General features: G+C 36.6%; 5 protein-coding genes across 5 annotated transcripts; 1 reads left to right on the forward strand and 4 right to left on the reverse strand.

Annotated features, from left to right (window-relative positions):
- Positions 1–27,485: 27,485 nt before the first annotated feature.
- On the reverse strand, positions 27,486–29,516 carry LOC142224791 (uncharacterized). Its single transcript, XM_075294578.1, has one exon. It carries the CDS (start codon positions 29,514–29,516, stop codon positions 27,486–27,488), a length of 2,031 nt encoding a protein of 676 aa, XP_075150693.1.
- Positions 29,517–31,931: 2,415 nt separating this feature from the next.
- Positions 31,932–32,390, reverse strand: LOC142224792 (uncharacterized). Its single transcript, XM_075294579.1, has one exon. It carries the CDS (start codon positions 32,388–32,390, stop codon positions 31,932–31,934), a length of 459 nt encoding a protein of 152 aa, XP_075150694.1.
- A 462-nt stretch (positions 32,391–32,852) lies between these two features.
- On the reverse strand, positions 32,853–36,308 carry LOC142224793 (uncharacterized). Its single transcript, XM_075294580.1, has 7 exons — positions 35,600–36,308; positions 35,386–35,558; positions 34,919–35,314; positions 34,460–34,759; positions 34,040–34,329; positions 33,535–33,993; positions 32,853–33,378 (listed from the first exon to the last, which is right to left on the reverse strand). Exons 1-7 carry the CDS (start codon positions 36,306–36,308, stop codon positions 32,853–32,855), a joined length of 2,853 nt encoding a protein of 950 aa, XP_075150695.1.
- An 8,733-nt stretch (positions 36,309–45,041) lies between these two features.
- LOC142224794 (uncharacterized) lies at positions 45,042–46,344 on the reverse strand. The gene is made up of 4 exons (XM_075294581.1): positions 46,222–46,344; positions 45,850–46,009; positions 45,632–45,769; positions 45,042–45,472 (listed from the first exon to the last, which is right to left on the reverse strand). Exons 1-4 carry the CDS (start codon positions 46,342–46,344, stop codon positions 45,042–45,044), a joined length of 852 nt encoding a protein of 283 aa, XP_075150696.1.
- Positions 46,345–67,743: 21,399 nt separating this feature from the next.
- Positions 67,744–69,592, forward strand: LOC142224796 (uncharacterized). Its single transcript, XM_075294582.1, has 4 exons — positions 67,744–67,884; positions 67,941–68,135; positions 68,209–68,355; positions 69,572–69,592. Exons 1-4 carry the CDS (start codon positions 67,744–67,746, stop codon positions 69,590–69,592), a joined length of 504 nt encoding a protein of 167 aa, XP_075150697.1.
- The last annotated feature ends 2,497 nt before the right edge of the window (positions 69,593–72,089 follow it).

Here is a 72,089-nt window from a genome sequence, read left to right on the forward strand (position 1 = left end):
GACAATTTGGTAAGAGTTGTCGATATCATTACACAAAGGGGTGTCATATCACTCGTCCTATAGTTAAAATCGTCCAACTTCCTCAATGTTAATCATAAATCCTTTTTTTATAAAAAATTAATTATTTTCATTTTTTTCCTAGTATGGCACCAATCTACAATCGTATCTACAAGGATTTAAAATCAAAAAAAAATCATTTTCTTTCAAACTGCGCAAGGAATCCCACGGACTGCGTCAATGTAAAATGTTTTTATCCAAAAAGGTAACTGAAATATTGAGATTGGTGATTCTTCATGGATACTGCCCGAAATGTCTGGCTCATCAACACTCGTCCGGTTCCTGTTTTTCTAGAAAGGGCTGCTTTTCTAGCGGGGGAAACCACCATTTCCTGCTTCATATTTCAAATTCTAAGAAAAGTGGAAATTCTGATCAGCCCGTATCTGAACCTCGAGGCACAGTACCTTCGTCGAATCCAACCCAGCACCGAACAACATCGATTCCCAAGACAGTTTCAATCGCAACCATTACAACATCTCCAAATTCCATCTATCACAATGGTTAAAATTGGGCAGAAACGTCATCACGCTGGAGCAATCTTGGATACTTGCTCGTCCACAAGCAACATCTCCAAACATCTTGTGGCTGAGCTAAAATTGCCAACGACGCTGCTAGGTAAAATACCATATGTTCCGTAACGCTCTGCTCTCGCCAACCACCCTATCCATCGTTGGAAATTACCATGCAAGTAAACCCCCAAGAAATCTGTTGATGGTTCGATAGTTACGAAACATCCAAACACTTCCAGGACTTCCAGGAGCAATGAATACAATCTTCGGCTGGGTTTTATCCGGATCCTGCCCAACCTAAATTAGTAAAATCAAACCCTACAAGTCTTAACGTCATTGTCTTGATTTTAGATACATTGAATTTAAATTTTTGTGAATTTTTTCATAAAAATTTACTATATTTTACTTTAATACTCGCTTTAAGTTGTAACATTTAATTTGAATTTCATACTTAATAACGAGTATTATTAAAACCAATATCACCTAACAATTAATTACCATTTATTTATATTGCAATGCTGCAACATAGTCCGGTAATGTCCGTGCCAATGTAGGGTTAAATTACATATTTACTTCCTGAATTGTAAAAAAAACCTTTTTTGCCTCCTTCATTCCGAATGTGTTTTCTGAACAATAAAGTTGTGTTTTTTAATCCTTGAATTTAATCGTTTTTATTTCATCCAGAGATAAAGTCATTTCTGGTTAACAGCACTTAAAACCTTACAAGGTATTGTAGAGAAACTTTATTTAAATCATCGCTTCTCTTGAGTAAATTAAAATCATTAAAACCTGTGAGAAATTATTCAAGCCAATAATTATACAGCCCATTAAAATCTAACAACATCAAGTTCTAAGGATATGACACTTTCGTTATAAAAAAATAGGCAAGCATAAATTAAACTCCATATATGATTACATTCTGTGGTTTTCCAAGTTGGATTATAATTCTCCCCCCTCTATAACACACCTGGAATAAGGGGAATCTACTCCCTTTTTCTTGGTAACATTTGATTTTGATAAGAAATATCGATATACAGTGCACTCGTGGTAACGTGAACACCGCATAACGTGAACACGCTTTTTCTGACTCTAACTACTCCGTAACGCTGAAAAACATGAAATTTGACGTTAAACTCAGATTCACATTGCCAAATATAATTTCGAATGATCTACTCGTAGTTTGGCTTTTTTCGTGAATTTTAATTATAAATTAATTAAAAGCTTTATAATTCCATACCCACTGATATTTCCGCCCATAGTGCAATGTATACGGTGTAAAACGTTTAATATTTTTTAATTATTTGATTAAAAAAAGTAATCGTGAAATTAAGTTGGGTATCAGCTTGAAAACTGAACATAGTACTAACCTTAAAGGCGAGTACTAAGTTCGAGTTTAGCCGCTAAAACCAAAAATAAATCAGTAAAATAAGTATAAAGTTATGCGCCATTGCCATTTTTCACGATTACTGTGTGATTAAAATGAAAACACGGAGAGATTGATTTTGCTTCTTTTCACTTTAATGCTCAAACAGGTTCTGAGTTACAAACAAAAGATAATAGCGAAACTAAGATGATATGTAAAGTAAAAAAAGAGGTACCGTTACCGGTAAATTATTGATGCAGAATTCAAATTACATTTCATATTATGGTTATCGAATATATTTGGATTTTATAGTACACTGATAAAAATTTTAAATTCAGTAAAGTTTATTGAAGCAGTTCTGACCAGACATCCTGCCCCCATTGAAAGCCATCTTTAAATTGTCTTCGGTTGTGGGTATAGGTGCTATCCTGTGGATTGATCTTCGAAAAATACCCTTTGTAGTTTTGAGGTCCACAACTCTGACTTTTCCATCACGGCCAGGAATTGATTTAACTATGCGAGCGAGAAGCCAATGTTGTGGGGGAATGTTGTCCTCATGAACGATAACAAGTCTTCCTTCTTCGATGCAGTCATAAGTCTTGTACCATTTAGACTTTTGTTGTAGAGTCAAAACATCTCTTCATACGTAAGTCCAGCTTGTGACATGTTTTTGACCAATAGCGTTTTTGTGGACCTTACAGCGGATTTCCATAATCCGCCAAAGTGTGGCGATCGAGGAGGTATAAAGGAAAATTGGAATCCGGTGTGAGCGCTGATGTTCTCGATTGCTTTTATGTTGTCGTCATCAAGATAGCGCTGCTTGAACTCTTTCAATTTAGCATTTGTCACAGTATAAGCGAAGTGGTATGCCTCGTCTACATATAAACCTTTTAAGACAAAGATTGGAAAGAATGTTTTCAAGTATCACCAATTTTATCTAACTGTCAACATTGCTTTATCAACTGTGCTTGATCAACTGTGACTAACCTAATGAAGTTTACTTCATTTATAAATTATGGATTCAAAGAAAACAAACAAACTGATGTTGTTTATACTGACCTTCGTAAAGCATTTGATAAGGTGAATCATAAGCTTTTACTACGGAAATTTGAGTTTATGGGTTTTTTTGACTGGTAGAACACAGAAAGTTAAATTTCGTGATACGCTTTCTAGAGGCATTGCTGTATATTCAGGAGTACCGCAGGGAAGCCACAGTGGTCCGATTCTTTTCAACCTGTTTATAAATGATTTACCGGAATCAATATTTCGGTGCAACGTTTTAATGTACGCAGATGATGTTAAAATTGTTCATTCTTTTAACGATCATACTGGTCAAACTATTTTACAAGAAGATCTAGATAGATTATTTCAGTGGTGCAAGGTAAATCTGATGGAGCTGAACATATCGAAATGTAAACATATGTCATTTTTTAGAATAAAACTGTTGCACTCTTGCTATGTATTGAACGATCGTGAACTTGAATCTGTCATTTCTATACTAGACCTTGGAGTGACATTGGACCCTCGATTGGATTTTCGACGACATATCTCATTAAGCATTAACAAAGCATATGGAACTCTTGGTTTCATCAAAAGGTGTAGCAAGGAGTTCTCTGATCCGGTTGTAACAAAACTGTTATATATTTCGTTTGTGCGCTGTATACTTGAATATGCATCTGTAATTTGGGATCCTGATTATGCGATACATTCCAATTCAATAGAATCGGTTCAGAAACAATTTCTTTTGTTCTGTCTTCGCTGATATGGGTGGAATTCTAGTAACCTTCCTAGTTATGAATACAGGCTGAATATAATCAAACTCCCAACTTTAAAGAGTCGCCGTACAATGCTAAATATTAGTTTCTTGTCTAATGTTATTCACGGACGAACGGATTGTGTCTATATTTTGTATCTGATCCTTGTGAATGTTCCTCTGAGGCCGTCACGGAACTACCAGCTGCTCAAAATCCCTTGTTCTAGGTCAAATTATGAGAATAATAACCCAATACTTCGTCTGTTCTCCCAATTTTATAAGTATTTCTTCTTACTGGACCTATATGAAAATCATACCACACTTAAGCGTAAAATAATACTATTTTTAAATGCTGTTGAGAAAACTTGCGTAGATTGAAATGTATAGCAAAATAAGAAAACCAAATTTCCACTATTAAAAAATATTAACACAATTTATTTATTTGCTGTAAGAAAAAAGGGTTATAAAATTATTACAATGTTGAGGATACTTATGTTCTTTATGCTTTGATGGTTAGACAAGAAGAGAGTGAGTTTAAATTCATTTTCATACCAAGAAACCTTAAACAAAATTATTCTTATTATCTCGAAAAATATATAACAAATCTGCATCAATATGTATGTACATTTTTACTTCAACAAAACATATGCTTTGAATAGGCTTTAAGTTAAAGTCATTGACCACATAGGTACTACAATTGCAATTTTGAAAACCTTTTTAAATATACGCACAATGCAATTCTAGCGTTCATATGTATGTTTGATTATGCGTATGAATCCACCTATTCATCCACCGCTCCCGGATATGATGTTGTTGTTCTGCAAAGCAATAATGTGTGCGCAGGTAAGTGACTGCAAGTGTTGACAACAGGAGTGGGTGGCGACGCACAAGCTGCTGGTTATTCGCATTGCAGAGAAGAGGGCAGGGGGTGCATTCACTACAAATGAATCTGCATACGCAGACTAGACAAGTGGACAGCCAAGTAAAGTAAACAAAACTCGATTATTAAGTTTTGTATGCTTAAGACGATGATGAAGTTTTTGATGTTTGATGATTTTGTGGGTGATTATTGTAGATATATATGAAAGATGACATTTATGAATTTTCCATGAAGTTTTCGTTGGGAAAAATTAATATTTTCGTCAACAAATGCATAATGTTATTTGTAAATATGTACTAATAGAATTAGTCTGTAAGGATTATTTAATCTATAGACTTTACAAAAATAAGGTATTAGTCGATAAGTCAGAGACAAGTTCATTGTGAACTGCTTTTGAAGAAAAGCATACAAAAATGGCAACATATGTTTTATAAGGGGGGTTTCCTCTTATACGATAAGTCGTGTAGAAAAGGCCACAAAAATCCACACCAGAGATAAAAAGGGGGCGATGAGCCATAAAACGATCGGAGGGAACTTGCTGCAACAGTCGGGGTTTGAACTTGCAGCAATGTACGCAACGACGAACTACTTTTCGAACCAAATCTCTACCATTAACGACCCATAGATGTTGACGAAGAATCCCTAAGAGTGCCTTAGGGCCAGCATGTAGATGTTTTTTATGAAGATATTCAGCGTAGAGATTTGTAAAATGATTCTTTGGAAGAAGTGCAGGAAATTTGGTGTCATATGGTAATGCCGCATTTGCTAACCGACCGCCAACTCTGATAACTGGTATAGTTGTTTTCCAATTTTGCATTTCCTGTATAAAAGGTGAAAGCTTTTGCAAATGCGGTTGAACATCCCTTCCGGCTTTAATCGCATTAATTTCATCTGGGTATGATGTTCTCTGATTGTCATGTACAATCCTCCAAAAGGCTTGCTGTAATTCATTAGCTGATATGGTTAACTGTCTATATGATGGATCAAAAGTACGAAAAATATAGACGACGATGCGAAGAATTCTGATATACGAAGATTGTTGGCATATAAGATTTTGAATTTCAGATTCGATGACGATTGTAGTTTTTAACGAAAATCATCTCATTTCTTCATGAGGAAGTTAGACTAAAATATCTTTTATTGAGGGCCATTCACTCTCTTGTTTTTGTAAAAAATCAGGGCCAGTAAACCACATTGTTGAACTTAATTCATTAGTGAAACATCCACGAGATATAATATCTGCGGCATTTTGTTTTGAGGGAACATGGTTCCAAGGGATTTTACACGCAAAAAATAATTCTTTCCTCCCAAACGAAATTGTAGACAAACAGAGTTCGTTTCTCATTTGCTTTTCGCTGTAAGGAAGTGTATTTGGAAGAAAAGTATATACTTTTTGTGATAAACGTTTATTCTTTTCCAGGATTTCATAGAGACAAACTCAAAAGAATAAGAACTATATCTATGTCTCTTTTCATCAGGAGAACTTTTAAGGCAGCACAAGCGGAATTACAATGGTGAAGATTTATCTGGAGGAACCGTAGAACCATCCAAATTTTCAACCACCGTCGCATCAGCCGCTTCAATTGAGTCATCAAGGGCTTCCTCTTCACAGATATATATACAGCCTGTAGGAACTTCCCGCATTAATCATCAATGTCTGCAGTTTTTATGTCTCCTTCTCTACCGGAGGCTTGTCCGTTTCGGAATCCTTTGGCTGATCGCTTTTGTATACCTTCATATGGATATCATGAAAGCCATAACTTACACGTCCTTGGGTCTGGGCTAGATGTGGCAGCGACTCAATGTTCAATATAAACACCCCATGTCGTCTTGGTCCATCCACCTCATCCAAACGACCAACCTTCCAATCGGCGGTTGGAAGATCTGGGTTACATTCCTTTAGTCTGTTTAGTATCGACTCAGGATCAGGAGGGTTTGCAGGTATCCATGCATGTGCTCTAGGTTTAGCCGGTATGTCTTTTTTATCGACTAACTCCAAAGCGGCTCCTTCCCAAACTTCACCAATTAGCATCAAAGCCGCTTTAAAGCAATCCATACACCTCTGGTCCGCAAATGCTATTAGCTCATATCGTCCGTGATACCTTCCAGCATCTTGACGTCGAGGACTTGGTCCGGGAAACTTTTTTCGCACTTCTGAGTAGACGCCAGACATCGCGTTCTCAATTTCCCCACATATTTGCTTTGGAAGCATACCGTCCAATGCTCCTTTATTAATGATAGCCATCACAAGGCTCTCTTTTGCAACTGAGGCAAACGATCTTTGATCCCGTTTAGAGGATGGCAGTTCATCCGGTGATCGTTCCCTTTTTCCAGCTTCAAGAATTCCTTGAGCCCATTTTAAGGAATCGCTTTGCGTAGCCGACAACGTGCTTGGGTCGACAGATCCTAATTTCTTTAGGATAAACAAAGCATTTCTGTGTTCTTTGAAACTCTTTCTTGAGGTATTACCTCCTTTTGATGTCGTTACCTTAGAAAAGGTTCGACTTGCCAAACCCAATAAAACCCAACGTTTGAAAAATGCTAAATTTCAACAATTTTTCAAAGGATTAGGGTAATATTAAAGTTGGGAAATTGTTGAGAAAATCGCGTTCTCAACAAAAAACAGACATTACCCTCAACAGTGAAATTCAACACATTAGCAATAATATCTCAAGTGTTATCCTCAAATTGAAATGCATCGCTACTCAATAATTTGTCAAACAATTTTCGATGCGTGTCAAATGTAAAATTAACATCGTTGCAAATACTTTTCAACCTAAATTTGTATGAATGATAACCCCACTTCAAATTGTCAATGCCAAAATTCTATGAATTTTGCATAATATATTCATTTTCATCAAAATCAAATATATATTAATACACTACACTACATAATACACTACAATACCAATTGATAAATAATAATCTTATTAAACATATCAACAAATAAGAAAAAAAAAACAAACAACAAAACTTTAAATATCTTAAACATTATTAGAAACACTTTTGCATTGATAATTCGATTTCCTTCCTTTTGGTGTCATAAAACAGCATTAAAATTTATTAACGTGCGCGCAATTTGAAATTAGGAACGTACTGGACCGCGTGTTAGAATTGATTTCCAGCAGAAGGAATTCACAAAATATCAATTTTAAACTGATAATAGCATATGATGTGATGTGTAATAGCTGACGATGTGATGTACATTTTCATCCAGAAGTTGTTGATTTCAACAATTTGTTGTTTTTAACAATTTTAATTGATTGCACTTTTAATGTTTCTGGAAACTTTTTCTTGTCGATAAGCCACTCATTTTTCATTGGTCAGCTTCTTTATGTTTGCAAGAATGTAGCATCCAAAGATTTTAGTTTTCTGCAAAGGGATTTAAATTTAGTGACTTCTCTAAAGTGTTGATTTAATTTTTCATATTGACGTACCAATTATTATAAACTATTTGAAGCAGTTCCAGTTAATTGTCCACCATTTTTTCATCGGTAAGCTTTTTAATGTTTTCAAGAACGTAGAATCCATAATTTTAGTTTTCGGCAAAGATATATACATTTAGTGACTTCCTTAAAGTTTAATTTCATTTTTTATTTTCACCTATTTTTATAAACTATTTGGTTATTTGTCTAAAATTTTCCATTTTTTTTATTTCTTGCAGTTGACCACGAACTTCGTTGCACAAATAAGTATTGAAAACCACATAGTCTTTTCGTTCCATTTTAGAATAGTGTTTTGTCAAAGTTTTCTCATATTTTCTTCAACACCTTTTCAAAGATTTCGTCAACATTTTGGCAAATTGGAAGTAATTCGCAAACAATTTGAAGATGTATTGAAGATGAGCTATTTCAAGTCAAGTTGAATTTATGTTGAAAATTATATTTACCCTCAAACTGAAAAGTTGTTGCATTTGAACAACGCTCATCCTGTGTTTATTGGGAAGTGTCGCCACCTGTCGACCCGTCTACAGGTCGACTAATTGGGCCTGACTCTTGGTCACTGCCCAAATTCATAACTTCAGTCGATACCCGTCCACTGGGCCCTGAAGTTAGCAACCCAGTGGATGACTTTGAATTTCGCTGCATGGTGGTTTGATTTTCCACCACACGTGAAATTCGTAATAAGTACTTATTACGATGAAATAATCCACTATTAAAAAAACACGTCCGTTCAGTTCGACGGTTGAATAAAAGAGTAGTTTACTTGCCGCAAAATCCTAGGTATCTCCGTTAAAGGCCATTTCCATTCCACGCCTTGAATTGTGTGGGGCTTTACGCCTGTCAGAGACAATTGATTCCCTGCAAACTTCATTTCCTATTGAATCCTATGAGTTATACTGTTGGACCGATTCAATGATTGTCCTGGCTTAGTTATAGAAGATAGCATATCAATGGAAAACTTTTGTGGCAAACGGATTTTCCAAGATTACCGAAATCGTTAATAATAAGCATTGGTCTCACGTTGACTCCAAGGCGGATATTGGGTCTCGAGGCGCTTATCATCACTAGTTTATGAATAATGAACTATGGCTAAATGGTCCTTCATGGTTAAAATTGCCGTCCAGTTCTTGTTTTCTTCATTATGAAAAGCTCTACGAGTTCTTTCGTACGTTTTTCGTTTTATTTCGAAATGCAAAAAGATTTCTAATATTCCATGTTCTCCCACTATTTTAAGTTGCGAAATATCTTTCGTAAGAAATTTCCTAATACTTATTGCCCAAAAACTTCAATATCCAAACGAATACAAAACTCTTTCCAAAAACGAAACAATTCCAAAATCAAGTTCAATTTCATCGTTATGGTCTTGTCGGGACGAAAATAATTTAATTAAGGTTCGAAGCCGCATTAGCTCTTCTAACGATTTGAGTTACGATGAGCAATATCCAATTATTTTGCCGTATAAATGTTATTTCACCAAGCTTTTAGTGCAATTTATTCACAACATTACCTTGCATGGTGGTAATAACCTGTTGTTACGAACAGGGTTGGCATGTCACAAACTGTGACTTTTGCGACATACATTTGCGACGGTATAATACGTATGTCGCAAAAGTCGTAAACCTACTGTAGAAAACCAAATTTTGAATAGAAGAAATCCTGAACATTTTTTAATTTAGTTTGACAGCTTTCACTGTGAGTTTCTGCAGAAATTTGTGAAAGTTTTCCCATGGTCAAGCCTATTTTCTTAGGTGGTATCGAAATTCCCATCGGTAAGTGTGCAAAATACCTTGGGGTTATATTAGACAGGAGACTGAACTTGAAAGCTAAGAAAGGACGAGAAAATCCACGGTTACCCTGTACTCGTGCAAAAGGCAATAGGGAAAATGCGGGGACTAAAACCGAAAATTGTGAATATTCCTAAGAATTGAAACTTCTTCGCACATACCATCGTCTCGCATTCGCCGCCTAGCTGACGCGACTAAAGTATTTTCAGTTTGCGACTTTTTTTACTTTTTCTACATTTACGACGCGTATGTGACGTTTACGACGTTTACAACTTTACGACAGTCGCAAAACTAAAAAAGTTTGATACAGACCATCTCTGGTTACGAATGCTTCGGCTTCAGTACTGGGTTCCCAAAGCAAAAAATTTAATAAAAACGACCATACACAATTGCAAGACGTGTGTTATATCCAAACAAAAATTACAAACCCAACTAATGGGTGTCCTTCCACCCGAGAGAACAACTCTCACCAGGCCCTTCACAAATACAGGTCTCGACTTCGCGGGGCCTTTTGAAATAAAAAATTATGCCGCTCGATCTTGTACCATAACAAAAGGCTACGTCTGAGTCTTCATCTGTTTTTCGACTCGGGCTATACACCTCGAATTGACAAGTTCACTTTTCGCCCCAGCATTTGTTGCTTGTGTCCATAGGTTTACTTCCAGAAGAGGATGTCCACTGAACCTCTTTTCCGACAACGGGAAAACTTTTGTATGTGCCTCCAAAACATTGCCAAAAGATTTTTTTAAACAGCTCTCTTGATGCTGTCGTGGCACAATTCTCAGATAGGAATATTTTCTGGCACTTTATTCCTCCAGGAGCCCCTCATATGGGTGGCCTGTGGGAAGCCGGGATCAAAAGTTTTAAAACACATTTCCGAAAAATGGCCGGATCTCCCGTATCGAATCCTGCCTTAATTCAGGGCCAATTTCGCCTATGTCCGAAACCCCTGAAGATCTCGTTGCTTTGACTCCGGGACATTTTCTAATTGGGGGTCCTTTACTGCCTCCAGTTGAATCCATTGACGCAGAAACTAGACTTTCAATTCTCAATCGATGGCGTCGAGTAAAGGCTCTTTCGCAACAGTTTTCAGCACGATGGAAACATGAGTACTTGAAGGAGCTCCACAAACGTAACAAGTGGAAGAATCCGCAGCCAAAAATTGAAACTGGGAACATGGTTGTGGTAAGATAAGATAACCTTCCTCCTACCGAGTGGAGGCTAGGTCGGGTTTCCAAGATTTATTTTGGTAAGGACAATTTGGTAAGAGTTGTCGATATCATTACACAAAGGGGTGTCATATCTACAAGGATTTAAAATCAAAAAAAATTATTTTCTTGCAAACTGCGCAAGGAATCCCACGGACTGCGTCAATGTAAAATGTTTTTATCCAAAAAGGTAACTGAAATATTGAGATTGGTGATTCTTCATGGATACTGCCCGAAATGTCTGGCTCATCAACACTCGTCCGGTTCCTGTTTTTCTAGAAAGGGCTGCTTTTCAAGCGGGGGAAACCACCATTTCCTGCTTCATATTTCAAATTCTAAGAAAAGTGGAAATTCTGATCAGCCCGTATCTGAACCTCGAGGCACAGTACCTTCGTCGAATCCAACCCAGCACCGAACAACATCGATTCCCAAGACAGTTTCAATCGCAACCATTACAACATCTCCAAATTCCATCTATCACAATGGTTAAAATTGGGCAGAAACGTCATCACGCTGGAGCAATCTTGGATACTTGCTCGTCCACAAGCAACATCTCCAAACATCTTGTGGCTGAGCTAAAATTGCCAACGACGCTGCTAGGTAAAATACCATATGTTCCGTAACGCTCTGCTCTCGCCAACCACCCTATCCATCGTTGGAAATTACCATGCAAGTAAACCCCCAAGAAATCTGTTGATGGTTCGATAGTTACGAAACATCCAAACACTTCCAGGACTTCCAGGAGCAATGAATACAATCTTCGGCTGGGTTTTATCCGGATCCTGCCCAACCTAAATTAGTAAAATCAAACCCTACAAGTCTTAACGTCATTGTCTTGATTTTAGTTACATTGAATTTAAATTTTTGTGAATTTTTTCATAAAAATTTACTATATTTTACTTTAATACTCGCTTTAAGTTGTAACATTTAATTTGAATTTCATACTTAATAACGAGTATTATTAAAACCAATATCACCTAACAATTAATTACCATTTATTTATATTGCAATGCTGCAACATAGTCCGGTAATGTCCGTGCCAATGTAGGGTTAAATTACATATTTACATCCTGAATTGTAAAAAAACCTTTTTTGCCTCCTTCATTCCGAATGTGTTTTCTGAACAATAAAGTTGTGTTTTTTAATCCTTGAATTTAATCGTTTTTATTTCATCCAGAGATAAAGTCATTTCTGGTTAACAGCACTTAAAACCTTACAAGGTATTGTAGAGAAACTTTATTTAAATCATCGCTTCTCTTGAGTAAATTAAAATCATTAAAACCTGTGAGAAATTATTCAAGCCAATAATTATACAGCCCATTAAAATCTAACAACATCAAGTTCTAAGGATATGACACTTTCGTTATAAAAAAATAGGCAAGCATAAATTAAACTCCATATATGATTACATTCTGTGGTTTTCCAAGTTGGATTATAATTCTCCCCCCTCTATAACACACCTGGAATAAGGGGAATCTACTCCCTTTTTCTTGGTAACATTTGATTTTGATAAGAAATATCGATATACAGTGCACTCGTGGTAACGTGAACACCGCATAACGTGAACACGCTTTTTCTGACTAACTACTCCGTAACGCTGAAAAACATGAAATTTGACGTTAAACTCAGATTCACATTGCCAAATATAATTTCGAATGATCTACTCGTAGTTTGGCTTTTTTCGTGAATTTTAATTATAAATTAATTAAATGCTTTATTATTCCATACCCACTGATATTTCCGCCCATAGTGCAATGTATACGGTGTAAAACGTTTAATATTTTTTAATTATTTGATTAAAAAAAGTAATCGTGAAATTAAGTTGGGTATCAGCTTGAAAACTGAACATAGTACTAACCTTAAAGGCGAGTACTAAGTTCGAGTTTAGCCGCTAAAACCAAAAATAAATCAGTAAAATAAGTATAAAGTTATGCGCCATTGCCATTTTTCACGATTACTGTGTGATTAAAATGAAAACACGGAGAGATTGATTTTGCTTCTTTTCACTTTAATGCTCAAACAGGTTCTGAGTTACAAACAAAAGATAATAGCGAAACTAAGATGATATGTAAAGTAAAAAAAGAGGTACCGTTACCGGTAAATTATTGATGCAGAATTCAAATTACATTTCATATTATGGTTATCGAATATATTTGGATTTTATAGTACACTGATAAAAATTTTAAATTCAGTAAAGTTTATTGAAGCAGTTCTGACCAGACATCCTGCCCCCATTGAAAGCCATCTTTAAATTGTCTTCGGTTGTGGGTATAGGTGCTATCCTGTGGATTGATCTTCGAAAAATACCCTTTGTAGTTTTGAGGTCCACAACTCTGACTTTTCCATCACGGCCAGGAATTGATTTAACTATGCGAGCGAGAAGCCAATGTTGTGGGGGAATGTTGTCCTCATGAACGATAACAAGTCTTCCTTCTTCGATGCAGTCATAAGTCTTGTACCATTTAGACTTTTGTTGTAGAGTCAAAACATCTCTTCATACGTAAGTCCAGCTTGTGACATGTTTTTGACCAATAGCGTTTTTGTGGACCTTACAGCGGATTTCCATAATCCGCCAAAGTGTGGCGATCGAGGAGGTATAAAGGAAAATTGGAATCCGGTGTGAGCGCTGATGTTCTCGATTGCTTTTATGTTGTCGTCATCAAGATAGCGCTGCTTGAACTCTTTCAATTTAGCATTTGTCACAGTATAAGCGAAGTGGTATGCCTCGTCTACATATAAACCTTTTAAGACAAAGATTGGAAAGAATGTTTTCAACAGCGTTGCCAATTTAGCTTTTTTCCCGCTAGATTTGGCTTTTTTTGAAGACGTTTAGCGGGGAAAAAATGCATTTAGCTTTTAGCTTTTTTTTTTTTGGCTTTTTTTCATGACCCTTTTAGCTATTTTTGGATTTTTTTATTTTCGACATGTTCCTATTGAAGTATGGATAAAACTTCGTTTTTATCTAAGCCTTGCTGCCAGAATAAAGGTTTCCACATATTTCAAAGCTCAATTGAAGCCTTAATAATTATTCGAGCCATTATGCGGGCATTTTCGCAGCAAATACACCTTGTTGTAAAGTTTTTCTATCTCAAACCGTTTTGGAGATATTCGCAAAAACTTTTTTTAAAAATGCCAATTTATGGGAAAATAGCCAAAATTTAAAATTTTCGAATTTCAAAAAACTGAATGTTGTGCCAATTTGTGCCATTGTGAATCAACTTTTTATCTCAAACCGTTTTGGAGATATTCGCAAAAACTTTTTTTTAAAAAATGCGAATATCTCCAAAATGGTTTGATATAGAAAGTTGATTCAAACGGCACAAATGAGTACTAACCTAGCACAAATTGGCACAACATCTAGTTTTTTAAAATTCGACAATTTTAATTTTTGACTATTTTCAATCATAAATTGGCATTAAAAAAAAAAAGGTTTTGCGAATATCTCCAAAACGGTTTGAGATAGAACGTTGATTCAAACGTCACAAATGAGTACTTACCTAGCGCAAATTGGCACAACATTCAGTTTTTTGAAATTCGAAAATTTTAAATTTTGACTATTTTCAATCATAAATTGGCATTTAAAAAAAAAAAGTTTTTGCGAATATCTCCAAAACTGTTTGAGATAGAAAGTTGATTCAAACGGCACAAATGAGTACTAACCTAGCACAAATTGGCACAACATTCAGTTTTTTGAAATTCGAAAATTTTAAATTTTGGCTATTTTCCCATAAATTGGCATTTTTAAAAAAAGTTTTTGCGAATATCTCCAAAACGGTTTGAGATAGAAAGTTGATTCAAACGTCACAAATGAGTACTAACCTAGCACAAATTGGCACAAATTTTGAAATTCGTAAATTTAAATTTTGGCGTTTTTCCAACATATATTTTATATTTAAACGGCACAATAGTGTACTCGGCTAGCACAACTCAGCACAACTGTCAAAATGTCAAATTTCGAAAATGGCGATTCTGGCAAAAATTTTGTTGAAACATGTTTTTTCCAAATATCTCGGCTATTTGATAAAATTTTAAAAAACAATTTGCAGCACAAATCGGCACAAACCTAGCACAATCGAGCACAACTTTCAAATTTTCGAAATTCGAAAATGGCAATTCTACTTTCTTGGACATCTAAAGAAGTGCCAGAGCGATGGTCTCTTTGCTTTCTCTTTGCCTCGCGATCAATATTTGTTTGGACATTTGAGTTACAACTTTCTAAAAATTTACATCTTCGTCTCAAAATTGAATAACAATCATCCCAAGAAGGTAACTTTGAAAAATCTTGATTTTCGTTGTAAACTGTTTTTTGATTCCGTATCAATTTTCGATAGTACTATATGTATTAACATGGCATTTACGATATCCGATTCTTGGCCTAGTGTCAATAACGATCCACGAATTGCAGCAACAGTATCTGCGATAGATCTCAGACCGGCATCGCTAGGTTTGGACATGGGTGCGATAGTGAACAAATTATTAATTGTTTCTATGAATATCAGAGGCTTATTGTCGTACCTTGCTTTCAAACGTTCTAGTGCTCTACTATAATTTTCTTCCACCACTGGAAAGGGTTCGACAACAGCAAGGGCTTGGTCCGATAAACAATTAAGCAAATAATTAAACTTGCCAATAATTGGAATGCTTCTATCATCATTTACGAGAGTATTGAACGTGTTAATAATAAGCTTAAGACCTCCGTTGTCATAGCTTTATCCTTTATGCTTGTAATTTACTTATAAGTATAAATGTGAAATAAATAAATAAATAAATAAATGAACGTGTTAATAAACCGATAGTATTCTGAATATTTTCCGTCGAATTTCGGTAACTTTAATTGCGGCAGTCTATTGTGGTGAGAAATGCCCTGAGAAGTTGTATTCAAAAAACTAGATTCGAATTCACTTGAACGGCGTATAGGGTTTAGCTTTTTTAAAATTGTAGTTTTGGCACCAATATATAATTCCTCAATATCCGCTCTGCCATTGTCGGTTGTATTAAGTTTTTCAATTTACGTTTGTATATGACTTACTTGTAGGATCAATAGTAGCTCCATCTTTTTCAATTTTTGATTTAATATTCGAAATATTACGCTTCATGGATGTTCGTTGTGCCTTTAATGCACTCGCATCGGAACCACTGGCTCCGCTCTCATCAATTTGCAATTCTTCATTAGTCATTTTGTTACTAATATGAACAAGTAGTTTTTAAACTATTGTGGTTTGTGGAAGGGATACTTGACTGTCAAACTGTATTGAGTTAGCGCCTACGGCTTTCGGTAAGTAGGCATGCAATAGATAACTGTGAAACAACAATAATAGAAGGGAATTCTCCGCACAATTCTAATTGTTGGTTGATTTGGACATGGTGGTGTTCGATGTTAGAACTCCAAGCGGCGAAGATCGAAGAATAAAAAACTCAAATATGTGCTTTTGTAGGGCAAATTTGCAAGGCAAAAGATGCGACGAGTAATTTCTGCCAAAAATGGACGAATCGAAAATGGAACGATGTATGATGCGAAAACGACAATTGGCGATGAATTGGCGATAGAGTTTTTGGTTGAAGTTTTTGAGTAAATAAAATTCTTTTTGTTTTATAAAACGCAGGGATTTATATCCAAATAAGTTGTTGTGGACTTGACTGTACAAGTCAACGGAACGAACGAACACTAAATAAATATGCTATCAAAGTAAGATCAAAGCAAAGTAGTTGGAAATTGGCAGAGATTTTTTTTTTAATGGAAATATAGCTGCGCTGCTCCCTTTTTCTTCGCTATTCAATAACATATGGAGGAGGTAAAAATAATTTTTGCTGTCACAGAATCGGAAAATCATCGTGACAAATGAGGCTCATTTCCACGTCGGCGTATATGTCAAAATGCAAAATTGTTTTATCTGAGGGTCCTCTATTCTCAACGTACGACTGTTTAGTTTAGTTAGTGGCCTTGATTTTTACACAAATGAAATGAGCTGGTTGGTGTTGAATTGGACAACGCTAACTTTTAACAGGTACATGCCACACAAGCAACTCTTTTGCAGGAAACGTTTCCAATCTGGCAATCATAATAAGCCACCAAGATATGGCGACTTTAAATTCTTCCTACCGGACCATGTGAAAGAATGCTATCAACCCAGGGTCGAATCACAGCCTCAACGATAAAATTCACATGAATATATTTGGTTGAAATTAATTCATTAATTCATTATCAACTGCATACTTTTCGCTTTATTATCTCAAAACATTAAATTTTTCTTCAAATACGAAAATACCAGCTCTTAATGGAAAATACTTTACAAAAATATAGAGTTCTTTTAGAAGATCTTCATCAAGTTGAACTTTCTGCGACTGTTTTTGCACGGAAAATAAAATTAGGCTTTCGACTACCGAAGACATTGACATATATTTATGTTAGCCACATATTCATAGAAGTTAAGCGTATACAAATCCCGGGATCCATTTAATTAAAAAATGTAAATTACTAAAAAGGATAGTTTGTTCACAAATGTTATTGCATAATCAAAAAAATCGGATCAGCAGAAAATTTCAGCAAACAACTGACTTTCCTGGTGTATGTTTGCTGTTCCAAAATAACAGATTGTTTGCTGTTTTGGTAAAAAAAACTGCTAAAGCAGCAGCATTTTGTTTGCTGAAAAACAGCAGACAGGGTTTGCTATTAACAACAGACTTTTTTCTATGAGTTTAGTGAGACATACAGCATGGGAATCAACAAATGGTTAGTATGTTATAACCAAAAGTTGAGTATACTAAAAAAATTTTTAGTTCAATCATGGGACGCACGTAAGGTAGTTGTTGCAACAAGTAAACATTAATATCAACTTTGACAATTTAGATGGTATGACGCTACAAAATTTGCAAAACGGGGAACAGCGTCACTAAATTTACTTTTTAATAGCCCGCAATAAATTGAATAATAATTTTCGCATTACCAAGTTTAAACTATAATTTGGCTTAAGGTAAATATCGCAAGTACGAGTAAGTATAGTAAAAACATAATATTATAAAAGTTTCCATAAAAATTGCAGGCTCCATACACCAAAAAACACAAATACTTTTTACGGCAAGCGAGCTTCTTTTATTTTATTAAGCACATAGGACGAGTCAACGATGGTTCTAAGTCGATCTGTATTTATATCTAGGGGCTTATGCTTAGAACTAAGTTCGTTTCTGCGAAAACCGAATATTTTCATCTACCTCTGTAAATACGGTCTCAAACCCAGGGATGTTGTCTTATTTATGCGAAATAATATGCCTGCCTATTTTTTCGTGCGAAAAATCCAGGGTTGTAATATATGTCTGAAAATACTCAAAAAAAAATTGCATTTATTCCGCGCTAATGCTTAGTACTAAGTTCGTTTCTGCGAAAAACGAATATCTTAATCTATCTCTGTAAATAGGGTCTCAAACCCAGGGATGTTAACTTATATATGCGAAATAATATGCCTGTCTATTTTTCGTGCGAAAAATTCAGGGTTGCATAAATATGTATCTGAAAATACTCAAAACAAAGATTTTACATTTATTCCGCGCTAACGTTTTTTATATGGAGTATAACAGTTTTCCGTGCGAAAACGTGATCTTACTACTAGGCTTTAAGCCTAGTACTAAGATCACGTTTTCGCGCGAAAAACTGTTATACTTCATATAAAAAAAGTTAGCGCGGAATAAATGCGAAATCTTTGTTTTGATCATTTTAAAGAACATATTTATACAACCCTGGATTTTTCGCACGAAAAAATAGCCAGGTATATTATTTCGCATAAATAAGTTAACATATCTGGTTTTGAGACTCTATTTACGGAGATATATGAAGATATTCGTATTTCGCATAAACGAACTTAGTACTAAGCATTAGGGAGAAATTTCTGGCAAGTATATATGCATTGAACTGCCATTGGTGTTCAAAAACCCCCCTAAAAAAATAGACAAACATTATTTCACCCCTTTGTAAATTGATCTCTTTTGTATTTATTTTCGTAATTTTTCTTTTTGTGTTTTTTTTCTTTTAGTGCTTTTTTCATCTTTTCATAAAAAATTCAAATTAGAGCGTCAAAAGCTTAATAAAATCAAATATATTGCCATAAAATTTGATTGTTATGAAGGTGGCATTGATCCTTTTTAATCAATATAGTTATTTATGATATGTTTTTTTAAGTTTAGCGACGAGTGCAGAATTTTTGAACTTGAAAAAGATGCACCCAGAAAACAAATTCGTTGCCTCAACCGAAAGCGGGTGGTTCCATCAACTATCAATGACATTTGTCAGCACAACTAACATTTGGCAATTGTAATTGCGTGGTAGTATGTTGGACCAACTTTGCATTGGTTGTCCCAATCTCATATCCCTCTATCCTCGTAAACGAGGATTTTGGCCGAAATCCTCCTAGATCTCAGTAGATTTGCAATAGGCAAATATCAGCTGGCTTGTAGAGGATTTCAACAACATCTCTTTCAAAATCCCCTATACTGCCTTGTACAACTGTGGTCTTAGTACTAATAATGCGCTTTTTGCAACCCTGTCCCAATTTTACTTGTTGATGAATGTGTGTGCGTGTACACATACGGGTTTATGCTTGTATTGATATATTTACAAACAGCTGTTAAATCCTCAAATCTACCAAATCTCGTTATTTTGCCAGTCCGAACACTTGAGATTTGTAAAGAGATTTTGGTTCCAAATAGCGAGATTTCGTGTCTAGTGCAAACCTAGTATTACCAAATACCAATATTAAATTAAAAGCTCAGATTATATTGAGATTTAATTTATTTATTACAAGATTTAATAAATTGTGAAAATAAATATAAAATAGATTGGGTGCTAACAACAAAGGTTATTTACCTATATGTGAGATCAATTTACAGAGGGATGAAATAATGTTTGTCTATTTTTATAGGGGTATTTTTATACACCAATGGCAGATGGTTATCATGTGGTCAAACTACAAAACCTAATCCATTATATACTTACCAGAGATTTCCTCCATAAGCCTCTAGATATAAATACAGATCGACTTAGAACCGCCGTTTACTCGTTCTAGAATTTTATTTGCTTAAACAATAGAAAATCTCTCTTGCCGTAAAAATTATTTGTGTTTGTTGGTGTATGAAGCCTGGAATTGTATGGAAAGTATTATAATATTCTGTTTTTACTAAATCGGTACGATACTTACTTTAAGCCAAATTATAGTCTACACTTGTTAATGCGAAAGATTTTGATCAATTTATTGCGGACTATTAATAAGTAAATTTAGTGACGCTATTCCCTGTTTTGTAAATATTGTAGCGCCATACCATCTAAATTGTCAATGGTGATATTATCATTTATTTGTTGCAACAACTACCTTGCTTATACTCAACTTTTTGAACTGGTGGTTAGTTCCACAATTTTATGAAACATGAAACTAAAATGATCGGCATTGATTGTTGTAACCAATTGAATGGTTATGGGAATTCCTATTTGATTTTGTGAACTTTTTTACAGTTGTGTTGGATATATAATGGGGGAAATAATCAAAACATTGTTCTTGCAACAAAAAAAGTTACTGCTATTACCTACCTATTGTAATGATCGAATTGCAACCAACCATTTCTCTGGGTGTGGTATTAAAAACGTTAATATTAAATTCACAAAAGAACTCATAACTGAAATAAGAAATAGACTCCCTATTTTGAAATTTGAAGTCATTACTGAGAAACATTATTGAGTGTAATATAAGGCGGATATGGTGGATAGAGGTTCATAATTTCATAAAACTAAAAATGCTTTTTTCTAGTAGTTGTACATGGAATTTTAGCTGGTTGGAGTAATTTCTGTGACGGGAACTGGTATGTTAGAATTTATACTATATTTTTGGTGCTTTTTACCCTTCGGGAGTTGGCATCACTGAATAAATAACATCGAGGGCGGTTGCACCAACAAACCAAACAATTAATATGATACAACGTTCGCATTAGACACGAAATCTCGCTATTTAGAAACAAAATCTGTTTACAAATCTCAAGTGTTCGGACTGGCAAAATAACGATATTTCGTAGATTTAACAGCTCTTTGTAAATATATCAATATATCAAACCCGTATGTGTACACGCACACACACATTCATCTACAAGGAAAATTGGGGCAGGTTTGCAAAAAGCGCATTTTTAGTACTAAAACCACAGTTGTACAAGGCAGTATAGGGGATTTTGAAAGAGATTTTGTTGAAATCCTCTACGAGCCAGCTGATATTTGCCTATTGGAAATCTACTGAGATCTAGGAGGATTTAGGCCAAAACCCTCGTTTACGAGGATTTCGTGTTTAGTGCGAACGTAGTATGAGATTGCGACAACCAATGCAAAGTTGGTCCAAAAGCTACAATTTAGTTGTGCTGGCAGATATCATTGATAGTTTAAGGAACAACCTATTTTCGGTTGGCAAATAATTCGGCTGAAGCAACGAATTTGTTTTCTGGGTGTATATATAGTCCACAGATAAACCGATCCCCAATCGCACAACAATTGGTCCATATCGGTTCATAATTGTATATAGACCCCATAAAAAGCGACCCCGCATTTCAATTCTGGATCTCTAATTACCGCGCAAAAGTTCATATCGGTTCGTATTTGTTGACTTCCCCATATATACCGGTCAAGAACTGAATTAGATACGTATGTAATCTTTGTTTTTTGCTATTATGTTACATACCATGGACTAACTTATAATTTAGAAGACTATGTTAAGAAGTTTTAAGATACCTTGCCATCGGAATATTACCACAATCCAAGTAATTCGATTGTGGATGACAGTATTTTGTAGAAGTTTGTACCCAATCCATAGTGGAGGATACATAAGATTTGTCGTGGCCGAACTTACGGACGTATATACTTGTTTTTGCGTAGGTTAGGTTAGGTGGCAGCCCGATGTATAAGGCTCACTTAGACTATTCAGTCCATTGTGATATCACAGTGGTGAACTTCTCTCTTATCACTGAGTTCTACCCGATTCCATGTTAAGCTCAACGACAATGGATCTCCTTTTTATAGCCGAGTCCGAACGGCGTCCCACATTGCAGTGAAACCACTTAGACTCAGAAATGTCACCAGAAATGTCTGTTGTTAATAGCAAACGCTGTCTGCGGGTTTTCAGCAAAAAAATGCTGCTGTTTAGCAGTTTTTTGCTAAAACAGCAAATAATCTGTTTTTTTCGGAACATCAAACATACTGCAGGAAAGTCAGTTGTTTGCTGAAATTTTCTTCTGATCCGAATAAAATTATAAATTCACTCCGGTCAAATGGACAATAGTAAAATGGTACACATTATATAACATCAAAAATTAAAAACAATTCCTATTTTTTGATTATGCAATAATATAACAACTATATACGGCCGTAAGTTCGGCCAGGCCGAAGCTTATGTACCCTCCATCATGGATTGCGTAGAAACTTCCTCTAAACACTGCCATCCACAATCGAATTACTTAAGTTGCGGTAACGCTTGCCGATGGCAAGGTATCTTAAAACCTCCTAATACCATCTTCTAAATTGTATGTAAGTCCATACGTGGTATAATTAAATCAAAAAAGATCGATCCAATACGTATATAATTCAGTTTGACAAATTAGACATAAAATTTTGATAAAATTTTCTACAGAAATAAAATTTTAACAAAATTTTCTATAGAAATAAACTTTTGACAAAATTTTCTATAGAAATAAAATCTTGGTAGATTATTTGTGGCTCGAGTGGCAACCGTGATTATGAACCGAATAAAATTTGAACAAAATTTTCTATAGAAATAAAATTTTGACAAAATTTTCTATAGAAATAAAATTTGAAAATGATGAAAATTTTATTATGAACCGAAAAAAATTTTAACAAAATTTTTTTGGCTCTAGTGGCAACCATGATTATGAACCGATATGGACCAATTTTTGTGTGATTGGACCAATTTTGGTATGGTTGTTAGCGACCATATACTAACACCACGTTCCTAATTTGAACCGGATCGGATGAATTTTGCTCCTCCAAGAGGCTCCGGAGGTCAAATCTGGAGAATGTTTTATATGGGGGCTATATATAATTATGGACCGATATGGACCAATTCTGGAACGGTTGTTAAAGATCATATACCAACACCATGTTCCAAATTACAACCGGCTTGGATGAAATTTGCTTCTCTTGGAGACTTCGCAAGCCAAATCTGGGGATCGGTTTATATGGGGGCTATATATAATTATGAACCGATGTAGACCAATTTTTGCATAGTTGTTAGAGACCATATACTAACACCATGTACCAAATTTCAGCCGGATTGGATGAAATTTTCTTCTCTTAGAGGCTCCGCAAGCCAAATCTGGGGATCGGTTTATATGGGGGCTATATATAATTATGGACCGATGTGGACCAATTTTTGCATGATTATTAGAGACCATATACCAATACCATGTACCAAATTTCAGCCGGATCGGATGAAATATGCTTCTGTTAGAGGCTCCACAAGCCAAATCTTAGGGTCCCTTTATATGGGGCTATACGTAAAAGTGGACCGATATGGCCCATTTTCGATACCATCCGACCTACATCAATAACAACTACTTGTGCCAAGTTTCAAGTCGATAGCTTGTTTCGTTCGGAAGTTAGCGTGATTTCAACAGACGGACGGACGGACGGACATGCTTAGATCGACTCAGAATTTCATCACGACCCAGAATATATATACTTTATGGGGTCTCAGAGCAATATTTCGATGTGTTACAAACGGAATGACAAAGTTAATATACCCCCATCCTATGATGGAGAGTATAAAAATAAGTAAGGTTTTCCTTCCTGACGCAATAACTCCAGAACGCACGTACCTATTTCCACGGGTTTGCATTCGTTGTAAAGGTCTCGCGCTCCGTAAGGTTTAGAGCTAAGAAAAATCAAGAAAAGTTTCAACGGAAAAGCGGCGTCTTTGATGAAACTCAAGAACGCACGAACCGATTTCCACGGTTTTGCATTCGTTGGAAAGGTCTCGGTTTCCGTAAAATGTATAGCAAAGAAAATTCAACAAAAGTTTCAACTGAAGAGCAGGAAAATCTTTTTCATATACAGCGCCATTTCGGATTCATCTCCGGAACGCACGAACCGGTTTCCACGGGTTTGCATTCGTTGGAAAGGTCTCGGCCTCCATGAGGTTTATAGCTCAGAAAAGTTTCAATGGAAAAGCGGGAAAATCTTTTTTACATACAGCGCGGTCTTTGATGCAACTCCAGAACGCACGAACCGATTTCCACGGTTTTCGTTTGAAAAGTCTCGGCTTCTTTGAGGTTTATACATATAGAAAATTCAAGAAAAGTTTCAACGGAAAAGCGCACATTACAAAAAATTATAACTTGAATCCGTCTCAGTTGCTTTTTATTTTTAATTTTATTTTTTCACATGAATTGTCATTCAATTTTTTCAAATGAATTGTCATTCAATAAAATATATTTTTATATTGCGAAAGATTTAAGATGTTGTAGTCCTGGTAGTACACCAGAACTTTCTTTACTAGGTGGTACACCAAGAAAAGAAAATAATTACATTAGTTAAAACACCTTGGTTTTTAAGCGTAGTGATCATCATTATTAAATTTATTCTGCCTTATATACTAATAGTAAATACAAAGAAAGTAATAATAACAACAAAAAATAAAATAAATGAAAAGAAAACAGTCGAATTATATATATTTTTTTTTGCCGGAATTGCTTTTACTGCAGTTGAACTCTTTTTCCATATGAAGCCAATAACCGGGGTTGCATTTGATATTGTTTGGCTGGTAGCTTGAATAGCATACGCAAGGTAAATTTTCTTGCGTGTGCCATTCAATACCTGACGTATGAATTACCACCTTTGGATTGGCTGCAATGTAGAAAGAATGGGAATGAAATGTGCAGAAGATTTGAAATTTAATTTTTATTCTATTTGAGATTTTTTTTATTTTGCCAAACAAAATAAATAAATCATGGAGAATAAACATATTGCGACCCCCAGGGGGTCGTGAATAATTTTGAAAGTCTCGCATTAGCTAATTCCGGTTACGTAGAAGGTTTTAGTTAGGATGGGTCCACTGAAATGTCCCATGTTGATCTTGGAGCAAGCTGTGATATACGCATGTTGGCTCTTTTCTTAAAAATGCACTTTATTAGTAGGACCACAACAACGATTAGAATAAGTGCTAATCCAAAGTAACTAACTGTCAGGCTATGAACTGCTGGTAAGTTGAGGTTGGTGGAATTTCACGTAGTTGTGCCTTCACTTCTGCCTGCAAACGATTTATTTCTTCAATACTTGAGCGGTGAATTAACGATTGCGTCATATTCTCCACATTAGGTAGTGTATTAAAGAATGACATCCCATTGTCTGAGCTGGACTGGTGAAGGGTCGATGTGGTAGTTTGGTGGCTGTTGATGGTAATCATCTCATTTTTCATTGTGCAACCTGCTGGTAGTGTTAATATTCCAGTACCCTGTAAAGGCTAATAGCTGCCTTTACCGTAACAGACTGTACTTAATTTTAGTTGTGAACCAGTTGCACACAGCCATTGATTTTTCTTGAACAGTTGATACCACACATTGTGGTTAGATAATACTTCGATATTGCAGCTAGGGTCAGATTCGTTATTGAATAGATGGACTTCGCAGCTACAAATCGGTGCACCTTTATGGTAAACTGCTTGGATATTTGGGCATAAAAAGGTGTTGTGATCCAGTTAGCTGCAGTCAAGTAGGTTGTTGTCATCCGTTGGAAAATATTGGTCACGATGAGCATTAAAGGCTGTCATTTTTTATGTCGGCATGACTAGAGTATTATTTATTGTTTGTGGAACTAGTGTAAGGTAAAATAGGTCATATTCATCCTGTTTGGACAATGGAATGAACAAGGTGCAGATGATATGGTCGTTCGATATTGAGGCATGAGCTGTTGCGATGCCATATAAGTGTATTATATCTACTACTGGAAGTGTTAATTCTTTCTTGTTGGCACATCACTAGTGGGATGAATAATGCTAGGATCACTAGCATGCCGGTTGTGGTGAGGTTAGCACGTTTTGGAGGTGGAGAACCATTGTCTTTGTCGCTGGATGCGGCGCTGTGGTTGAGCGGGAGAGAATTATCTCCTATTTCGTCATTAGCTTGTTCTAGAGGGAGAGGAGCAAATATGTGGATGGCTCGCTTAATGATACCGGTTGATGTTTTTACCGCAGCTGTCCTGACGAAATTATCTGACCCTGGAAAAGTTTGAATGACTTTACCAAGTCGCCAGTTCATGACAGGCAAGTTATCTTTAATTACGACTATAGTGCCCAATTGCAGATTTTGAGACTTAGTTTGCCTTTTATTACGCTGCTGGAGTTCATTGAGATATTCCTGAGACCATCTTTTTCCAGAATTGGTGTTTTATTCGGGATACTAACTCCCATCGTTTTGACAAGGTTGATGATGCTTATCAGAAGACCTTTAGCGGATTTTACAGCTGCTTCCCAAAGTCCACCGAAATGAGGAGATCGCGGAGGTATAAAGGGGAAAGTAATGCTTCTAGTTGCGCATTCTCGCTTTTTCTTGAGGCTGAGGTTGACAGCTCTGTGAGTTGATTTTTTGCTCCCACGAAGTTGCTATCGTCATCACAATATAACCTATATTGGCAATGACCCCTTCCATCAATGAATCTTTTCAACGCCCCAATGAAGGCATCGGTTGTAAGGTCCGTCACAAGTTCTAGGTGAACCGCCTTTGTTGCAAAATATCGCAAGATATGCTTTCTGAGGTCGTTTTCCTCTTGTTTTGAAATGTACCCAGATTGGTCCGCAATAATCTACCCCTGCGTTTATGAAGGGCCTTGCTGGCGTTACTCTTGTTTCTGGCAAATTTTCCATAAATTATTTCAGAAGTTTTGGTTTTAATCTTGCGCATTGTATACATTTGTGAACAGTTTCCCGAGCCAAATGCTTTCCCTTGATGGGCCAAAAGCCTTGTCTCACCGTAACAAGGAGTGCGGTATGTCCGCAATGCTTATTTTCCTTGATTTTGACGATTCGAAGATTAATCGACTAATTGGGTCATTGAATGGCAAAAGCATGGGATGTTTAGCATTAAAACTCAAAGCCGTTTCTTCTAGTCTGCCTCCAACTCTTAAAACTGTATGTTCGTCCAAGAACGCCGACAAACTTTTGATTTGGCTTGAACTTTTAAGTTCTCTATGCTTCTCCAGTTGTTTAATATCTTTTTTGAAGTTAGAATGCTGTGCGATACGAACTATGACGATAAGGGAATCGTGAAGCTCAAAGGGAGTGAGGATTGGCCTGTTTTGTCGTTCTTCTTTACGGGTTTTGGAATTTTTGATAAATCTCAGAACATAAGCAACAATTCGTTGGAGTGTCTTAAAGGAATTCCTATGGTTTATTTTGTATAATAAGTTTTCTGCATCAACGGCCAACATTAGGTTGTGTAAGTGTTGCTTTCTTTCAGTGATGATCAAATGAGGAGATAGAAGAAACGCAGGAGGCCAATGTTTCTCGTCTCCATGAAGAAAGAATGATCCATGCATCCATTGAGTTGTTTGTGGTAACTGATGTGGGCATCCTTAGAACTAACGTGTCTCCATTGTTCAGGCGTCGTGTTGTCTTGAATTGAAGCTATACGATTAGCAACAAAGGTGTGAAAGGAGGATGATCTTGAATTGATCCAATTCAACACTATTGTAGAATCAGTCCAATAAAATGTTGGTACTGTCATCATGTCTAAATCGTGCTTAACTTTAACCGCCAAGTTAGCACCCAGCTGTGCAGCACACAATTCTAGCCTTGGAAGAGTTTGTTGTTTAAGGGGTGCTACTCGGGATTTCGCACAAAGGAGGTTTACAAGTATAATCTTATTTGGTAAGATTGTTCTAATGTATACTGCCGCCCCATATGCCTTTTCTGATGCGTCGCTGAAGATGTGAAGTTGAGTGTTTTGAGAAATATGTCCCTTATAGACATGTCGATGAACGGGAAAGATTTCAAGTGACTTGAGGTTATCTCTAAAATTTCGCCATCGATAGTCGAATTCTGGAGGTACAGCTTCATCCCATGAGAGATTTAGATTCCACAATTCTTGGACAAATATTTTCGCCCTGCCGACTACAGGAGATAGCAAACCGAGTGGGTCGAAAATACGTCCAAGATCTGAAGTGACCGTCCTTTTGGTAACTGACTTGATTGGCGCTAGGTTGACCTTTACTTTAAGTTGGTCAGCTTTGGGTAACCAGACCAAACCCGAAGTTTTGGTATAATTGGTTTCCTCTGTGGTGAAGTCAAGGCTAACTTCTTGGTCACACTCCGGAATGTTATGAAGCAGCTGGATATGATTGGCACTCCACTTTCGTAAACTAAATCCGTATCGCGCCATGACTTGTTGCAATTGGCGCTGGATTTCCAAGGCTGTATTCAAGCTGTCTGCTCCGCCCAGACCATCACCAACATAGAAGTTCTTTTCCAAAAAACTGGCTGCTAAAGGAAAATGCCTCTTGTTTTCCCGGCTTATTTCTTTCAGACAACTGATTGCTAGATAGGCGGCTGGTCTGGTTCCGTACGTAACGGTATTTAATGTGATGTAGTTGATAGGTTCGGTGGTATTGCTTCGCCAAAGGATAATCTGATATGGTCGGTCTTTAGGATGTATCAGTATTTGACGAAACATTTTTTCTATGTCTGTGGTAAACACTAAACGTGGCAATCTGAAGAGTAGTAAAATAGCAAACAGATCATTCTGTAGTGGTGGGCCAGTATGCAAAACATCGTTCACTGACTTTCCAGATGATGTTTTTGTTGAAGCATCGAATACAACTCGAAGTTTAGTGGTGCTGCTTTCGGGTCGTAGAACGCAGTGGTAGGGAATAAAATATTTTGCTCCTGTCACATTGTCTATGTTGACTTTAGTCATATGGCTTAGTGCTTCGTATTCCTCCATAAACTGTGTATATTGTTGTTTAAAGGTAATGTCTTTAGATAATCGCCGTTCCAAAGACAGGAAACGGTTGAAAGCGATACTGTGTGATTCTCCTAAAGAGCTTGGTTCGGCACAAAATGGGAGCATTACGATGAATCTTCCTTCTTTGTCACGTCCAGTATGCTGATTGAAGTGAGCTTCACACTGTGCGCCATATATCGATAATTGTTTCTGTGTATTATCGACTTCTTCCAGTTTCCAGAATCGTTCGATTGTATGGTTCATGCTGTCTTCATCAGTTAGTACCCCACATATTGATGTTAGCAAATGTTGATCAGATACCTTCCCTGATGCTATCCACCCAAGTATTGTGTTTTGTAAGATTGGAAGGTTGTCTCCTAGTTGGATAGCGAGTAACTGATGATAATATTCTGCGCCTAATAGGATGTCGATGTTGCCCGGACGGTTGAAGGTAGAGTCTGCCAGTGTTACATTGCTGGAAATTAGCCATTTATCCATGTGAATAAATTGAGCAGGTTGGGAAGTAATTATTTGTGGTAGTACGAATGCCTCCATGGCATATTAATAGTCATGCAATCAGGTGACTAATATCGACATCCATCTTGTCAAAGGAAGGTTGGCATCGAGCAGCAGGCGCAACTGTGCACCTGCAGATATAATTGCTAATAATACTGGATGCCTAATTCAATGAACGTATTGTAAAAGTAAAAAAGCTAGAGGTGGCCTGGGCAGTGATTTGTTATAAAACAATTTTCTTTGAAAATATCTCGTAGTGGATTGTCATATATAAATTTAGTACACATTTTTTAACCGGCAATTCTTTTTATTTAAATTTTAAGCAAATTGTAAACAAAATGCTGCTTCCATGCCGTCAAGAAGTCAAATTGGGATTGGACTGTATGGAAGCTACTATATTAAAACAAGATCCAGATATACCAAATTTGGTATAGTTCTTAACGATCTCTCGGTCTATATGGGGGCTATATTAAAACTTTCTCGAGAAATCAAAAAGGCAAAGCACGAGGTTGTGCAAAGTTTTAGCATTGTAGCTCCATTATTGAAGACTGTAGCGTAATTTCAAAAAACATACAGACGGTCATCGTTCTGTTTACGAATTCGCAAAATTTTGAATTGCCAATAACTCTTCAACCGATACCCCTTTAGAAATTAAATTCCTATTGATACAGTTTTTGAAAATATCGTATTATATATTATAGTGATTGAGAACAATTTTGCGTTTGGCGAATTCGTAAACCAAAACCAGCGGGATAATGTATGTTTAATTTTTCCATCTTTCGATACTTCTATACAATGCATTTATTGCAATTTATGCAACACTGAATTTTTTTCGGATATGAAATATAGAGACAAACACTTAAATATTCAAATTTATATGTTATAGTCTATCTCCCATGCTCTGGTTTACGAATTCGCAAAATGCAAAATTTTTAACTATCAATAACTTCTAAAACATTTTATATATTGACAAGAAATTTCATCCGTTTAATTTCCTTATTCATAAGAACATTATATACAATTTTCATATTATATATTATTGTAGTTCGGAAACTAGCGATTGGGAAAAGTTTCGCGTTTTTCAAATCGTAAACCAGAACAGTTATCTATGACTTTCTGTCTAAAGGTTGGTATTAAGTTTAAGATTAGCCGCTAAAATCGCCATCGTTGGTCTGTGAATACAATTTTATAAATAAAGGTGAAAAGGCGGGGAATTAAATAAAATAATTTATCAATGAGGGGAAAACAAATAAAAACGCAATTAAATTTTGGTTTTTAAAGAATAAATTAGAATTCAATTTATTGGCGGGGATATTCGTACCTTCGGGTATTTGAGAGAGAGTAAGTGTCAGAGTGATTTCGTTCAGTTATATGTCATTTTTTCATAAATCGTTATAAATTACAGGTGTGTATTTTACCATTCATTACATCTTAAAAATAATAGGTTGTCAACCTGAACATCCCGCCCCCCTTGCAGGAATGCAACATAGGGGCAAGCAGGAGCTAGGGGACAAAAGACGAGAATTCAGATAATATTCCAAAGGACATACATATACAAAAAAACATAAGCGTTGATTCAGTGATACCCAGAGTGCACATGGATTACAATAATAGCCGGTCCATGTCCGGTATTGGGGCTAACTGTGGTTGCGCTGGTCGTATTATGGCCACACGTGCATCGTCCACTGATGGTTCTCAGCTGCTGGGACTCTGGATTTCGTGCCACACTCCTGGAGACATTATTACGGCGCCGAGCATCAATGGAGCACCTTTGATGGCAATCACGTTGTGGTGGCTGTTTGCTAGCTCTAGGGACCTTCTTCGATTTTTGGGGTCAACTAACGACGGTTCTGGGGGATCTTCCCGCTTCCGCTGGTTCCCAAAAAACCTCGGGTGGAGCATTGTGTGGTGCTCACCACAGCACTCCATTCACCTTTCCCGACTCCTGCAATCAATCCTTTTGTGGGACTCTGCCAAGCAATTGAAACAATAGCCGAATTGCATTACGACTTTACGACGTCTTGCAGGGTCCATAGCTCGGAAACGCGGGCAAAGGCGGAGTGCGTGTGGTTTCAGACACACTTTGCATCTCACCTCATCACACTTCTTCTTCGGTTGGGCGACCTCAGGGCGTTCGTTTTTGAGACGACGAGATGGGCCAGACATGTCTGGAAATACGAAAAATGGGGACAGCACACACACAAAGAAAATAAAATGTTATTAATTTTGTTCATCAACAGGTAATAGTACGAGTTTGACAACGGGCCTTGTAATGATACAACTTCCTACCCTGAGGTCAATCACTCGCACCTAAGTAGATCGGGGCCTAAGTAGATCTTTTCGATTCTACCTATTTTCCACTGTGGTGGAGGCAAATTATCCTTCCTGATTACTACCAGGTTACCAACTGCAAAATCGCTTTGTGGGAACTTCCACTTATTTCGCTTATGGAGCTCAACGAGATATTCCTCTTTCCACCGTCTGGCGAAAGAGTGATCTATTCACATAACTTAACGACTCAATTGTCGTGTCCGGCTCCGGTGGAGAGAGAAGGGCAGAACCTATAAGGAAGTGTTCTGGGGTTAAAGGGGCCAAATCGTTCGGATTATCGCTCATAGGACTAAGGGGCCTTGAATTAAGGCATCCCTCGATTCTGGCTAACATAGTGCTCAACTCCTCAAAAGTGAACTTCTGAGGTTGAGACACCTTCTTAAGATGAGTCTTAAAACTCTTAACTCCTGCCTCCCAAAGACCACCCATATGTGGCGCACCAGGGGGAATAAATTTCCATTCCAATAATTGGAAGGCATTAAGCGAAATAAGATTTTGCTTCACTTCAGAAAGAAATCGGGCTTGGTCTCTGCCAAGAACATTAGAAGCTCCTACAAAAGATGTCCCATTATCAGAAAACATCTTAGAAGGATAGCCTATTCGGGAAAAAACCGAGTAAATGCAGCAATAAAACAATCAGTCGACATATAATTTGTCGCTTCCAAATGAATTGCCTTAGTCGCAAAGCAGACAAACACAATCACATATCCTTTAGTGATACGGCAACCTCTACCAATGTAGGACTTAATATCAAAGGGGTCTGCAAAGTCGACTCCAGTGCATGTAAACGGGCGAGACAATCTAGTTCTCTCAGGGGGAAAAGCGGCCATAATTTGGTCGACAGTTTTCTTCCGAAACGATATGCATGCACGGCAATTATGGATGATTGTTCTGACGAGATTCTTCAGTCTGGGAACCCATAATTCTAATCTCATCAATCTCAGCATTAATTAATTATCACCATGTACCGCATTCTTGTGAATATACCACAGGTACAGTCTGGTAAACCGGGCATCATAGGGTAGAATTTTGGGGAATCTCTCGTCATAGGTGAGAGTAGGGGAACGCGCAAGTGTACCATTCATACGCATAAATCCAAAAGAATCTATAAACGGATTGAAATTCAACAGAGGGCTCTTTCGCATTGTTCTCCAGCGCCACATATTCCGGGAAATGACGACGCTGGCAGAGGACAACAAGACTACCTTTCACAAAGTTGATTTCACCCTGTTCTAAATTGAAGGATGAATGCGTTTGTGTCGATCTAAACTTCGGGTGTATTCGATGAAAGAATCTGAATACATATGCCAAAACTCTCAGGGCTAAAATATCCTCAGGAGGGGATAATTGGTTCAAATTGACTCGAATCGGTTTAGTCTCAAGATTCGTCATGTTTCTAAACGTAGATTTGGGCCATTCGGACCGAGGGCGACATAACCAAGCTGGACCTTTCCACCAAAGTTTATTCGTTAGAAGATAGCGCGCTGAAGAACCTCTCGAGGCTATATCAGCGGGATTATCGTGTGATAGAACATGATGCCAATTATTAGTACCGATGGCACGGGGTCTTCTGAAGCCACGACAAAACTATTGTCGAATCAGTCCAATAGAATGTCTCAATTTCTGGGAGACTCAGCTCGGAGCGTATAGTCTCAACCATATCAACCAATAGAGTTGCACCGCAGAGCTCTAAACGGGGCAAGGATTCAACCCTGATTGGCGCTACCTTAGTTCGTGCTGCGAGTAGATGCGTGACATAATCACCAGGGGCGTTTTTAATTCGGACGTATATGCCGCATATGCTTTCTCAGAAGCATCACAAAATGCATGAAGCTGAACTTCATGGTCTGGGCTGAAACCAACCCATCGGGGGATCTCTATCCGTTCGATTTCACTATAGTCGTCCAAAAACGCAAACCATCTATTCAGAGTCATGGGTTTCAAACATTCGTCCCAATCTGTTTTGTCTTTCCAAATTTGTTGCATTATAATCTTAGCAACCATAATCTTAGGGGCCAGCCAACCAGCTGGGTCAAATAATTTAGCAATCTCAGACAAAACAGCTCGTTTGGTGACGGAAGATCTAGTAGGGGCTGAAACCAGCTTGAAAAAGAAAACATCTTTCCCAGCGTTCCAACGTAAACCCGTCTTGGCGGTACTCTCATTGGAAATATTCAAAAAGTCACTATCCAATAAATATTCGGGGGTAAATCTAACAAAAGGCCTTGCACATTAGAAGTCCATTTTCGTAGATTAAACCCGCAGCACCTAGAACCTCTATAAGTTCATCACGGCTCTTCATGGCATCATCTAAACTGTGAGCTCCTGCTAAAATGTCATCGACATACATCTGCGAACGTATTATCTCCGCAGCAGTCGGGAACTCACCCTCAACGTCATCATCCAGTCTATGTAGGGTCCGAATAGCTAAATATGGGGCACAGTTCACACCAAATGTGGCCTTGTTCAATTCGAAATCACGAATCACATCCTCAGGGGCTAAACGGAAAACAATATGACGCTTGATCGGGGTGAATCAGAATTTGTCTATACATCTTCTCGATGTCAGCATTGAAGACAAATCTAAATAATCTCCATCGGAGAATCAAAAAAATTAGATTTGCTTGTAGAACGGGTCCAGTATACAATACATTATTAAGACTAACGCCATTAGAAGTGGGACTGGAAGCATTAAATACCACACGTAATTTAGTGGTGGCACTGTCAGGCTTGAAAACAGCGTGATGGGGTAAATAATACACAGTATCAGAAGAATTTACCTTATTCTCATCAACCATGGCCATATGTCCCAAATCAGCGTACTCTTGTAGTACCCTGTCATACTGAATCTTCAGCTCGGAATTTCTCATTAACTGCGACTCATTTCGCTTAAGTTGAGAAATGGCATTATTTCGGGACAAACCAAGTTTCAAATCTTTGGGATATTCACGCTTAAAAGGCAGTGAAACAACATATCGACCATTATCATTACGATAAGTCGTTCGAAGGTATAATTCTTCACACCACCTCTCCTCTACTTTCGGTACATCTTAGATTTCCCAAAACCTAGCAAGTTGATCATTCAACTCCATGTGATTGTAAAATGATACCACCGACTGTAGGGGCTTGGTTTGGGTGACTTTGCCAGTCACGATCCAACCGAAAACTGATTTCTGGGCAATAAGGTCACCATTAGGGTGCTTATGAACATCAGTATGCATTATCTGAGAATATATGTCATCACCCAGTAAAAGGTCCATATGAGAACATTTTAGATCACACATCGTGATCTCGGGCAGGTTTACATCTAAAAGCTGTGACAATGAATAAGTTGGCAAACGACCAGTCAATTGGTCAACAACATACGCATCTGTCGACAGCTCAAAAGTTGTGTCAATAGGGGAGCACAATGAGATCCCAAAAACATTAGTAGACTTCGCCGATATCAAGCCGTTTAGGCCAACAATATTCGCAGAAGTAACTGGGAATATCGGCAAAGCATGTTTCTTTCAGGAAATGAAAGTTGCTTGCGAAACAGGATCGATCAATGCTCTAGCTGAGCACTTTACGCCATTACACAGAATTCTACCACAGGAACTACTGTGGAAAACTGTGATGTTTCCATAGCAGTTGCAAAAGTTTGCAACGAACGGGCAGCCTCTGATGTAGAAGTAACATCGTCAGAAGCTGATCGGGCTGGATTTCCCATATCGTGGATCATTCCAGGTCGTGAGCTAGAATCTCGACTTACTTGTGTTGTTTGCAGAAGAAACATATATTCGAGCTCTTACAATTGTTAAAAGTGTGCGACGATGCTAGACAATTTGTGCAACATTCGAGTCGTTTGACGGTTTCCAATCGATTGTTAACCGACATTCGTAGAAATTCTTCGCACAATCGAAGGGGATGCGATTCGGAACAAAGAGGACATTTCTGCTGAGGATTAGATGGTACAGTCGTAGCGAAGCTCTTAAAACTTCTGTTACCATTACTATTAGTACTTGATTTTCGCTTTGGGCTAGTAGGTTTTTTAACATAACTCGGACCAGATGTCGAAATATTATGGGCGCCTTTAATGCCAAAGACGGACTCAAGGATCTGATACCAAGCAGTCAAAAACTTATCCATTGTTTCCCATTTAGGTAGGTCAGAACTCGACCCTTGAGATTGCTCCCAATGTCCTAGGGTAACTTCAGGAAGACGGGTGTAACATATGAAAACAAATATAACGTCCCAATTCTTCGTATCAATGCCCAAAAGAGACAAATTAGGTATGCAGTCGTTCATAGTACGCTGCAATTGCTTAATAGAGGGACCAGATTCTTTTAAAACGGGTGCAAGATTGAATAAAATCTTGAGTTGGGCGATTACAAGAACCCTTTTGTTCTCATAACGGTCAACTAAATTTTGCCAAGCCATCTGAAAACCCTCATTAGTAATCGGACATGTCTTTATAATATCACGTGCTTCACCTTCCGTCTTTTGCATCAGGTAATACATTTTCTTAATGTTACTGATGTGTTCATTATCTTTATATAGGGCAGAGAACATATCTCTGAACGTGGGCCAAGATTTATAATCACCAGAAAAAATTTCAGTATCACAAGGGGGAAGGTGAATTGGAAGGGATGAACTAGAAGACTTCTTCTTCGCATTGAGCTTTTCAATTAAAGACTCAATAAGGGCTAGTCCACGAACATACGTCTTATATGTCGCGATATATTTTGCCTTAACTTTAGCAATATCGTCATTGTGTCACACAATTCCTCATAAATTTCACGGAAATTCTCCCAAAGTCGAATAATTTTCTGCTTATGAATATTGAGGCTGTGGACGGTGTGATCATCCTCTATAAGAGAAGTCACGAACATATCCAAATCAATTAAGCGGTCTGCGCTTTTAATCAAATTCTTGATATCAGACATTATCACTTTCGAATTTCGAGTTAAAATAATTAATTCGGAATAAAAAACCGGGGTTGTAGAACACAATTCCAACAACAAACGTAAGTGGGATTCAAAAAAGGAACGAAATTTATTTATTATTGGCAATAAACAAATATTTAATGTTTTTGTATATTTTTCATAAATTAAAAAAATATTCCAATTTTGGTCTTACCAACACCAATGTGCAACAAAACTACGTATTAGTATATGATACAATGTGCAAGAATCAAAAATATTTCAAACGGGCGAAACTACTGGGTTAGTTTGATATCACTGTTGTTTATTATACGAAACAGTCACAATTGCCTTTGACTTGCACTATTTTTCAATAATTAATCAATTAAAATAATTAATTTTAATATTTATTTTTCAATGTAAAATAATTTTCAAAATTATTTAATGAACAACTTTTGTTCCTATCGGGCCCAATGTGCAATGTTCAGTTACAACTCACTCGAACATGCAATGCAACATGTAGTACAATTGAATGCAACACACACACGTATGTACGTATAACAGTCAACCACACTAGAGGTGTGCGCGTGACACGAAGTTTTCGTGACACGCGTGATTCACGCGTGAGTCACGTGATTCGTGAATGAAATTTTGACCAAATAACGTGAATGTGCGTGAATGGGACTGAACAAAAATGTGTCGTGCGTGATCGTGCGTGAACATCAAATTCTGTTCGTGAATGTGCGTGAGTAAATTTTTTTCAAAATCACGCTCACGACAAAATTCACGTTCACGAAAAAATTCACATTCACGAAAAATTCACGCTCACGACAAAATTCACGCTTACGAAGAAATTCACATTCACGAAAACTTCACACCCACGATGACATTCACGTTCACGAAAAATTCACTCTCACGAGAAAATTCACGTTCACGAAAAATTCACTCTCACGAGAAAATTCACGTTCACGAAGAAACTCACATTAACGAAAAATTCACGCTCACGATGAAATTCACGTTCACGAAAAAATTCACATTCACGAATTAATTCAGCCTCACGAGAAATGACACGTTCACGAACCTATTCACGCTCACGACAAATTTTATATCTACAAAAATGTCTTGCTCACGATAAAAAGTATGTATGAAATATCTGAAATACTAAAAATTAGAAATTGTATTGGACTTCATACTAGATTTTATTAAAAACAACATTTTCATTATTCATGTTTCGCAGCTAAAATTTATTTTTTAATAATTAGCTTTAAAAAGTAAGATTTACTCAAGTATATTTTACTAAAATTTTTAACATGTATGTAGTTTCATGGGGTTAAATTTTAAATCCTATGAACATAGCCCAGCAAAAACTGGGTAAGCACTAGTGATTCTTTCAGTAATACCGGTAATCAAAAATTTACTACTTGCAGTATTACCTGGGATTTAAAAATAATAACTTACCTGTGTAGGCAAAAAGTGATTCTTTCTATTAATACCGGTAATCAAAATCATATCTTGAGGTCCGGGTTCGGCTCTACAGTATGCACCGTTAATAGTAGGGATACATAATGCCAAATTATATTTCAGAAAAAATTGCCAATAAAATATACCTTTGTTTTCTAAAGTTTTATAATACATAATTGATGTTACAATATAACATCATTGAATAGATCCATGTCGTGGAGCGTGGTATAGTGTGTTTGATTATAAAACAACGGAGGTGAGTTCGCACTTTTTGGGTATCTTTATGGTAAAGATATTATTTTTGGAGAGCTGGTATGCTTGCGAAGAAGTACTTATTTTTCGACTGCTGGTATGCTTGCACGGAAGTACTTTCCTCCAATGTCATGCCCGTGTAAAAGTATTACTACTGATATATGTACGAGGAAGTTGTTACCAATTTGGCGCAGGCATACTTGTACTCATACCTGGTAATAGGAGTTTTTGCTGGGAGTGTACTCAATGAACTATTTGAAATATATGACGCATATTAAGCAAAATGTCCAGTATTGATACTGCTTTCATTTTTATATCGAAAAATTCTGAATAATGTGTTGGGGTATAACTGACGTCGTCATTCCGGTTGTAACACATTGAAATACTGTTCTCATACAGAATAATATTCTGGGTCGTGGTGAAACTCGATCTAGCGATGCCGGTCCGCATGTTGAAACCTAATTTCCGAACGAAACAAGCTATCGATATAAAACTTGGTATAAGTAGTTGTTATTTATGTAGGTGGATGATATTACAAATGGCCCCCATATTTGGCTTCCGGAAGAGCAAATTTCCATATTGGTCCTTAGTTATATATAGCTCCCATTTAAACCGCACTAGTAATATGATCTGTTTTGAATGGTATGATTTAGGGAGAACACACACAATTTAACGTAATTTTGGGCCTGGTTTACTTGCTAGATATATCGAGGACAACCATTCGGACGAAAGATTTTTTTCTATGCATTCAAGACATTTTCTACAGCAAAAAAAGCCGTATCTATCGCTATTCTTTATAACGAAGTCAATTGTTTCATGTAGTATTATAATTTCATGTATTATATGATCTTTGACTACATTTTTAAACATAAGCAGCATTTTATTTTTAGATATTGCCACAGATTAGATATCAATCACAGAATTAATAAGAAACAAGAAGCCTTATTTGATTAAACAATAATTGATTTCTTCCGGCACTTTCAATGAATTACTTAATTGGTTGTGGTCGAAACTTAATTTTTTAATTGAGGCAATAATTATTTATTGTATTGTTTATTTATTTATAATTATTGGTTTCTTCGATGAAATAATTTATGGTAACTTTACTAGAGTTTACACTTTCTTATGTGCTTTCTGATTATATTATAGTTGGATTTTTGTGAGCGTGCGTGAAAAATCCCTCACGCGCACACCTCTAAACCACACTACTTGATAAGAGAAACGGGAGTGGGGGTAATAATGCAAGCTGTTGTTTTCGTTTGGTTGTTAGAAACCAAAGACAATAAACTCTAGGAAGATAGGAAATTGGCTACTGAGGAGATCAAACCATTTACCGTGTTAGTTTCATACTCGAACCAAACGCGTATACGACAAGTATTGACATATCATTAAAATGCAAATAAAAATAAATTAAGTGCACGAAATAAATTTCCATAAAGGGGAAAAAAGCCTAAAATTTAACATTGTTTTATTAAGAAAATTAAGTTTTTCATTTAAAAAATAAAAACGAAAAATAAATAAAAAAAATTACAAACATGTATGGAACTAACATGGTAAATGCAACATTTGGTATGACGCAAGCCAATTTCCTATCTTCCTAAAGTTTATTGTCTTTGTTAGAAACCAAAAACAATGGAAGATGAAGATGGGAAAATGGCAGCAGAGGGTATCAAACCATTGATGGCGTTCGAGCAAACTTGTCGTTTATGATTTTTTTGTTCCACAAATTAAACTAAGAATAAAAAGAAATTTATATCAGGGAATGACGTAGAACAATCGGTCAAAAGTTTCTCATTATTATTTACACAAAGTTTAACATCATTTGTGAGTTTTTAACAAAAAATATTGCAAATTAAAAATGAACGAACGTGTATGTATCGAACACCGTAAATGCAACTTTTGGTATGACGTCGCCCATTTTCCAATCTTCCTTTTCTATTGTTTTTGTTAGAAACCAAAGCTTATGGGCAAATGAAAATACAACAACAACACACAGGCACTTGTGCACTTTTGTTTACTTTATTTTCACCACTAATAAATATCAACAACTTTACCTTGGTGTGATAGATATTATAGGGGAAAACAATGGTGATAATCAATAATTTTGGGGGTAAAAAATACCAAATATATCCAATGGATTTTCGGGTTCTAAGAAGAGAAGCTCAATGATAAATTATTTTATTTTGAATTTCGGGCGGTTTAATCCGGTTCGAAGGAATTAAATAAAATAATTTATCAATGAGGGGGGGAAACACATAAAAACGCAATTAAATTTTGTTTTTTAAAGAATAAATTAAAATTCAATTTATTCACACAAAAAATTATCTCCAAATTTTTTCAAGTAAACACTTAATTGAATTTGGAAACGGATTCAATTAATATGTTAAATGATTCAATTAATTATTTAATCAAATCCGAATAAAAACCAATTAAAAAAATGATTGATATTTGTTACGTTTCCAATTAAAATATTAATTGATTCAATCAATTTGTTAATCAATTCGGAAATAATTTTCAATTACAAATGTGATTGATCCAATCACCTTTGTGATTGAAACTGAATAATTTTGAGCAATGGAAAGAGCGAAAAGAGAACAAGAGAATGGGTATTTATTCAACAATCTATGATGGAGAGATCAGTCTGTGGAAGTAACTCGTAACGAACGGTTGGGTCGCGTAAATTGAAAAACATGATTGCTGCATTCAAAATGTGTGCATAAATATTTTGAACGCAACAACAAATCATAGCAAAGGGTTGAAATAAATAAAGTGTGCAACAACAAACGGCCGCGTGGTAAATGTTTGAAAAAAATATATGAGAGAAAGCATTTGAAATTACCTGTGTTTTGTGGTATTGTAAAAATGGAAAACAATCTACGTTTATTGAAGGTAAGAAATTGTGAAATGTGAATACCGTTTTCCATTGAAGCCTGTTTACATTAAACGGACTAAAATAATATATTTTTTATTAATTTCTTTTAGTGACCAATTTTATTTCGTGAAATTGACCAATTAATCCCATCAACTCCATCATTTTATCAAATATATAAGAATATGTTTGCAATAAAAAGTGGGTACATTATTGATCTTTTAAAATTATAATTTTTTTTCACTCCTAGTTTTCTTAAAACCAAGCGCGGTATGGGTTTGTTGGAAGATTCACCTTGAAGTTGCGAAGTGGCGTTGGCATTAAATTGCATTTTTGTTTTACCTGCCTTTTTCAGTTTGAACCCAAGTAGAGAGCAGTATATCTGATATATAAACTAATGAGCTGAATTATGTAATGGTAAAAAGTTCTTTCTTTTGGATTTCAAAATATGAAAAATATCCGAAAATAATAAAAATATGTATATTCCATTTATATTTTTTCTATTTCCAGAATTTGCGAAGTCTCATCAATAGAATACCAAATATTACCTATTATTGCCATTATTTTTGTCTTTGATTGGTTCAAATTTTAATAGACGATTTTAATGTGTGGAAATTTTGGAAAGGAATTGTTACTAAAATTAAATTACCGAGCTCCTTAATACACCTTTTTATGCTAAAAGACTACAACTGCAAAAGAAGATTATAAATCTGCAACCTGGAACTAAGAATTGAACTTGATATTCTATGCAGGTAATGTTTAACAAAATTAACTTTTAATTGAACAAAATTAAATTCGAATTATTTTGTTTACTTTCAGAAAAACTAATTTAGCTTACAGGCTGCTGATTTATTGGAAATCTAGGCGCATCTACATATTAGAAGGAACATGCTAACATGGTTATTATTAAAAGGAAGATAATGATTTATATAATTTTTTTTCACCCTATAGTTTTTATGGATAGTAATTCTATTTGTAAGTTATGTTAGAACAAAACACAAATGACAAGAACCAAATTTATTTGTCTATTGCATAATTCAAAAAATAATAAAATATTAAATACACCCAGAGAAATGGTTGGTTGTAATTCGATAATTACAATGAGGAAATTATGTCAGTAACTTATTTTTTGTTACAAGAACAATGTTTTGATTATTTTCCCCATTATACATTCAACACGACCATAAAAAAGTTCATAGGATCAAAACGAAATTCCCATAACCATTCAATTGGTTATAATAACCAATGCCGATAAATTTGGTTTTATGCTGCATAAAATTGTTGAGCTAACCACCAGCATAGTGAGACTTACATCATGGGAATCAACAAATGGTTGGTACAACCAAAAGTTGAGTATACTAATAGAATCTTAGTTCAATTATAGGACGGGCGTAAGGTAGTTGTTGCAACAAATAAATATTTATATCAACATCGACATGGTAAATGGTATGACGCTACAAAATTTGCAAAACGGGGAACAACATTCACTTGATAATAGTCCGCAATACATTGAATAAAGTTTATCCCATAGAAAAGAAGTTGCCTTCAGGTAAGTATCGCACCGATTTATAAAAAATGAATATTACAAAAGTTTCCATAAAAATTGCAGGCTTCATACACCAACAAACACAAATTCTTTTTACGGCAAGCGAGCTTTTTTATTGTATTAAGAATACAGGAAGAGTCTAAGTCGATCTATGTTTATATCTAGAGGCTTAAGGAAGAAATTTCTGGCAAGTACATATTGAATTAGGTTCTGTAGTTTGACCACATAATTGCAACCTAATAACCATCTGTCATTGGTATACAAACATTACCCATAAAAAAATGTAAATTGATCTCACATATATGTAGATCAAAAGCCTTTGTTGTTAGCACCTTTTGTATTTATTTTCGTAGTTTATTATGATTGTAAATCTTGTAATAAATTAATAAAATCTCAATATAATCTGCCCTTTCATTTGATATTGGAATTTGATTAGGATAATAGTAAAGAAAATCGAGGGCGGTTGCACCAACAAACAAAACAATTAATATGAAATTGCGACAACCAATGCAAAGTTGATATCATTTATAGTTGATGGAACCACCTGCTTCGGTTGGCAAATAATTCGGTTGAGGCAACGAATTTGTTTTCTGGGTGTATGTTTTATAAGAAACACGCATTTTTTTATTTCAAAAGAATAAAAAAAAACTAAATACGATTTTGGGGTCGCAATATATAAATTTTTTGATCGAAATTTATAGCCAATTTCAATTAATTATTTAATTGAATGAATTAAATAGTTGATTGATTTTTGTCGCGAAATTAATTAAAATTTTAATTGATTCAATTAAAACTGTGATTGAATTTTATGTTAAAAATCAATCACTTTTTTAATTGATTCAATCACACAATTAATTGATTCCGTGACAAAGGTCAATTAAATCTCTAATTGAAAATCGTGTTGGTTTTCAATCAAAATGGGTGATTGATACTATCATTTTCGTGATTGAAGACATTTCAATTAAAAAAATGATTGAATCCGCGATTTTCGTGATTGAAATCAAAAAAAAAAAATTTTGTGTGTTGGCGGGAGTATTCGTACCTTCAGGTATTTGAGAGAGTAAGTGTCAGAGTGATTTCGTTCAGTTATATGTCATTTTTTCATATATCGTTATAAATTACAGGGGTGTATTTAACCATTCATTACATCTTAAAAATAATAGGTTGTCAACCTGAACAAAAGGACCTGTTCGAAACCGAAATTTTTTACTAGCATTGGTAACATTTACGACATCACTAGGCTTGATTTTTTGATTGAAATCTAAATTTTTCGGATCACGGGAGTCGATATCGATTTTTTTTTTGGTCGACAATTTTTTCGATTGGTAAATTGCAATCGTAAAACATTTTTCGCTTGTTTTTTACATTGTTTTCTCCATATAGGAATAGTAAAAATATTAGTTTTAGTTCGAATTGTTGCTAATTTGTAGTAAATTTACATATAATGAACATATTTTGAATATTTAGGACTAATGCAACTCCAAAAAATTTGAACAAAAATCACTCCTCCCTGAGGGAGTTCTCTCGTCGTGGTCGCTTGTCGTTTGGAATCTGCCAATTCCGCTTCGATGTTCCTATGGCGTAGCATTGCTCCAGTCCAGTTCGTTACGATCTCGTACACACCATTCCTCTCCAGAGCAAGTACTACTTTCTCGATCTTTGTGTTATTGAAGGCACCTTCAATATCCAGAAAAGCCGCCAATGTGTATCTCCGCACGCTATGGATTTCTCAATATAATGCACTACAGAATGTAGCGCAGATTCCACCGATTTACCCTTTAAATATGCATGTTGGCAGTTTGACAGCTTCTTATCCAATTTATTCCATAGATGGTTATCCAAGACTCTCTCTAGAGTCTTCAATACGAATGATGTCAGGCTGATAGGTCTGAAGTCCCTGGCTGTTCCGTGTACTATTCTGCCTGCTTTGGGAATAAAAATTACTTTAACCCTTCGCCAAGCCTTCGGTATATACCCGTGCTCCAATGACGCCTGGATATCGAAAGACTCCTGCAGCATCCACGGATATATTCGGTCCAGTCCCGGAGACTTATAAGGACCCAAACTATTTAGTGCCCAATTGATGCTTCGTCTTGTGATAATATCAGAGACCTCCTCTCTTCCTCACTCGAAATCTTTAAAACTGCACGGGTCCGGTGCCATGTTTAACTCACATTCTGGAAAATGTGTGTTAAGTAGCATATCTAGTCTTTGCTCTGGTAATTCGTCCATGTTCCAATTGGTTTCTGCAAATTCCCACTAAACTTAAGCTGTTTCGATAAAAGTTTCCGTAGTCTTGCAGTATCCTTTATATTTGATAGTTCCTCTATCACCCGAATGAAGTCGTTCCTTTTCGCCTTTCTTGTCTCCTTTTTGTACTCTCTCAGACATTCCTTATATTCATTCCATGCCTGTTCAGTGCCGTTTTTCCTGGCCACATTATACAATTTCCTAGATTTCTTTCTGATGTTCATAAGATCCTTATTCCACCAAGCTTGATGCTTGTTGTTTCGTGGCCGACTGATGGGGCATGACTTGACGAAGGATCGTGACAGCCAGTGTTCCAAATCATTTGCCGCCCTTTCAATGTCGTCGGGTGCGGTAATCATTCTTTCCATACTCAAAGTCGGCGCATCTACCAGATGGTGCCGGAATTTGTTCCAATTTATCCTCCTTGCGTTTCTAAATTCGTCAGCAGATTTTCTATATCCTGTTCCTAACCTGAATTCTATATATTTATGGTCTGAGTAGTTAATTTCCTTAGATACTTTCCAGTCCGATATTGTAATCTTACTTGTAAGATTGCTGAATGTCAGGTCGAGCACCTCTGTTCGCGTACGGGTTTCGAAAGAATGTCCTTTTCCTCGGTTATGCACCACTATCTGATTCTCAAGAAAGCATTCCATAAGACTCTCACCTCTGGAATTCGTGTCTGTAACCCATAATTCGTGATGAGCGTTCGCGTCACAGCCAATTACAAAATCCCTGTTTTTATCAGTTCTCTCACAATACGAGGTGGTGGCAGTTCTCTCACAATACGAGGTGGTGGCATGATATCATCATCGTGCGAAAAGTAGGCCGATGACACAACTAATTGTCTCGCCCCAATACTTATGATCAGCGCTGTCTGATCTCTATCACAAAATTGATTCAAAAAGAAACACTTTATATCCTTTTGTACCAGGACACAGGACCTTATTTTATTTATATGAAATTTCATATAGTTTCTATGCTCCAGTCCCATCACCGCTCCTTTGTTTGTCCATGGTTCCTGCACCAGGGCGATACCTTTTTCGTTCCTAAGTAAATGGAGGATTAGATTAGTTGAAGCCAGCTCACAATGATGCAGATTTACTTGAAGCACCTTCAGCATCATTTACTTACAGGGCCAGTTTTTAATTTCTCCTCCGCTTCCTTAATAGGTCTTACAATAGCGCTGCTAAGGCCTACGCTAAATCGGTGACTGTTCGTCTCTAGCCTCTCCAAAGTCTCCGTGTTCACCGCCATGACAACACTTCTGCCTGCGTCGGTGGGGAGTCCATTTTCAATATCGTTCAGTCGTCTGTTGAGTAATTCCTCCTATTTTGGGCCTTTAGCATCCCAAGTAGGCGATCTTGCGGCAAGATGGGCCCCGTTATGAAGACCCTCACTCTGGGTTGCGTCTTCACTTCCGCTTCGGGAATGACTCTTAGTTTGGCTCCCTCCCTCAGTTGCAAGCCCTCTAGGGCTCCCTTCAGCCAGGCAAGGGTTTCCTCCGTCTTGCAGTGTAGGATTTTATTCCCCGGCTTTGACTGTATGTTGCCAAAAAAAGGTGCATCATCCTCCACTTAGCGTAGCTTTTCCGATACCTCAAATAGCAATTTACTCTCCAATATTCTCCAATTCTCCTCCTTAATTTTCCTGTCCCTATTTGAGTCATCTACTGTTGCCACTTTTATACAGCCTTCGTTATATAAATTCTTCCCCTGGTCCTTTCGGGGTTTTTTGACCATAGTGACCTCTGTAGAATTCGTGTCCTTCGTCCTCTTCTTCTTGTGGCGTCCATATTCCTCGGAGTCAGGGTTTAGTGACACATCCTCTGTCGGAATTTCAGATCCATTAGATTTCTCGGCGGGATTTCGAGCTAGGCTCGGCATTCCTTTCGAGCTAGGCTCGGCATTCCTTTCGAGCCTCTAATGGCTGGACGCACACAATATCTCCGTACTATCTATCTTTCCCCTAGCCTGAGTGAGGGAAGACGAGCTTGGCTCAAATACCCTACTTTTCTTGCCTCCCTCTTCAGCTATGGCTAAATCGGCGCAAGTGGTTGGGCGAAAGTTCAATATAGGGTTATATCCATTATCATATTTCATAGTACCTTCCATAATCTCCTTGTTTGTGAGCTCCCACTTCCTTATCGTCTCATTTGCTTTAAATAGCCGCCTTTTATCGTCCTCAGACATATCAGCTTTTCCCGCTTATTTCTGCTTCAATCTAAAGGCCTCTCTAACCCTTAGAAAGAAGAAGGAATCAGACGATGAAATGCCGTCTGACCGATCTTCGACGGCAACCTCCACATCCCTCATCGCCTCCACCAGCGACCCAGTCACAATGGTCGATGCTGGTATTACCGATCCCTCCATGCGTCTCTGGTGCTCTTCGACCAACCTCTTTGAGTTCGTCAGTCGCAAGGTCTCCATCTCGGACAGTGTGTCCTTCTTCGATAGTCTTCGAATGCACAATCGCGCATTCTTCAAAGACGACTTCGAAGAAATTGATAACGCATTTGAAACCGTATCGTCTCCAAAAGTCTCATTAGATGCCATGCTACGATTTTCACTCATTTCGATCTAAATTATCCGTAAAAAGGAAAAACACTTAAAACTATAGAAAAGAAAGAAAACTATACTACAAGAGTAGTCATGAGACGTGAACACCCCTACTATCAATATCAACGCCATCTATCGACGAGTTGTGAAATTCAATGTACATATGATTATTAAACATACCCAATAAACACAGGATGAGCGTTTTTCAAATGCAACAACTTTTCAGTTTGAGGGTAAATATAATTTTCAACATAAATTCAACTTGACTTGAAATAGCTCATCTTCAATGCATCTTCAAATTGTTTGCGAATTACTTCCAATTTGCCAAAATGTTGACGAAATCTTTGAAAAGGTGTTGAAGATAATATGAGAAAACTTTGACAAAACACTACCCTAAAATGCAACGAAAAAACCATTTGATTTTCAATACTTATTTGTGCAACGAAGTTCGGGGTCAATTGCAAGAAATAAAAAAAAGGAAAATTTTAGACAAATAACCAAATAGTTTATAAAAATACGCAAGTGAAAATAAAAAAATGAAATAAAACTTTAAGGAAGTCACTAAATGTATATCTCTTTGCAGAAAACTAAAATTATGGATTCTACGTTCTTGAAAACATTAAAAAGCTGACCAATGAAAAAATGGTGAACAATTAACTGGAACTGCTTCAAATAGTTTACAATAATTGGTACGTCAATATGTAAAACTAAATCAAAACTTTAGAGAATTCACTAAATTTAAATCTCTTTGCAGAAAACCAAAATCTTTGGATGCTACATTCTTGCAAACATTAAGAAGCTGACCAATGAAAAATGAGTGGCTTATCGACAAGAAAAAGTTTCCAGAAACTTTACAAGTGCAACCAATTAAAATTGTTAAAAACAACAAATTGTTGAAATCAACAACTTCTGGATGAAAATGGGCATCACATCGTCAGTTTAATTCATATGCTATTATCAGTTTAAAATGGATATTTTGTGAATTCCTTTTGCTGGAAATCAATTCTAACACGCGGTCCAGTACGTTCCTAATTTCAAATTGCCCGCATGTTAATAAATTTTAATGCTGTTTTATGACACCAAAAGGAAGGAAAACGAATTATCAATGCAAAAGTGTTTACTAATAATGTTTAAGATATTTAAAGTTTTGTTGTTTGTTTTTTTTTTTTTTGTTCTTATTTGTTGATATGTTTAATAAGATTATTATTTATCAATTGGTATTGTAGTGTATTATGTAGTGTAGTGTATTATTATATATTTTATTTTGATGAAAATGAATAAATTATACAAAATTCATAGAATTTTGGCTTTGACTTTCAATTTGAAGTGGGGATATCATTCATACAAATTTAGGTTGAAAAGTATTTGCAACGATGTTAATTTTGAATTTGACTCGCATCGAAAATTGTTTGACAAATTATTGAGTAGCGATGCATTTCAATTTGAGGATAACACTTGAGATATTATTGCTAATGTGTTGAATTTCACTGTTGAGGGTAATGTCTGTTTTTTGTTGAGAACGCGATTTTCTCAACAATTTCTCAACTTGAATATTACCCTAATCCTTTGAAAAAATGTTTGAAAAATTTTTGAAATTTAGCATTTTTCAAACGTTTGTGTTTATTGGGTATCTCTAAACATCACATGCTGGCATTGCCAGATACAAATTCAGTTTAATAAAGTCAAAGGAGAAAAATGAAGAAGGAGAAAATAAGTAGTAAACAAACAAGGAGAAACACAAAAGCTTTAATTGAAATTGAAATGTGAAGAATAAAAGTACCAAGAGGTGGATACAAAAGTTAAGCTTGTGAAAAATATAAATAAAAATAACAGGTGGAACAATCGAAGTGACAGAGGAGTGAAAAAGCAATCGTGTAAAAAATGATAGTGAGTACTGGAGAGGCAGTAAATGAAGTGTTTACGAGAAAGGAAAACAAACGAGAACAAAAACAATTTCCCTTGGAGGCGGGGAAAAGAAAGTCGAGATCAAAAAGACAAAAAAAGACAAAGGTACCAGAAAACTAATGCGACAATCCAATAAGTTTATTATTTCTCACTCCGTGGGTGAACTTACCAAACTTCAATTTTGTTCGGTGCACAATCGTTTAAATAGGAAACTATTTACCCTATGTGGCCGTAAATATCACAAAAACTTTTTATTTGTAATACAAAATACGGAGCTACCGCGAGTAACATCATCAAACTTCAGAAGAAGAAGACCGCGAACTTAATTTTGTCATTTTGTTCTGCTTCGTTTTTTGCTGTTGGCAATGCTAGAGAAATTGCATCAAATTTCGATCGAATGCCGTGATCCAAACTTTTAATCGTATCGACAATTTCTTCGATACGATTATGAATTCGATATCGAATGCCGTGGCATTGAATTTAAGCCTAACCAATTTATATGCGGGGATCACTTTCTTCCCGATCAGATAGCTACTTGTGGAAAGAAGTATACACTTCTCCCAAATGCAGTTCCCTTTGTGGTGAACAGAAATCAATCTCCAATCTATGAGTATGATTTCCATTATTGTAACTTTAACAAACAATATATTATAATTTTAACTCTTTTAGCCAATCCATTGACAATTTAGGAAATGTGTCAATCAAAATATCTGAAAATATGCAAATTTCATTAAATCATTTATTTGGTAAATTATAACAAATTGTAATAAATTCTTTACGATTTTTTTTAATGAAATGAAATTTAGTAATACTAATAATAGTAATATTTCTTGATTTTGTAATAACAACTATTATAAAGTTATAACTATTATTATTTAATAAGTAATATTAATTAATAGATACTATTATAAATACATAAATAAAATTCCTCTGGGTGTAAACATTGCCCCATGCCATTGAATCTGAAATCTTTAAGAAATAAGTATGCATTAGATGTATTTTCTAGGTACTATACATTTTAAGTGAGGAGAACAACCTAAATTTCACAAAAATATATAAGTTAAAGTATATTTTTTATTATAGATATATTGTAGGAAGAATGTCTCCAAAATCGGTAAATAAAGGGACAATAAAAAATAATAAATTTGTCAACAGTGCCACTGTGGAGTATCAAGCAATTCCAAAAGTGAAAGAAGATAAAACACAGCTAATCAAATTGCAAAATCAAATTAAGGACTTGGAAATACAGCTTTACCAAGCCAACAAAGTAGTGTCTTGTATGCGGTCTGTATTCACTGACGGACAAATAAAAAAATAATGTGTGTGTGGAATGGAAAGATATATCAAATGCTATTTGTTTGCATGCCGCTGGGCCAAGAGCGTATAATCATCTGTATAAAAAGTGGTTTCCACTACCATCAGTTTCGATTTTGCAGCGATGGAGCCGTAAAATTGAAGTAAGAGAGGGTATTTTAGATGCTGCCTTAGATTTTCTTAGGTACAAAGCGGATATGTCGCAAGAAGACAAGTTATGTGTATAATCATTTGATGAAATGAAGGTCATGGAAAGATACGAATACGAGCCATGTGATGATTGTGTCAGAAAGCCTGCTAAGTACGTCCAAGTCGCAATGGTTAGGGGCCTTTGGAAATCCTGGAAACAGCCCATATATTTTAATTACGACACACCTAGGGACGCAACAATATTGAACAATTTAATTTCCCAGCTTTACGACGCCGGCTTTAGCGTCGTTGGTATAACTTGTGTTATGGGTGCAACAAATCGGTCGTTATGGAAAAATTTACAAGTGACATCAGGCAAGCTGGAAACCAGCTTGTATTTTACGGTTTCTTTTTTAATTAATTAATTTAGAAATATAAAGTCATTTTCAATCAATATCTTGGACCTTTTCCATCCATCACTTGGCAAGATTTGATCAAAATATAATCGCCTTTGTAAATATTGTTACGAATTTGATATTTCTAGATTTAAGTTTATTCAAATTAGTTTCCGTTAATTTAGAATTTCAAATTGTAACGGTCCAATTACGTCATCACTTCTCAAAATCATTTCTTTATTTTCTAGTACTTGTGTTCTTAGTTTCCCAATCGTTCATTGTAAAGTAATCCCTTTTTGTTTTGTTATCTTCATTGCTTATTGTTATAGTTGTAATAATATGACCATAATCATCTATGCCTGTGCGACATCTGCCATATAGTAGAATGTTCCAGAGGATTGTAGCCAAGACAATGAGCATGGGCCGATAAATATGTGCGATGTCGCCCGTGCAACATCTACCAGGTAGTAGTAGAATAGTCTAGAATGTTGTAGGCCAGACTACCGAGAATTTTCGATATCGTTATACAGTACTATAAAAGAACTGACACAGGGAGCTGTGACTTAGTCGTAAGCTAAAATTCATACAGTACACATCGTAGAGCAAATAAGTGAAACCTATCAGTTAAGCAAATAAATAGTAGATTGTCGTTATTTGAAAAGTACAGTGTTTTAATTATCGGGTCATTAAATAACCCTCAATATAAAAACGTAACAATTGGTGTCAGAAGTGAAATAACGAAAAAAAAATCTACAATGAAGTTTAATGAGACTTTTAGGAAGACTTAAAAAAGGAATGGAGCAAACTGGAGCAGCCGACTACAGGAAACAAAGCTCAGCTTCAAAAGCGTCTACTGGAAGAGTTCAAACGGCGCAAAATGGATATCAAGACACATGAGTTTGACTATAAGAAGGACATTGACGAATCAATACTCGTCAATACCAGCAGTGTATAAAATCCATCTGTGGCTTCAAGTGTTGTGGATTACACATCAATGCTCAATGTTTGGAGCAAAATGATGGAAGAGAATTCTGGAAAACTGGAAGCAAATTCTCTAAAAATGGAAGAAAATTTAAGAAAGCTGCTGGAAGAAAACGCTCTAAAAAATGAAGAGAATTCTAGACGACTTATGGAAGAGAATTCTAGTAAAATTATTGAGGAAAACTCCAGAAAGATGGACGAAAATTCTAGAATTCTAAATGAGAATCTTCACCAAATTGCTAAAGGCATGGAAAAACGTGTGGAAAGCCAAATTGGGGAGCTGGATAAGAAAATTCTTTCTGTGGATGAGAAAATTATGGTTCATGATGAGAAGTTTCTACACATCGAAAGAAAAATGTCCGAGCTGGAAATTAAAGGTGGACCAGTGCGCGTTATCGAGGGCTCGAAATCTAAACCTACTGTTTTCTATGGCTCAACTTCATTTGATGTATTCAAATTCCAATTCGAAATGGTTGCTTCTAGAAATTTATGGAACGACAATGACAAAGTAATTGAACTTCTATTTGTATTAAAGGGCAATGCCGCTGATGTGATACAAAGCTTTCCCGCTGCCTCTAGAAATAATTATAATGAAGTAATAGAGGCACTTCAACGTAATTACGGCGGAGAACATAAGCAAAACATCTTCAGAATGGAATTAAGAGGAAGAGTCCAGAAATCAAATGAAACTCTACAAGACTTTGCAACCGAGGTTGAGCGGTTAGTGTTTTTGACATATTCAGGAGAAAGCCGTCCACTTGTGGACCGCATTAAGATTGAAACCTTTGTGAATGGAATTCGCAGAAACCGTAACATTTGCACTTGCACAAGAGACTGTGAGATTGCTGGCACGAACCCAAATTCACAAGGTATGCAGAGTGGAGACCGATCAAGATGAATCAAAATCCGTGATTGAATCAGTAAAAGAGGCTGTTAAGCAGGCTATGTCGGAAATAAAACAGGATGCAAATAAATCCAGAATGAAATGTTATAACTGTGATAAGACCGGACATCTTGCCCGAGAATGTAAAGCACGACGCAAGCGGTCAAGATCAACATCTCCATAAAGTAATCACCACAAAATGGTGATGTCACATTCAAGTGAGTCACCTTTAAACTAAATCGAGCTATTTCAGCGGGGCAAGAGCTGGCTCCCGCAGATGATGGCCCCACAATCTCTATAGCAATAGTTCAACAGAGAAATAACAATTTAACTGTCGCGGGGTTTATTAATGGCGACAAGCGTACATTGACGTTGGATACTGGTGCATCGAAGTCTATCATTAGATCTGACATAGCGAAAGGAAAAGTTACACCATTGATTGGAGTCAAACTACAGGGGAACCCGCAACAGTATATGGGAAGGTCGTCATTAAGCTGACTATTGCCAACATATCCGTTAAGTTCATTGTGGCCGATATAGTAGATGAAGTTAAAATTGGTGCGGATTTCATGATTGCCTTTGGTCTAAACCTGGATATGAAACGTCGTGTCATGATCTGGTCCGATACCGAAATACCGGTTAATGTGGGATACGAAAAGAATACCCCTATCAGACGGTTGACTACGAGCAAGCCAGAGCTAATACCATAGCATTCTGAAGCGATATTATGGGTGCCAATGAATGGAGATTGTGAAGTCGGCAAATTGTGGGTTGTTGAACCAGCACAAAACAAAAACAACAACATATCGATAACAAATGCCCTGGTAACAGCGAAAAAGGAGAGACTAATACCAGTTCATGTTGTAAACTTGTTCGACAATCAAGAGCATATTGGAAAATTTTCTGACATTGGCAAATGTACACCAGCCGAGGCAATAGTCTATTTGGAAAGCAACTCATCGAAGGCACATGGCACAGCGAAGAAACATCTTGAAGGTTATGTCGAAGCTTGGACACGTCATCTATCACCGACCGAGAAAAATAAGGCCAAAGGCCTCTGCCTTTGTTTCTGAGAAGAGAAATCAAGGAAGAACATCTGTTGTGAAGCATGAAATAAATACTACTTGGTGCTCACCAGTTGTACTAGTCAAAAAGAAAGATAGAAGCACCCGATTTTGCGTGGACTACAGAAAGTTAAATGATGTCACCAAGAAAGATAGTTATCCACTTCCACGCATTGATGACACGTTGGACACACTAGCCGGAACAACATGGGTTTCCACGCTTGATTTGCAGAGTGGATACAGGTAAGTAGAGATCGCCGAGAAAGACAAAGAAGATACAGCTTTTGCCTTTTCTTTGTCTTTGCATTGAAAGTCCTGCTTAATATACCTAGACGATATCATAGTTATGGGCAAGACATTTGACGAGCACCTTAAGAACATGAAGGATGTTATTCAGCAACTGTCTGCCGCTGGTCTACGACATAACGCTGAGAAGTGCTCGCTTTTCCAGCGAGAAGTTGAGTACCTGGGTCATCATGTTGCAGTAGAGGGCATATTCACCGATGAAGACAAAATTCAAGCAGTAAAAGATTGGCCACGTCCCAAAAATCTCCATGAATTGCGCAGCTTCCTTGGTTTATGTACATACTACAGGCGTTTCGTACCAAATTTCGCCACCATCGCCGCAAGCCTCCATAAATTAACGCAACAAGGTACGAAGTTCCAGTGGACCAAGGAACAGGAGGAGTCATTCCATCATCTAAAAGAACTTTTATGTTCTGCTCCTGTCCTGGCATATCCTATTCCTGGTGAAAATTTTGTTTTGGATAAAGATGCTAGCGCGTTCGGAATTGGAGGTGTGTTGTCCCAACAGATAGATGGTAAAGAGAAGGTCATCGGATATTTTAGCCGAACGTTGTCCAAGACCGAAAAGAACTATTGCGTAACGAGAAGAGAGTTGCTTGCTGTCATAGAAAGCGTAAAGCATTACCACAAATACTTGTATGGACAGAATTTCTTGCTAAGAACTGATCATTCAGCTCTATGATGGTTGCTTCAATTCAAGAGTGCAAACACTGCTCGAAAGCTGAACAACGTAAATGGGAAAGCGAAGATGGTAAGAGCAGTCGAAATTTAATCATCGTACCGGATTCTAAAATAAGAGATGTTTTGACGGAATTTTACAATGGACCTAGTGGAAGTCACTTGGGAATAACCAAAACAGCCGAGAAAGTGAAGTAACGATTCTACTGGGTTGGATGCCAGAAATCAATTGCTGAATGGGTGGCAAATTGCGAGAAGTGCGTAAAGACGAAAGGGCCAAGACGAAAAAGTAAAGGTCTTATGCAAGAGTATAGGCCAGTAGCGCCATTTGCAAGAATAGCAATGGACATTGCAGGTGATTCTGGAAACCGATATGTCCTTGTGGTCATGGATTACTTCAGCAAGTGGCCAGAAGTTTATACCATTCCAAACCAAGCGGCGAAGACGATTGTGGATGTAGTCGACAAGAACTGGATATGTCGCTACGGTGTGCCGTCTGATATACACTCAGACCAAGGAAGAAATTTTGAATCGGCCATATTCCAAGAGATGTGTGACTCCCTTGATATCAAGAAAACAAGGACTACGCCATTGCAACCACAGTCTGATGGCATAGTAGAAAGGGTTAATCGCACTCTGGAAGAACATCTTCGAAAGGTGGTGGATAACGGCCAACGAGACTGGGACGAGCATATACCAAAGTTTTTGCCGTCGTATAGATCAGCCATACATGATTCTACGTCACGAACACCGGTCCTATTTGGAACGGAATTGAAGTTGCCCGGAGATATATACCGCATTCAAAAGGAAGACAGCCCAAGATCAAAGATGAAAGTTGTTCACCTGCAACATTTGGCTCCTTACGGAACGGGTTCTGTGCCTATTCGGGACGAACAGGCTTAAGTGGGAGGCAGTGTTACGAATTTGATATTTCTAGATTTAAGTTTATTCAAATTAGTTTCCGTTAATTTCAAATTGTAACGGTCAAATTACGTCATCACTTTTCAAAATCATTTCTTTATTTTCTGGTACTTTCCTAAACATCTTTTGTGTTCTTAGTATCCAAATCATTCATTGTAAAGTAACCCCTTTTTGTTTTGTTATCTTCATTGCTTATTGTTATAGTTGTAGTAATATGCCTGTGCGACATCTGCCATATAATATAATGTTCCAGATGATTGTAGCCAAGACAATGAGCATGGGCCGATAAATATGTGCGATGTCGCCCGTGCAACATCTACCAGGTAGCAGTAGAATAGTCTAGAATGTTGTAGGCCAAACTACCGAGAATTTTCGATATCGTTATACAGTACTATAAAAGAGCTGACACAGGGAGCTGTGAAGTCAATCGTAAGTTAAGCAAATAAATAGTAGATTGTCGTTATTTGAAAAGAACTGTGTTTTAATTATCGGGTCATTAAATACGCCTCAATATAACAACGTAACAATATATTTGTACCTTTAAGTTAGTGTTTTGGTGAAAAAACCGAACATAGTACTCACCTTTTATTCCAAAGCGTCGGTAATGCAGTTAATTTAAATATTCTTTCTTTAAATAGAATACGCTTTTCTTTAATTTACTATACAATTGGACGCGCATAAATTTAGTTACATAATCTTTCATATGAATATCATAATGATATTAATACTATATTTTTTTAGCCTTCTGATTTATTTTTAGACTTATAATTCATTGTCTTATTGGATCTAAACGTTATTAGAATTGGCCTATTGATTCAATTATCCATGGATTAAATATTCCAAAAAAATTAACCTTTACTTTTTATGACTACTAGATTATATCGCAGTTTTTATTTAAAGATGATAACAAGAGCCAAGCTATTGGCCGATTTTAGTGTAGGTTTCTAATGATTTAATTACAATAAACTGTGGAATGATCATTGGTTACATAGCTCCTAATTAACCATTTCTTGTGTTCGATTCACTTCGATTATCAATGTGTATCATCCGATAAATCATAAATGCATTTTTGTGCAGTTGCATAAGTATGGTTCTAGTTTTATATTTTCAAGGGGGTTAGCCAATTTAAATGTTGTTAAAACAACATAAACCTATTGCATATTTAATTTGGTCGTAGTTCTCATTTAAAAGCATATAATAATAAAATTGAAATTTGTTATTATATCGATGTCCGCCTTCTAGAGTACGCTAAGTCGACTTAGCATTTTTCGATGGAGTTCGTTGTTTTTTATTCGGACTGATGTGAATTGCATCCTGTCAAAAGTTCGAATTTATTGGACACTTCTATCAAAAGTTATGGTTAAGATTGCACGTAGCCTGTGACTAAATGACCTGAAGGTAAAAATGTTCAATCCAAAAAGGACAAAAAGCTTTGTTCGGTCGAAAGGTTGAATTACATACAATGCGTCCGATGATTGAATAGTTGAAATTTCTCTTTGAAGTCAAAAGCTCGAATAGTCTGCCGCATACAGAAACAAATCAACCCTTCCATCAACGCATGGTGTGTAATTCAACCTTAAGGCTTTTTTAACCATGTTCTTTATCACTATTTTAAATTCGAACATACTAAAAATCTATAATAAATACGATTTTAAGACCGAAAAAATGAATTTTATATTTTAAACGGTTTTTCAGAAATTCTAAAAAAAAAACTTTGAACTTGTTTCCTGTAAAATTCACTTTTTAGACTTAGCGTACTTTGGAATAGAGATATCGATATGCTTTAAAATGAAAACTACGACCAATTTAAATATGCAATAGGTCTATGTTGTTTCTCTTTTTTTGGAATACTTTAAATGTAGAGTAGAATACTTATACGCACCTAGTATTGGTTTATTTTGCTCCAATAATCCAGCTCCAAGAAATCCAGCTGAGTGAATGCTTTGTGGGGTTGGTTTGTACGTATATGTTCACTTTGTGAATCGTACTGTTCACTTTGTGAAACGCATGAATAATGGGTCCTAAGGTTGGTTTTTTCATCAAAATCCACAATGTTTGCGTTTTAAGGGGAGTATGAAGTTCGATTTTAGCCGCTAAAATCGTCATTTCTTCACGATTACTTTTCTTTAATAATACATTTTAAGGAATACAAACTTTGTGAACATTTGCTTTGCAACAAATATGTATAATTTTATGCCTTTTTACTGATTTAGTTTTCACTTTAGCGGCTAAACTCTAACTTAGAACTCACCTTTGCCGTTTATATTTATCGCGAGATTCTCTTTGACCGATCCAATTGATTTTACGTCAGTCACAGGACATGTAAATCCAATATTTTACATATTTTTATATAATCAATTAGACCAATGTCGTAGCAATGTACCAACTTTCGATGTTTATCTTAAGCTTTGTGAAAAGTTTCTTTGGGCTATTTCCCTTCAGGATATACTAAAATTTGCTTCAAACTGGTTTAATTTTATACTGGTTTTATTTATTTTTGATTTTAGGGGCTAAAGTCAAACTTAGTACTCACCTTTATCCATCATCAGTCCATAACTTTGTTCCATTATCCAAATCAATCAAAAAAATATTGGACATTTAATTATTACGTGCTAATTAATGTATAGGCGTTCAACAACAATTTAACAACACTACACATACACAAAATGTCAACTTAATGCCCTTTACAGACTATCAGTTATTCCGGACGACAGTGCTCGTGTCGAACATATCGCATATATTGGCCACATTATCAGTTAAGTCCGAAGGCATAATCGATACTGCTGCATGTTTATGGGATCGATAACACATTTACCGATTATTTAGTCATCGCCGACAAGTCGTGTCGATCTGACACACTGTAAGATTCTTTACAAACACCGACATTCCGTCCAGAATATCTGATAGTATGTAAAGCGCATAAGTTATCTGTCATTTTAGTTTGACTTCATAAATATCATGGGCGTGTGTAAATACAACGTTTGCTCGTGACTTTACCTCTATTAATATGCCTTGGAATGCCTCCAAGCGCGTTGTTAGATCTCGACTGGAGCGAAATGTTTACTCTGTGTTAAACCTTGGTCTGATTTCTTCCTATACCACTGATTGACATAGTCGTGACCTACTTGCTAGTCCGAGTCGTGCTACTAATCTTTCCGTAATTAGGTTGACTTGCGACCCCGAGTCGAGTATTGCTTTGCATTCGGTTTCCAGACCATTCGCTTTAATCTTGACCAATGCAGTTCCTAGTAAAATATAGGGCCTTCGGAATTCAGAGTTTAAGGCCAAACTTTCAGCTTTAACGGATGGGGTAGTGATAAGCGAAGCCGCCGTGGATTGGTTGGAAGTTGTTGCTGATTTTGGTGTTATGGTGTGTTTCATGTGATCTTCTTTGATTGATTTAATTGAGGAATTAGAGGGTTGTGTGGGAGGTTGTTCAAGGTGAACGAGCGTATGGTGCTTTCTCCCACATTTTTGGCAGCGGCCCAAAAACCGTGCATTGTTTAGTAGAATGCCTGCTAAAGCTATTTACACATAACTTCCGCCTCTGTATAAGATTGAGGCTGTGCTTTGTGCTGAGTAGAGCGAATTCCTGGCATCGGTATAATTGGTGAAAGTCCTTCTTACAAATGATGCAAAGTCGGCTTTCCGGACTCGGCTGGGAAGTCAGGGCAATTTTTGGAGCTATTGATAGAGGTCTATTCCTTTACAAACATTACTTCCAAAGTATGAAAATAGTTCTCCAAGAACGATAGGAAGTCGCTTATGGTACCTTCGTTCCTTCGGATTTTTGATCATTTGTTCATATTGACTATGAACACCTTTATCCAACTTTTTAACGAGGAGGTGGATTGGATCATTTTTGTGAACAGATCCGAAAACGATATCCATTTCATATAATCACCATCGAATTTGAAGATAGTGACTGCAGGCAAGTGGTAAAGAAGTTGGTCTGGCCACAACATCCGGGTTGGAGAAGGTTGAATCCTTGCTGGCACTAGAGAGTTGGAAAACTGCTGCCTGGGCCTCTTTCTCGAGCCAAATGTATTTTGCTGAATTGTAGCCGAGTATCTCTGGATATGGATATTTGTCTAGTACCTCATCGTTGAGGTTCTCTATCTGCTGCCATAGATGGTTGATTGTGGCCACTTTCACCTCGTAGTAGGTTCTTTCCTGGCCACTACATTGTAAACCTTCTAATTGTCGACACAGCGCTAACATTTTACCCTATGAACGTCATGACCGCCAGTGGCACCAACCCGTTCGTTTTCAGTATGCAAGGTTTGTAAGTTCTGAGCGTTCTTTGCGTCTGATGTTTAGACTTTCTCGACAGGCTCATGTTCCATTAATTTTATATATTCCAAGGACATGGTTCCGATCTTGTCGTAATAACCGGAAACGAAGTATTCGCTGGACGGATCGACACCCTCTGCACATCGCAACTGTTTGTCCACTTCTCCGAATTCTTTCCCGGCTGCATTGAGCCTGGCCAGTCGTTCTCGGTAATATGCCGCAGTTTTTCGAATCCTTCCCGAAAATTCTGATGAGGTTGGCGATGCCTTCGCCGATATCCTTCAGCTGTCGGAGGAGCTCAACCTGAGTTTCCATCGTTGATTGATAACAGGAACGAAAGTTGATTGTTGATTGTTACAGGTTATAGGAGCAAAGGACCTGTTGATTAATTGTGGGAGCGAAGGTCCTGTTGATTGGTTATAGGAACGAAGGTCTTGTTGAGTAATTGTAGGAACGAGGGCCCTGATGAATAATTGTAGGAACGAAAGTAATTGTAGGCGCAAAGGTCCTGACGAGTAATTGTAGGAACAGAGGTCCTGATGAGTAGTTGTAGGCACAAAGGTCCTGATGAGTAAATGTTGGAACAGAGGTCCTGTCACGGTCGCCAAAATGTTAATGCTTGAGCTCGTTTGCTCAGCGTATATTTTGGTGGTACACCAGAATAAATTGTTTATTGGTAGTCCTGGTAGTACACCAGAACTTTTCTTTTAAAGGGGTTTAAGATTCTTTACTAGGTGGTACACCAAGAAATAATCACACTAGTTAAAACACCAAGATTTTTAAGCGTAGTGATCATCTTTATAAAATTTATTCTGCCTTATATACTAATAGTAAATACAAAAAAAGTAATAATAACAACAAAAAATAAAATACAATAAATGAAAAGAAAACAGTCGAATTATTATTATTTTTTTTGCCGGAATTGCTTATGCTGCAGTTGAACTCTTTTTCCATATGAAGCCAATGACCGGTGGTAAATTTCATATTGTTTGGACCAAGACGACATGCGGTGTTTATATTAAACACAGAGTCGCTGCCACATCTAGCCCAGACCCAAGGACGTGTAAGTTATGGCTTTCATGATATCCATATGAAGGTATACAAAAGCGATCAGCCAAAGGACAAGCATCCGGTAGAGTCTGCAGTGAAAAAATCTCCTAGCGAAGCCGAAGGAGACATAAAAACTGCAGACTATGGCGAAAATCGTATGCGGGAAGTTTCTACAGGCTCCAACCTCACCAAAGCTGAACCGCGGATTGTTGCGAGAGTCACCGAGATCTGTGAAGAGGAAGCCCTTGATGACTCAATTGAAGCGGCTGATGTGACGGTGGTTGAAAATTTGGATGGTTCTACGGTTCCTCCAGATAAATCTTCACCATTGTAAGGCCGCTTGTGCTGCCTTAAAAGTTCTCCTGATGAAAGGAAACATAGATATAGTTCTTATTCAAGAACCATACATATATAAGAACAAGATCTGTGAATTAAGCACTCCGGGTTTCAAACTTTTGCATAATACCGGTAATGATATAAATCGAGCATGTATAATTGCTAAAAACGAACTAAACTTGTTTCTGCTTCCTTCATTGAGCAATGCAGACACTGTCGTAGCCAGTCTAGAGATATCCAAATGCAAATATTGGGTATCTTCGGTCTACATGGGATATGATAGGGAGATGCCACCCTATGCCGTTAAGACCTTAGTGGAGGAGTCACTAAAAACAAAGACAAAACTCATTATGGGATGCGATGCAAATGCACATCATAGTATTTGGGGAAGTAGTGATACTAATGCAAGGGGAGAGTCGCTAATAGAGTTTATTTTGCGTACTAACCTGGTAGTTTGCAATAAGGGAGATACACCAACCTTCGTCACCAGAAAATAGCAAGAGGTTTTGGACGTCACGTTGACCTCTCCGGAACTGAATGATAAGATATCTGTGTGGCATGTTTTGAGGGAATATAGCTTCTCAGATCATCGCTACATCAGTTTCAGATTGGCTGTTCGTACTTCAAAGACCATATTTCCGCCAAATGTTAGGAAAGCTGATTGGAATAGGTATAGGGAATCGTTCAATTTGATGATACCGGAAAGGCCAGAGACAAATATGAGCACTGTGCAAGATATCGAACACGCAGTGGAGCGGATTACTAAGGCCTTCAACGTGTCACTGAAAGCTGCTTGTCCTAGAGGAAAGCCAAGGGGAAAAATATCGGCCGCCATGGTGGATTACGGAGTTAAGTAATATGAGGAAATCTTGCAGGAAGCTCTTTAACAAAGCAAAGTCCACCAGAGCTCCGGAGGATTGGGACACTTACAAGATGAATCTGAGAGCATATAAACGAGAACTGAGAAGGTCTCAACAAAACTTTTGGGATGATTACTGTAGCAGTATTGAGAATACGTCAGAGGCTTCCAGACTACGGAAGGTTCAAGCATCCACCAACTCCGCTCCATGTTTCATTAAAACATCGGAGGGCAATTGGACAACGTCCAGTGAGGAGACGCTGGAGTTACTATTGGAAATACATTTTCCTGGAAATCAGACGGTTGAACCAGGTTCTGGCGGTGCCACAGTCGCTCAGCGGTCGTTTCCTATCGAGGAAATTGTATCGGAATCTAGAATAAAATGGGCTTTGAGAAGCTTTGGACCATTCAAATCCCCCGGACCTGATGGAATTACTCCGGCGGAATTACAAGCAGTGGCTGAAAGAATTATCCCCTGGTTGACGGTGATATATAAACGATGTGTAAACTTAGCTTCCAGAAAAGTGGAGAGAAACTTATATTCCAGAAAAGTGGAGAGAACCAAAAGTCGTCTTCGTACCTAAAGCGGGAATGCGAAGGATTTCCGACCTTATCCTCATTCCTACTTAAGACCCTGGAGAGGATGATAGACATGTATCTTAGAACTAGCGTGGATTCAAGTTTGCTCTCGAAGTGACAGCAGAAGGGCAGCTCTACTGAGACCGCATTGCATGAACTAGTCAGCTTTATTGAAAGCTCACTATCTGTCAAAGAATACACAATCGTGGCGTTTCTAGACATCGAAGGGGCGTTCAATAATGTCCATCCGAGCTCGATATTAAATGGACTGACAACTCTGAATGTTGATCCAGGTATACTTAGGCTGTTAGACGAACATCTAATAAAGAGACGTATTTCAGTCACACTAGGACAAGCAAACATACAACAGAGGCACTCCCCAAGGAGGAGTTCTATCACCTCTTCTTTGGAATGTTGCTATAAATAACCTTCTGGTTTCCTTAGAAAAACAAAGGATAAAAGTGGTGGCATACGCAGATGATGTGGCGCTAGCAGTCAGGGGAAAATTCCCATCCACAATCAGAGATATTATACAGAGAGCTCTCCGGATAACTGAGAAATGGGCGAAAGATAATGGTCTTGGGGTAAATCCAGCAAAGACAGAACTAGTCATGTACTGCAAAGATCGCAAAACTCCCACGGTTAGGCCCATTTCCTTAGGGGGTATTGAAATTCCCTTTGGTGAGTGTGCAAAATACCTGGCGTTATTTTGGGCAGGAAGCTGAATTTCAAGCTTAATATTGAAGAAAGGGCGAGAAAAGCCACGGTAGCTTATTACTCGTGCAAAAATGCAATAGGGAAAAAGTGGGGACTAAAACCAAAAATTGTGCATTGGCTATACACGGCAGTAGTTAGACCTATAATGCTATATGGTGTTGTAGTCTGGTGGCCGGCACTTCAGAAACCGACTTGTTTAGATAAAATTCAGCGTATGGCGAGCTCATGTATCTCAGGCGCATTTAGTAAGACAGGAACAGACTCCCTTAATGTCATGCTGCATCTATTGCCTTTAGACATTTTGGCCAAACAGTCAACTGTTGTGCGGTTGCGCGAGCTATCGCTGTGGTCGGAAAAAAATGTACGGTCACAGTTCGGTCCTCAAAGTAATGCCAGATGTGCCTAACGTAGTGGATTACACCCTGGCAAAACCACTTTTCGACAAAAAGTTTGAAACTCTAATTCCCAACAGTGAGGCGTGGTGTACACAGACCCCGGGGAATAAAAGATATATAGATTTCTATACTGATGGCTCCAAATTGAATGGACAAGTGGGGTTCGGAGTATATTCTAAAGATCTGGAAATTCGAATAGCGAAAAGATTACCTAATCACTGTAGTGTTTTTCAGGCTGAAATATTGGCAATAAGAGAGGTGGTGAATTGGCTGAGAAGTAATGTTCCAACAAATATTGGCATTAATATATACTCAGACAGTCAACCTGCAATAAAATCCTTGGACTCTGTATTCCTCAACTCAAAAACGGCCATAGACTGCCGCAAATCTTTCAACGAGATGGCTGAGCAGTACAATATTCACCTAATATGGGTGCCTGGTCATAGGAACATACCGGGGAACTGTGAAGCAGATGTGTTAGCAAGGCTAGGAACTACCTTACATATTCCAGGGGAACTAGAATCTGTTGGTATGCCTCTGGCCACCTGCAAGCTCTTACTGCGTGAGAAGGCTGTTATGATGGCCAATATTCGATGGGAAAATTGCAAGGGTTGTAACGACACCAAGCAAATATGGCCCCATTTAAACTTAAACCGCACACTAGATATGCTAGTGTTCTCAAGGCGTCAGATAGCACTCCTAATATCTGCTATAACGGGTCGCTGCCTGATAGGCGAATTTGCAAAAACTATTGGTGCGAAGTATAATGACTATTGTATAAGCTGTCATGACGTGGAGGAAAAGGAATCAATTAAACACCTCTTGTGTGAGTGTCCTGCTTTTTGTGTAAGGCGTAAGCGAATTTTAGGAGCATATATTTATTTATTTATTTATTTATTTATTTATTTATTTATTCATTCAGCTATGGTAAGCCAGCTTGAAGATAAATTCATTAGTACAATAGGTTTATATATACTTTAACGTTAAACAAGAAATGCGGACCAGAAAAAAAATTATGTAACGATAAAAAAAACTGGATAAAATGAACAAAAATAGATAGACTCAACTTCTTTAAAATGTGACAATTACGACCAGAAAAAAAGAAGTTGAGAAGAAAAAAACTGGTGTACGTTGGCATAATAACGGGATTGTCACAAACGGGAACAAAAATGTAAACTGGTGACAGGAACATTCGAATCCATCAGATTATAGGAATTGGTGAGACAACAATCAGGAAACAGTAAATCAGGAAGCAGTAAATTGAAGAGACAAATAGAACGGTAGAGCCAGGAACAATTTGCTGACAGATGATATAGGTTGATAACAACTTGGAAGGCAGGAACAGTGATGCGATCAGAACAGGAGAGAATTTTACTGGAACAGTTCTCGAGACAGCCAATTTTCCAGGGTACGGGGTAAAGACTTAGGTAGAATTATAACGAAGTTCCATGGCAAAGCTTAAAGTGGTGTACGATGCTGGACGACGTGTATCAAAACTCGTTTAACAATATGAATCGGATCAGATAAATCAAATACGTTGCTAAATTCATTGTAATGTCTACAGAGGCGGTAAAAGGAACTGTGTTCCTCGTAATTATTTCTAACGACGGGTAGTTTCAATGGAATGTATTGTCGCGTAACACGTGAAGGAACATTAATATCAAGTTTACTAATCAATTGCTGTGAGTTAATTTCACCTTTCAGGAGTCTACTAATAAAAATTACATCAAACACTAAACGTCTTCGCTCCAGAGTCGGTAAATCTATCAATTTCAAGCGATTTACATAAGGAGGGAGATCCAGAGGATCAGTCCAACCTAAACCACGTAACGCAAAAAGTAGAAATCTCTTCTGAACCGATTCAACTCTATCAACATAACATTGATAACTGGGAGACCAAACGACAGACGCATATTCCAGGATCGGACGGACAAGTGAGGTATAGATACGTTTCGAAAGGTAAGGATCATTAAATTCCCTCGACCATCTCTTAATGAAACCCAGTGTGGACATAGCCCTGGAGACAATTGACTCAAGATGAGAATCAAACTTCAGTCTGCGATCAAATAACACACCTAAATCATTAAATATTTGAACGTCTTCCAATTTAACGTTGTCAATATAATATTCCGTCAATAAAGCATTGGACCGAAAGAAGGTCATCTTCTTGCATTTGCCGAAATTGAGACACATTCCATTAATGTCACACCAGCGAACAAGAGTCAACCGTCGTACTAATGGACGAAAATAATTTCACATCATCCGCATACATCAATATATTTGAATGATGGATGGCCGATGACAAATCGTCAAGATAAAGAGCGAACAGTACTGGTCCGATATGGCTTCCCTGAGGAACCCCAGATGTAACCGATATCTTACGAGATGTTCGACCCTTAAACATAACGCATTGAACCCTGTCAGACAAGTAGGATGAAATCCAGCATAGTAAAGCTGGAGGAAACCCTAGCGCAGATAACTTATACAACAATAGACGATGATTAACCCTATCAAAGGCCTTGCTGAAGTCAGTATAGACAACATCAACTTGATTACGCCTTGAGAATGCATCATGTATATATGAGGTAAACTCCAAAAGATTTGTCGACGTAGACTTCCCTTTCATAAAACCGTGTTGATACACCGAAAATATAGACCTTAATGAGTGAACGAGTCTATCAGTAACCAATCGTTCAAAAAGCTTCGGAATAGCACTTAGTTTGGCTATTCCCCTGTAATTCTCTATCTCCGTCCTATTTCCCTTCTTGTACAAGGGTATAATGTAGCTCTCCTTCCATAACGTAGGAAAACAACCTGATGACAAAGAATAATTGAATAGATTCGTCAGGGGAATGCACAACACGGATGCACAGTTCCTTAATACCGCTGAAGGAACTCCATCCGTGCCAGGGCTAAAATCTAATTTCAAGGAGCAAAGTGCACTTAACACCTCGTCAGACGTAAACCATATATTGGGAATCGTATCGAAAGTGCGAATCCTGTAAGGGTAATATACATCAACGGCCGAATACTCAACATAAGTCTTCTCAAAAAAATCAGCAAATAAGTTAGCAATTCCATGAACATCCGAACACTCCTTGTCCAAGTACCTAAGTGTATTTGGAAAACTCGTCACTCGTCACATTTTTCATTCAAAATGGATAAAAATCCTGAAGTAAAGGTAAGATAATTCAAAATTAATCGTTTTTTATAAATTGTAAAATATTTTTTCCACTTATTTGTAGAAAAACCAACGCATTTCAAAACAACAAAAGTAAACTCTCGTGGAATACATGGCAAACCATTTGGAATTTGCTCGAGGTCAATTCGGGAGTATGCATGGAAATTCGAGCAATAAGGAGCAGTGGGAAACTTTGACGAATACCCTAAATTCTCTTGGCGGTAGTCACAAAACAATTGAGCAGTGGAAAAAAGTAAATTAAGATGTTTAAATTATGAATACTCCATCAATAATGTCTTTACTCTTTAGTGTTGGATAGATCTTAAATCGGGAGTAAAGTCAATTATGAGCAAAAGACGAATGTTTATGAACCAAACTGGTGGAGGCAGCTTCCATGATGCTCCTCGGGATTTAAACCATTTGGAAGAGAAAATACTTTCTATTATTACTATAGATGCTGTAGACGGAGATGGACGTACGCCTGAATCGGGATTATATACCGATGTAAGATAATGCTTACTTGTCTTGCTTCTACGTAAGCATTTAAATACACATATGTGCTTCTATTATTGTGCAGGAATCTATGTTATCAATTGAAGTTATAGAAGGAGAAGAAATAAGTTTGCCTACAGACAAAATAGAAGAGCCAATGGAGAAGGTAAAGGAAATCAAACCACCGAGGAATACATCAGGACCATCAAAGTACAATGAGGCGCTCCATGAAGCAAGAGAAATGCATTCCGAGTTGCTTTCTAAAATAAATGCGATTGAGCATCAAAACCACACGCTCACAAAAAATCGCTTCTGTAACATATACTCCCAAACATATTTTGCTTCAAGCATATACATTTTTGGCTATTGCCCAAACATTTATATGTTTGATCTCTTCCAATATATGATATGTTTGAAAGCATATTGGTCTACACAATATATGTTTGGGTAGTCAATTTCCAAACATTTTGTATTTTTGCATCCAAATTCAATAATGTTGTCTTCCAAAAAACAATATGTTATTATGTGAACATATAATATGTTTGGAAGCATTTTGCACCCAAAAATATTATATGCTTAAAAAAAATTCTCCCAAACAATATTGTGCTCAAAATTTTATTTATTTATTTATATATTTACAATCATAATTAATTATGAAAATAAACAGGTAACATAGGTGCTAACAACATAGGTTTACGACCTGAATGCTCAAAATTTTGTTTCTGCCCAATTGTATATTCCCCCACATCTTTCTCACTTCCACGAGATTTTTTAGTTCTTAGCACCTTTTTCTGTAATACAAACATTGTAGAAGAAATTATTCAATTGTATGATTTTTTTTATTTTAATTTCACCTTTTGCCGGACGGGGATTCGAACAGCGGACCACACAGTTTGTAAGGATCAAAGAAGTAGCTGATCAATTGCCCAAGGAAAAATAAAATGTTAATTTTGTAATAACAAGCAACAACCACCAACTTAATTCAATATCGCTCCCTGTTAAATAGCGCTCCAAGCTACTAAACACATATATGTTTATAGGCTATTTCTAAATTAATATATGTTTGCATCCAAGCATATTATATTTACAAACATTTTATGTCCCAAACATAATATGTTCTAACATATTAACATATATGTCCCAAACATGTTATGGTAGTTTATGAACATTATATGCTTGCACTCAAAAATATTGTGTTTAAAAATTTGTGTTCCAAACATATAATGTTTATAGCCAAACATATGAAAAACAGTCTTTTTCATCCGTGCAATTGATGCTACAAAGCATATCAAAGCTTGACGAGAAGCTTAATACTTTTTTAGTTTAGTTGTTGTTATTTTATGTTATTTTTGTATACATAGTTAGTGAAATATTACTTCCGCCTGTATTTGAAGTATTGCCATCATTTGATTCAATCATTTTCTTATCCGTTTTCTTTACAACTATAGAGACTGAAACACCTTGTGTGAAAATAAACACTAATTTTCGTTTTTATTTATTTGTATTTGCATTTACATTATTTGATGGTGGGAAAATCTAAATTTCAAATGCTCTCGCAGGCGTGTACCTTCTCGATGAGGTTCTACCTCTATTGCCTCATTGCCTTCTTCAATTTCAAATGAACTATTTTCTTCAGATACAAAGTCAATGTTCTCCGCTAGTAAACCGTGTGCTAATCTAAAATTGTGAAGTACGGTGCAAGCATTTATTATTTTCCCAGCCGTGTTTGGGGTAGTGTGCAGTCCCACATGTAAACATCTAAACACGGACTTTAGCACACCGTTTACCCTTTCGATGCAGTTTCGAGCCTTTGCATGGATTGTGTTAAATTTCTTTTCTCCGTCATTTCTAGATATTTTAAAGGGAACTATTATCCATGGTCGAAGAGGACAGCCAGAATCGCCTAAAAAAAATTATATGAATGAATGATAACTTCTATATGGCATTATTTTGGTATTCTAAGAAATATGTTATTTTTTGATATGATCGGTGATCCGATAAATTTTCGATGGAATTACGGCTATTTATTTTTGTAGTGAAATTAAACATATATACAAACCTAGTAACCAAGAATGATTAGAGCTGTCAGCCATATAACGCTGTTGTAACAAGGTGTTTATAGCTGAATTTTCCCATATGTAGGCATCATGCGTTGCCCCTCCGAATCTAGCATATCCTCCAAGTATTTTTAAGTTGAAGTCTGAAATCTATTAAAAATCGCCTGGAATTAAAAAATTTACTAAAAGGTGCTCACGTCTGTAGATGTACATACCAGTTGTACATTCTTGGAGTGGTATCCTTTTCGGTTAAGGTAGCAAGTCTCAACTTCAACCGGGGGCTTTTTAATGCGAACATGCGTACAATCGATTGCTCCAATTACTCCTGGAAATCCCGTTTCTTGATAAAATCTTCAAAAATACATTATTGATTATTTTAATCAGCGTCATTGTTCTTGGAAACTGTAGAAAACATTGTAGAATTATATTTACTTTTCTTTAATAATGTGATACTCATCTACACACGGATGAAAAAGACTGTTTTTCATATGTTTGGCTATAAACATTATATGTTTGGAACACAAATTTTTAAACACAATATTTTTGAGTGCAAGCATATAATGTTCATAAACTAGCATAACATGTTTGGGACATATATGTCAATATGTTAGAACATATTATGTTTGGGACATAAAATGTTTGTAAATACAATATGCTTGGATGCAAACATATATTAATTTAGAAATAGCCTATAAACATATATGTGTTTAGTAGCTTGGAGCGCTATTTAACAGGGAGCTATATTGAATTAAGTTGGTGGTTGTTGCTTGTTATTACAAAATTAACATTTTATTTTTCCTTGGGCAATTGATCTGCTACTTCTTTGATCCTTACAAACTGTGTGGTCCGCTGTTCGAATCCCCGTCCGGCAAAAGGTAAAATTAAAATAAAAAAAATCATAAAATTGAATAATTTCTTCTACAATGTTTGTATCACAGAAAAAAGTGCTAAGAACTAAAAAATCTCGTGGAAGTGAGAAAGATGTGGGGGAATATACAATTAGGCAGAAACAAAATTTTGAGCATTCAGGTCGAAAACCTATGTTGTTAGCACCTATATTACCTGTTTATTTTCATAATTCATTATGATTGTAAATATATAAATAAATAAATAAAATTTTGAGCACAATATTGTTTGGGAGAATTTTTTAAGCATATAATATTTTTGGGTGCAAAATGCTTCCAAACATATTATATGTTCACATAATAACATATTGTTTTTTGGAAGACAACAGTATTGAATTTGGATGCAAAAATACAAAATGATTGGAACTTAGACTACCCAAACATATATTGTTTAGAACAATATGCTTTCAAACATATTATATATTGGAAGAGATCAAACACATAAATGTTTGGGCAATACCCAAAAATGTATATGCTTGAAGCAAAATATGTTTGGGAGTATATGTTACAGAAGCGATTTTTTGTAAGGGTGCAGTTGGAAATGTGATATATTTAGGCATAAGCCTTTTCTCCAAGACGTCAGTCACCTATAAGACACATCGGTATACCACTGACCGACTTATAGAGACCATAAAATCTTGACCAATATCTCTGTGAAACGATCCAGTGGCGAAAAAATGTAGAGCAGCACACATACGGATCGGGTGAGGGATGAATGTTTTCCTCAATCCTTTTTTCATATATGGACTTATTTCCTCCAGCAAACAATTTGCAGCTGCTTTATTTAATCGATAAAGTTCACGGAAGCGTTCGTCAGGTATTTCGAAGGGATTTGTAGTATCTCGTAAATTTCTACGATGTAGGCGCAGCATATTTCGACGATCGTATTCTTGCGCTCTAATTAACGCGACGTTGTACATTTTTCCCATATATTTTTTCTCAAAAAATTTCACTTCACTAAACTTTGTTATTAAAATATTTTTGTTTACATTTTTTGACAGCTG

The sequence above is a fragment of the Haematobia irritans genome, chromosome 2, assembly GCF_050003625.1.
Source record: "Haematobia irritans isolate KBUSLIRL chromosome 2, ASM5000362v1, whole genome shotgun sequence".
NCBI classification, from domain to species: Eukaryota; Metazoa; Arthropoda; class Insecta; order Diptera; family Muscidae; genus Haematobia; species Haematobia irritans.

Bases quoted from the DNA above. Each gene is read 5' to 3' on its own strand.
- LOC142224791 (XM_075294578.1), bottom strand. From the start codon at position 29,516: ATGGAGGCATTCGTACTACCACAAATAATTACTTCCCAACCTGCTCAA.
- LOC142224792 (XM_075294579.1), bottom strand. From the start codon at position 32,390: ATGTTTTCTGATAATGGGACATCTTTTGTAGGAGCTTCTAATGTTCTT.
- LOC142224793 (XM_075294580.1), bottom strand. From the start codon at position 36,308: ATGTATTACCTGATGCAAAAGACGGAAGGTGAAGCACGTGATATTATA. The intron at 35,315-35,385 runs GTAATGGCGTAA...ATTTCCTGAAAG, and splicing joins TTCCTGTGGTAGAATTCTGT to AAACATGCTTTGCCGATATT. The intron at 33,379-33,534 runs GTAGCGCCAATC...TCGTGGCTTCAG, and splicing joins TACTCGCAGCACGAACTAAG to AAGACCCCGTGCCATCGGTA.
- LOC142224794 (XM_075294581.1), bottom strand. From the start codon at position 46,344: ATGGCGGTGAACACGGAGACTTTGGAGAGGCTAGAGACGAACAGTCAC. The intron at 45,770-45,849 runs GTATTGTGAGAG...TATGGGTTACAG, and splicing joins GAGAGAACTGCCACCACCTC to ACACGAATTCCAGAGGTGAG. The intron at 45,473-45,631 runs GTAAGATTACAA...ACCATCTGGTAG, and splicing joins GACATTCAGCAATCTTACAA to ATGCGCCGACTTTGAGTATG.
- LOC142224796 (XM_075294582.1), top strand. From the start codon at position 67,744: ATGGCAAACCATTTGGAATTTGCTCGAGGTCAATTCGGGAGTATGCAT. The intron at 68,136-68,208 runs GTAAGATAATGC...ATTATTGTGCAG, and splicing joins AATCGGGATTATATACCGAT to GAATCTATGTTATCAATTGA. The intron at 68,356-69,571 runs GCAAGAGAAATG...TTACAACTATAG, and splicing joins ACAATGAGGCGCTCCATGAA to AGACTGAAACACCTTGTGTG.